The sequence below is a fragment of the Panthera uncia genome, chromosome X, assembly GCF_023721935.1.
Source record: "Panthera uncia isolate 11264 chromosome X, Puncia_PCG_1.0, whole genome shotgun sequence".
NCBI lineage: Eukaryota > Metazoa > Chordata > Mammalia > Carnivora > Felidae > Panthera > Panthera uncia.
Window position 1 is genome coordinate 64,406,656 of NC_064817.1, and position 72,089 is coordinate 64,478,744.

Here is a 72,089-nt window from a genome sequence, read left to right on the forward strand (position 1 = left end):
TAAGCCCAAGCTAAAAACAAGGAAGAGAACAGGATATTGCTGAGCGCATTCAAATCCATACTGCTAACCTTAAGTATGTAAATAACTGTGCATGGCTATATGTATTTATGGATGTGTGTGTGTGTGTGTGTGTGTGTGTGTGTGCGGGCGTATGGCTGATTTCTGACATGCAAATGAACACTGAAACATTCTGAATACAAGCTTTAGAAGGATACCTGCTTATTCTACTGAGACTGTTATTGCACAGGCCATTTTGGAGGGGAATCCTGTAAACTTTAGTTCAGAGCCAGTTTTTGTGGTACATCAGAAAATGAGACAAGTGGCATTATGATCATAAATTCTTGGTGTTGTATTTTGTTTTGAATTTTGTTCTCTGATTCTCTAATTTGTTTAAAAGTGGATTCAGTCTGCTTCCAAAACTCATCTCTTCTGAGAATGCACTACAAAGTCTGATAAGAACTCCTAATGATTACAACATTTACATTATTGCTGTCCACATGGAGTCTCCTCATTTGAGGATTATAAAGATGAAAACATGTGGATATTTATGATGTAATGAGTTGTTTTTCACAAATGCTAGAATATTAAATTATTTTCTTAACTACCTCAAAAGTTGCAATTGAACGTCTTACATAAAGAGAAGTTCACAAATATTTTATCTAAAATCTCTATTTAAATAGTTGCATTCCATTCATAATTTGTAACCAAAAATATTGTCTATAAAGAGGAATTCAATATGAAAAAACTAAATAAAATGCCAGAAAAATGATATATTTTCAAAGTGGCTAATCTTATTAGGTTCACATAAAACACCCCCCCCCCCCCCCCCCACACACACAAAGGGGAAACACTAATACAACTGATAGAATACCTAAGCTAGTTAGTTTAAATCATGCATGGCACCCCATGCATGAAATAAAACAATTTTAGGATTTTAGAATAATGATAAATTGTTTTATGGATGTTCTTCTATGTCCCCACTTTGTTGTGTTTAATATATAATTTCTATTTGATGGTCCATGTATAATTTTATTAACTACATTCTAAGAAATTTGCAGATGAGAAAGTTGATGCACCCTTCCTACCCTCAGGACTTAACACAGCTTGCACATCATAGGTGAGCCAAAAGCTTTCATTGATTGAATGAATATAGACGATACATGTGAAACTATTGGTTCAGCAGCGACTTATGATAATTTAAGGATTCACTTAGATTGGTGATTATATTATTGGTATACATAATCCAAAAATGAATGAATTTCAAATATCTACAAAATCAATCATCAAAGAGGAAAATTAATCATTCAAAAGGAAGAAGAAGCCTAAAATTCCTTTCTGTCCAAAATGTGTATGACATTTTGATTCCAAAATTTTAATTAATAGTGATGTTTTTCATTCCTAAATATAATATTTTTGTTCCTAATAAATTTTATTTAATTGTATTTTGCCTATTTGTCCAATAAGGTTTCTATTTTTTCTAGATTTTGCCTACTAATTTCAAGGATTTATTTCTGAATATTTTCATCGGTATACAAATTATTCCTATAGGTACTTGATTTTTATTTCCAAAAAAATAAATAGATGCTGTATAGTGCTTATGTTCAGTTTATTTAAGTAAATATTTCCCATGTCATTCTTTTCTTAGTCCTGCATTCTTCCTGTTCTTTGAGTTGCCCTTTCTAGGTCACAGTTATTTTTTTGTTGTTGTTGTTTAGAGAGAAATTTTTAAAATAAGCATTGAAAACAATTTACTTTGAGATATCAAAACTCAGATTTCCCTTAGTACTTAATGGGCAATTCTTCCCCTGCTATTTTTCTTAGTCCTAGTAAATTCCAGGAAGCACTTTTCCTCAAGCCTTTTGCAAGTTTTATCTTATTTACAGGTTTTCACATTTTAATTATACTGGCCTTTGCTACGTTTCATGGTTAGGTTAGTCTAACTTCCCTGTTTGATTTATTTTCCCATTTGTTTTAGTTTCCTGTCTGTTTCTGAAGTAGCCCAGTTGCCAAATCACTTTCAAGTCATTTTCATATTTTATAAAATGTCACTCCAGCATATGTGAAAATAAATTCATTCCTTCTCATCTTTATATCTTGATTGCCAATGTGGTGAGTTTTATAGTTAGAATGTGTATAAAACTGTTTCTAAATTCTCTATAGGAACATTTCAATTATTTGTATACAACTTTAAATGTTTCCATCTTTTGCCAAGAAAGATAAACTTCCTGAATTCAATGCAATTTCTAAAAACTTGTAAGGTTGGTTTAACAGTATCTTAAAAATCAAACAAATAAAAAAATAGCACTGTAAAGTGGTTGCCTTGTATAAAAAGGTGACTGAACAAAGTAAAATAAAAAACACCTACTTTGTTCTTTGGTAATTCATTGAAGGCCCACAGCTTCTTGGTTTACTTGGAAATTAAAGTAGAGCCAGGGTAAACTCCTTTTGTTTAGACTCATAAGCAAAAACAGCTTATTTAAAAATGTGGTTAGATGGGACGCCTGGGTGGCTCCGTCAGTTAAGCATCCAAGTTTGGCTCAGGTCATGATCTCGCGGTTTGTGAGTTCAAGCCGCGCATGGAGCTCTGTGCTGACAGGTCAGAGCCTGGAGCCTTCTTCAATTCTGGGTCTCCTTCTCTCTCTGCTGCTCCCCCATTTCCTCTCTATCTCTCTGTCTCTCAAAAATAAATAAACACTTAAAAAATTTAAATGTGGTTAGCAAGATGAAATAGTTATAAATGGACATTAATGAGCACATGGTTTGCCATCTTCTTGCCAAATACTAATGAATTATTCATTAACTTAATATCTTTCACAATATTTGTTGCTTTAATCCAAAAGAAGCTCCAAAACACCCACTTCCCATAGTCATCTTCCATCCCTCAAAAGCAGTTTCATGGTTGATTTAATGTTCAAATTAAACTTTAAAAATCAGTTACTATGAGGGAAAGAGAAGAGAGAGAGACAGAGAGAGAGAGAAAGAGAGAGAGAGGCAGAGAGAGACAGAGAGAGAGAGAGAGACAGAGAGAGAGAGAGAGAGGCAAATCAAGAAACAGACTTTTAACTATAGAGAACAAACTGATGGTTACCAGAATGGAGATGAGTGGGAGAATGGGTAAATAGTCGATGGGGATAAGAAGTGCACTTGTGATGTGATGAGCACCGGGTGTTGAATGGATGTGTTGAATCACTATATTGCACACCTGAAACTAATATCACGTTGTATGTTAACTAACTGGAATTTAAACAAAAAAAACTGTTTTTAAAAAACAAGTTGCTATGCAGAGGATATTAAACAACAGAGATGATTCTCCCAAATGAAATGAAATGATAATGACTCATGCTATGTTAAGGGTGGAACAGGTAGTCATATGAGAGAAGCAAAGAGATATTTATGGTATTGCTTGGGTCAGATCTATTCCAGAAGAACTGAGGGAAGAGCAATCTTTAAGCTGTTTTTTTGTTGTTGTTGTTGTTATTGTTATTTGTTTTTCAGAAGAAGTAAGCAGAAAGCTGTATACTATTTTATCATTGAATTGGTAATATCTCAAGAAGCTATCTGGATCATTCAGGAGAAAAATTTTGTCTTCTCTTTAAATTTAAATTCACAGTTACAGTGCCCTTTCTTTGCTAGACTACCTCCCAGTGTGTGGTTTAATATTGAGTTGGGAGGAATGTTTTTGACTGCTGTTAGCCAAGATCCAATAACTTGGCTCAATAGAAGATTTTTATGCTTGGAAAATAATACAAAGGTGTGATAGCTCTTGAAAAATGTTAATGTCTATGTAGTTTATATAGTTTTCATGTTTCCTTAAATTCAGAAGTATAGTAGAGTCCTGTTTTAACCCAACTTTTTCTAGAGATTTAAACATACTATGGATGACATCATTCCCTAAATCAAACAGAATCTTAGCAGCCAAAACCTGATGAGCATGGTGAAGCTATAAGGTGAGTGTTCTTCTTGCCTCCCAGTACCAGAGTTATAGAGAAGTTTCACTGTTTTTCTTATTTTACTTGCTACAAAGTGAAGGATGGCATTTGTTCTCTTACAGAAAAACTCACTGAATCAGTTACATTTTACAAAATGTATAAATACTTAAGGTTTATCTTCTGAGATTATGGGGTGCAAGAGTATTTTCTGTGGTCTTAGAAGAAGAGGGAATTTTATATTTTGAATTTTTTTGAAAGAAGAAAAACAAGATCCTGAATTACTGACTTTGGTTAATAGATGGAAGAGTCCAACTGTTTAAGAACATGTCTGTAAACTGTGAGCATTCAGTATAATATCATAGACCTCCTATAACTCCCTATTCTAAGTCTTATTTAAACCACAAAATAATCCTATGACACAGTTATTATTAGTTCCATTTAAAGGTGAAATAACCAAGTCACAAAGTTAAATTATACACAGCTGGTATGTGGAAGAATGAAGATTTAAAACCAGGCAATTAGGCTTCATAATCATCTTTAACCACTACACTGCTAACCACTGTTCTCTACTACCTTTTGAGAGTCTTGGAAAACAAATTTCTTTTTTAAGTTTTCTCCTTTGATTCTTTGAGTAAGATATATATTTACGAGTCTCTTTCATTCCAATATCAAAATAAAATGAAGCATGAAGCTAACATCTCTAGATTCATACTCCAGGATAAATTAAATTTAACAAATTGTAACTCACATTATATATATATATATATATATATATATATATATATATAAACACACTAAGTATATAATTAAATAAATATATCCCGTGTTTTGTTTGGGCTGGTCAGCTAAACTTCTGAGTGATTTTTACGAATTCCATATAACTGGCTTTTAAAAACTCCATCTCTTCACTGACCAAATGAGAAATGAATTTCTCTTTTTTCTGTACTGGCCTGGCATAATAGAGGTTAAAATGACATTTTCAAGAAAATGTAATTGCTTTACTTGTATACAAAACATGAAATTGTAATTAGTATGAAATTTTTGTCAGTAGTGGCACAAAATATGTTCATCCTGGTCAATCAGTATATAATTATATATTGTTTCTATTAGCATTTAAATAAAGCAGCAGATGAGCTAATCCATATGAAAGTACTTTGTCAACTGCAAAATCTTAGTAGTAGCTTTTTTTTTATTAGCTGGAATTAACCTTTTTCTTTATTTAATTAACATTTTTAACTTTTAAACATTTCTAACCATACAGTCTTCTCAGTTGAACACTAACAGAATGAAATAGTCAAATATTTTTTTGCCACTAAGTGCTTCTTGAGATAATTAAATTGTGCCATGTTACCATAAGTTGCAACTGATGGATCACAAAGTTGGTGCTAAAAAATACATGTCCCTAGTGCATCATTCCACATCTGCTACACAATTTCCTACAATACTCATTCCTTCAAGTAGTCATTCCATTCCTCAACTATGCTGTTCTTAATTGAGCACCATGTTTCTTTTATTTAAAAATGAAAGATATATATTTGAAGTCTATAGAAAGAAGTTAAAAGATGGCTGTGTGCTTTTATGGATGATTTCTAAAATATTTTCTAATTATGATATTTTTATGATTCAGAATCAAAATTTAATATTAATTATATCTTGACCACTATTAAAAATATTGAAAGACTTCCATATGTAAGCCCTCATTCTAGGTACTGGGAAACCTTAAACACTATATACATTATAATCCTTGATTCTTTTACTTCATATTTTTCATAATCTAAGTAGACAGATAAGTAACATAGAAGGTATTTGAAGACATTGAGCATGACTTATATATTGCACAAAAATCTTAGTTACATTTGCTGCTCAATAAATGCTGATACCTTCATACATTGTTGGTGGAAATGTAAAATGAGACACCTATTTTGATAAACAGTTTGGCAGTCCCTCAAGAAGTTAAACATAAAATTACCATATAATCCATCAATTATACACTTAAGTATATGCCCATGATAATTAAAAAGATGTAATCAAATTAAAACCTATGTATGGTGAGCATGTGACTCTTGATCTCAGGATTGTAAGTGTGAGACCTACAGTGGGTGTAGAGATAACTTAAAAATAAAATCTTTAAAAACCCTATATACAGATGTTAAAAGTAACACTAATCACAATAACTCAAAAGTGGAAACAACCCGTTGAAAAAAAAAATTAAAAAAAAAAATAAAAAAAAAAAGTGGAAACAACCCAAATGCCTATCAACTGGTAAATGGTAAATGAAATGTGGTATATTTATACAACGGAATATTACACAACCATAACAAGAAAAAAAGTACTGATATATGCTACCACATAAATCAGCCCTGAAAATATCATAAATAAGAAAATCCAGACACATATTTTATGATTTTGTTGATATGAAATATGCAGAATAAAGAAAATCCATGGAGACAGAAAATAGATCAGTGTTTTCCAAGAACTAGGAAAAGGGAGGAAAAAAAGTGCCTGAGTAGTGGGTATAAGGTTTAATTTTGGGGTGATAAAATTTCCAAAATTAGATAATGTGAGTGGCTATACAACATTGTGAATGTATTTATTCAAGAGAGAGTCTCTCAGCCTATTCAGGAGACACTGGGAGGGTGTAAGTGAGTTCCTGGCTTTTGCAGCCATACAGGACAATGCCAAAAAGGTTCACTTCTTTCTTGTCCCACTTAGAATCCTGAGACAAGTAACCTGATTTGGGAGAAGGAAGGGACTAGAAGAATAGGAGACAGAATTCAAAACTAAATATATCAGAGTGATGTGGATCCTACAGAAACATTTTGAGGATTCCATTAGGAAACCCACCAATGAACTACTGGGGATTCCCCATCTGGTTATTCCCAATTCTGCTCCATGGACACCCCCAATGATTCACATCTTTTACTCATCCACACCTCCACCCTATGGCAAGCTCAGTGTGCATGACTCTGAGGGCAGCAAGTATGTCCCTTTGCAGATGGATAGTGAGCACATACAGAATGCCATCCCAACTCTGTGAGACTGGGGGGAAAAAATCACACAAACATGAGCAATAAAAACTTAGAGAAAACAAATGGGAGACTGTCAACACAAAGTCCAGCTTTGCAGAATTATGAGAAGGCATATGATTTTTTGAGTTATCCTTCAAGAGGAAACAAGAAGTGTGAAGCCTGTGTATCTATAGGTGTATCTATAGAAAAGTATTATGAAAGCCTCAGAATCCCTGTAAGAAAAGACACAATTTTTCCCCTGAAGCCATTTAAAGACATATTTTTTCCCTGAAGCCATTTAATGAAGAATGAAGGATGTGTCTCCTCTTCAAATGCAAAGACAACAGTACGAGACTTCAAGAAACATGAAAAATAAAGAAAAAACCATGATGCCACAAAAGAAATGCAGTAATTTTCCAGTAACCAACCCAAAGAAATGGATATCTGTAATTTGCTGAAGAGATTTTTAAGGAAGTTCATTGAGCTGTAGGAATGCACAAATTCAATAAAATTAAAAAAAAACACAAAATAAAATGAGAAAGTTAGCAGAAAAAAAGATTACTTAAAAAGTAGAAATTCTAGAACTGAAGAATACAATGAATAAAAATTTTTAAAATGCAATACATAGCACTAATAATCAGCTGGATCGAGTTGAAAAAATACGAATTTTAGGTGACAGAACTCCTGAAATTATTCAGCAAGAAAAAAAACAAAGAAAAATTAAAAACAGGAAAGATAGTCCAAGAAAATTATGGCATACTATCAGACAAAACAACTTATGTATTATTGTAGTTCCAGATGGAGAATAGAGGGAGAAAGGAGTAGAAAGTTTAGTTTTTAAAAATATTAGCTGATTAATTAGAGAAAGAATAAAAGCTACATAATCATCTTACACATGCAGAAAAAGCATTTGAAAACATACAACATCCATTCATGACAAAACTCTCAACAAAGTAAGATTAGAACGAACGTGTCTTGGGATGCCTGGGTGGCTCAGTCTGTTAAGCAACTGACTTTGGCTCAGGTCATGATTTCAAGGTTCATGGACTCGAGCCCCACATTGGGCTTTCTGCTGTCAGCACAGAGCCTGCTTCAGATCCTCTGTCCCTATCTCCTGCCCCTCCCCTGATCTTGCTGTTTCTCCCCAAAATAAATAAACATTAAAAAGAAAGAAAGAATGCATATGAAAATAATGAAGGTCGTATATGAAAAACCCACAGTGAATATCATACTCCATGATTAAAAATTAAGAGCTTTCTTCCAAGGAATAAGACAAGGATGTATGTTCTCACTCCTTTATTCAATATAGTACTGGAAGTAGTAGCCACAGTAACCAGACAAGAAAAATAAATAAAAGGCATCTGAATTGGGAGCTCCAAATAGACTAGATTCCATCAAGGATCTTAAGCCCAAATGTTTTCATGAGTAAACTGGTAAAATAAGAGAGCAGAGCATACAGTATATTAAAAAAATGGGGGGGAATAAACAGTTATCATATAGTAGAAAGTGGTGGGGATTTTTCCAAACTCTGAAGAAGAAACCACACTACAATTTTTTTTTCAAATTTTATTGTTAAAATCTCTGCTGGATTTTTTTTTTAATTTTTTTTAACATTTATTTATTTTTGAGACAGAGAGAGTCAGAGCATGAACAGGGGAGGGTCAGAGAGAGAGGGAGACACAGAATCCGAAACAGGCTCCAGGCTCTGAGCTGTCAGCACAGAGCCCAATGCGGGGCTTGAACTCACGGAGTGCGAGATCATGACCTGAGCTGAAGTCGGACACTTAACTGACTGAGCCACCCAGGCGCCCCTCTGCTGGATTTTACAATGAATAAATGTTGGGTTTGGTCAAAGATACTTTCACTTAGTTGTTATTGTCAAATGATTTTTTCTTCTTTAGCCTCTGGATGTGCTCTATTGTTGATTGGTTTCTAATGTTGAACCAGCCTTGAATAATTTGAAATAAATTCTACTTGGACATGGTTCATACATTTTCATACATCATTGCACACAATTTTCTAATACTCGTTAATAATTTTTGCATCCACATTTGTGAGAGATATTTATCTATATTTTATTTTCCTTTTTTAGCACTGTATTTTTTGTTTGTTTTAATATCAAGGTATTAGTAGTCTGTGCTTTTTAAGGAATTGACCCATTTTTTCTATGTTGTCAAATCTATGAATATTATTATTTTATATACTCTTTATATAATCTTATTATCAATTTAATGGTTGTAGAATATTCAGTGAAAGTTCCTGTTAAATTCCATATACTTGTGGGTTTTTCTTCTCTCTTGTCAGTCTTCCTAAAGATTTATAATTTTATTATTTCAAACAACAGCTTTTTGTTTAATTAATCTTTCTTTTGTTATTATTCCTTTCCTCTTTTAAATGTTATTAATTTCTGCTCTTATTTGTATTATTTCTTTCCTTATTCCTGCTTTGGTTTATTTTTTTTCTAAAGTTTTCAAAGGAAAAACTGCTAAACTGATACATGACATAGATAATTAATTTGAGATTTTTCCTATATTTTTTTAAGCATTAGGTGCTATGAATTTCCTTACAACATAGCTTTTGACATGGTTTATTTCCATATTCTTTTAGTTGTATGTATTTTAAAATTTCTTTTTGCACACATGACCCACAGATTAAATCAAAACGTGTTGTTTAGTTTCCAATGGTTGGAGAATTTCTTGTTCTTGCTTTGTTACTCTTTGTCATTTAATTTCATCAAGGTCACAGAAAACACAATGCATAACTTCAATGTTTTAAAACACACTTTGAGGGGCGTCTGGGTGGCTCAGTCGGTTGAGCGGCCGACTTCGGCTCAGGTCATGATCTCGCAGTGTGTGGGTTCAAGCCCCGCGTCGGGCTCTGTGCAGACAGCTCAGAGCCTGGAGCCTGCTTTGGATTCTGTGTCTCCCTCTCTCTCTTCCCCTGCCCGCTCATGCTCTGTCTCTCTCTCTGTCAAAAATAAATAAACATTAAAAAGAAAAAGTTAAAAAAAATAAATAAAACACACTTTGAGATTTTATCATGGTTGGAGATATAGTTGACCTTGGTAGATATTCATGGTTATACACACAAAAATGTATACCATGCAGTTGTTGTATGGAATGTTCAATAAAAGTAAATGTAACCTTATTGTGTTATTTAATTTGTTCATCTAGTTCATACCAATGATAATTTTATCACCAGTAGTTACTTATTTTAAAATTTTCAGTATAACTAACATATTTTGTTACACTAGTTTCAGGTGCACAATATAGAGACTCAATACATTACTCAGTGCTCATCACCATAAGTGTACTTTCAATCCCCTTCACCAATTCATACATAACCCCCACCTCTCCTCTGGCTATAAACAGTATGTTCTCCATATTTAAGACTCTGGGTTTTAGTTATCCCTCTCATATGTCATCTTTTTTATTTCTTGAATCCCATATATGAGTGAAATAATACGTGAAATCTTATGTGTAATAAGATGAGTGAAATCTTTCTTTGACTAACTCATTTCATTTGCATAATACACTCTAGTTACAGTCACATCATTGCAAATGGCAAGATTTAATCATTTTTGATAACTTAGTAGTATCTTGTAATATATATTTATATTTATATTTATTTGTGTATAGCAAATCTTCTTTATACATTCATCAGATGATGGACATTTAGGCTCTCTATGTAGTTTGGGTATTGTTGATAATGCTTCTATAAACATCGGGGTGCATGTATTCCTTTGAATCTGTATTTTTGTACCCTTTGGATAAATGCCTAGTGTACAATTGCTGGATCATAGGTTATTTCTACTTTTAACTTTTTGAGAAACCTCCATACTGTTTTACACAGTGGCTGCACCAGTTTGCATTCCCACCAACAGTGAAAGAGGGTTCCACTTCCTCCACATCCTTGCCAACATCTGTTGTTTCTTGTATTGTTAATTTTAACCATTCTGACAGGCGTGAGGTGGTATCTCATTGTGGTTTTGATTTGTATTTCCCTGATGCTGAGTGATGTTGAACATCTTTTTACGTGGCTGCTGGGCATCTGGATGTCTCTTTTGGAAAAGTGTCTTCTGTCTATTTCTTAACTAGATTATTTGTTTTTTAGGTGTTGAGTTTGAAAAGTTCTTTATGAATTTTGGATACTAACCCTTTATCCAATATGTCCTTTGCAAATGTCTTCTTCCATTACATAGGATGCCTTTTAGTTTCGTTGATGGTTTCACCATGCAGAAGTTTTCTTCACCATGCAAAAGCTTTTTATCTTGATGAAGTTCCAATAGTTCATTTTTGCTTTTGTTTCTCTTGCTTCCATAGACGTGTCTAGTAAGTTACTGAGACCAATGTAGACAAGGTTTCTGCCTGTATTCTCTTCTAGGATTTTCATAGTTTCCACTTTCAAATTTAAGTTTGTCATCCATTTTGAATTTGTTTTTGTGTATGGTGTAAGAAAGTCGTGCAGTTTCATTCTTCTGCATGTTGCTTTCCAGTTTTCCCAACACCATTTATTAAATAGCCTTTTTTTTCCATTTGGATATTCTTCCCTGCTTTGTCAAAGATAAGTAGACCACATAGTTGTGGGTCACCTTATGGGTTTTCTATTTTGTTGTACTGATCTCTGTGTCTGTTTGTGTGCCAGTACCATAGTAGTCTTGACGACTACAGCTTTATAAATATAGCTTGAAATCTTTAATAGTGATGCCTCCAGTTTTGTTTTTATTTTTCAGGATTGCTTTAGGTATTCTGTGTCTTTTGTTGCTCCATACAAATTTTGGGATCCATGTGTTCTAGCTCTGTTTAAAATTCTGGTGGTATTATGATGGGGATAGCATTAAATGTGTAGGTTAGTTTGAGTAGTATAGACATTTTAACAATGTTATTTTCTTCCAATCAATGAGCAGGGAATGATTTTCTATTTCTTTGTGTCCTCTTTAATTTCTTTCATAAGTGTTCTATAGTTTTCAAAGTACAAATATTTTACCTCTTTGGTTAAGTTTATCTATAGGTATCTAATTATTTTGGGTGCAATTGCAAATGGGATCAATTTCTTGATTTCTTTTTGTGCTGCTTCATTATTGGTATATTGAAATGCAACTAATTTATCTACATTGATTTTTATCCTGCAAATTTGCTGATCTCACGTGTTATTTCTAGCTATTTTTTGGTGGAGTCTTTCAGGATTTCTACAGAGAGCATCATGTCATCTGCATATAGTGAAAGTTTGACTTCTTCCTTGCCAATTTGGATGCTTTTTATTCCTTTTAATTTTCTCTTTTTTTTTTACATTTATTTATTTTTGAGAGACAGAGAAAGACAGAGCACAAGTGGGAGAGGGACAGAGAGAGATGGAGACACAGAATCTGAAGCAGGCTTCAGGCTCTGAGCTGTCAGCACAGAGCCCTATGTGGGGCTGGAACTCATAAACCATGAGATCATGACCTGAACCGAAGTCGGTTGCTTAACCAACTGACGCACCCAGGTGCCCCTCCTTTCCATTTTCTGATTGCTGAGGCTAAAACTCCAGCACTATGTTAAGTAACATTGAGAGTAGACATCTTTGTCTTGTTCCTGACCACAGGGGAAAGGTTCTAATTTTTTCCCCAATGAGGATGATAATAGAGCCAGTCTTTGATATATGGCATTTATGATGTTATGTTCCATATATCTCAAATTTGTTGAGATTTTTATATTAATCAAGAATGGATGCTGTATTTTGTCAAATGCTTTTTCTGCATCTACTGAGAGGATCATATAGTTCTTATCCTTTCTTTCATTAATTTATTAATGCAGTATATCACATTGATGGATTTGAACCAACCCTGCAGCCCAGGAACAAATCCCACTTGATTGTGGTGAATAATTCTTTACATTTGGATTCAATTTGCTAGTATCTTGTTGGGAATTTTTGCGTCCATGTTTAACAGGGATGTTGGCCTGTAATTCTGCCTTTCAATGAAATTTTGGTTTTGAAGTCAAGATAATGCTGGACTCATAGAATGAATTTGGAAGTTTTGGAACAGTTTGAGAAAAATATATATTAACTCTTCTTTAAATATCTGGTAGAATTCTCCTGGGAAAATATCTGGCCCTGTACTTTTGCTTGTTGTGAGATATTTGTTACTGTTGCAATTTCTTTGTGGTTATTGGTTTGTTCAAATTTTCTATTTCTTCCTGTTTCAGCTTTCATAATTTACATGTTTCTCAGAATTTATTCATTACTTCCAGATTGCCCAGTTTTTTGGCATATAATTTTTCACAATATTCTCTTATAATTGTATTTCTGTGGTGTTGGTTGTGATCTCTTCCCTTTCATTTGTGATTTTATTTTTTAAGCCCTTTATCTTTTCTTCATGATAAGTCTGGCTATGGGATTATCAATTTCATTAATTCTTTGAAAGAACCAGCTCTTAGTTTTGCTGTTATGTTAATACTGGTTTTTGTTTGTTTGTTTCTAGATCATTAATTTCTGGAGTAGTCTTTTTTTTTTTCCTTCTCTTCTGCTGGTTTTAGGCTTTATTTGCTGCTAATTTTCTATCTCCTTTAGGTGTAAGGTTAGGTTGTGTATTCGAGACCTTTATTGCTGCTTGAGGTAGGCCTGTATTGCAATATACTTCCCTCTTAGGACTACCTCTGCTGCATTCCAAAAGTTTTGGAGTGTCGTGTTTTCATTTTCATTTCCCTCTATGTATTTTTTGCTGCTTATTTTAATTTTCTGGTTAACCCATTAACTGGTTAGTGGGATGCACTTTACCTTCCTTTTATGTGTAGTCTTTCCAAATTTTTTCTTGTGATTGACTTCAAATTTCATTGTATTGTGGTCAGAAAATATGCAAGGTATGATCTCAATATTTTTGTAATTGCTAAGGCCTGAGTTGTATCCCAGTGTATGATATATTCTGGACAATGTTCTGTGCACACTCAAAAGGAATGTGCATAGTCCCTCTTTTGGATGGAATATTCTGAATATATCTCTTAAGTCCATCCGTTCCAATGTGTCATTCAAAGCCATTGTTTCCTTGATGCATCTCTCCTTACATAATCTTTCCATTGCTATAAGTGGGGTGTTAAGTTCCTCTACTATTATTGTATTGTTTTCAATGTTTTTTTTTATATTTGTTATTAATTGATTCATATATTTGGGTTCTTCCAAAATTTGGGCCATAAATATTTATAATTGCTAGATCTTCTTGATGGATAGGCCCATTAATTATGATATAATGTCCTCCTTCATTTCTTGTTGCATTATTTGTTTTAAAGTGTAGTTTGTGTGATATAAGTATGACTACTCCAGCTTTATTTTGGCATTCATTATCATGATAGATGGTTCTTCATCCCCACTCATTCAATCTGTTGATGTCTTTGGGTCTAGAATGAATTAACTGTAGGCAGCATATAGATGGGTCTTGTTTGTTGTTGTTTTTTCCTTCCATTCTGATATCCTATATCTTATGATTGGAACATTTAATCCATTTACATTCAGGGTGATTATTGAAAATATGAGTTTAGTTCCATTGTGTTATCTGTAAAGTTGGTGTTTCTGGTGATGTTGTCTGTTCCTTTCTAGTCTTTGTTGCTTTTGGTCTTTTTGTCCCCACTCAGAGAGACCCCTTAATATTTCTTGCAGGGCTCGTTCAGTGGTCACCTACTCCATCAGTTTATGTTTGTCTTGGAAACTGTTTATCTCACCTTCTATTCTGAACGACTGATTTGCTGGATAAAGTATTCTTGGCTGCATATGTATCCCATTCAACACATTGAATATATCCTGCCATTCCCTTTGCCCTGCCAAGTTTCTGTGGACATACCTGCTGTGAATTCAATCTGTCTCCCCTTGTAGGTTAAGGAATGTTTTCCCCTTGATGCTTTCAAGATCCTTTCCTTGTCTATGTATTTTGTGAATTGGACCATGATATGCCTTAGCAATGCCTGACTTTTGTTGAATTTAGTGGGAGTTCTCTGTGCTTCTTGGATTTTGATGTCTGTGTCCTCCCTCATGTTAGGGACATTTTCAGCTATAAGTTGTTCAAATAAACCTTTCCCGCCTTTTCTCTCTCTTAAGCTTCTGGGACTTCTATGATACAGATGTTATTCCATTTTAATAAGTCAGTGAGTTTCCTAAGTCTTCCTTATTATCTATTACCTTGGTTTCCCTCTTCTTTTCAGCTTTGTTATTTTCCATAATTTTATTTTAAATATCACTAATTCATTCCTATGCTTCATCTACCCTCACTATTTTGGCATTCATTCAGGTTTGCAGCTTGGTTATAGCATTTTTAATTTAAGCCTTACTAAATTTTATCTCTGCAGTGAAGGATTTTCTAGTGTCTTATAGAATCCTTATAATTGTTAATTTAAATTCTAGTTCAGACATCTTCCTTATATCTCTATTAATTAAATCCCTGTCCATCATTTCTTCCTGTTATTTCTTTTGGGATAATTTCTCTGTCTTGTCATTTTGGAGGAAAAATAATAAAATTAAATTTAAAAATTAAAAATTGAATAAAGGAAGCTATATCTTAGATATGTTTTGGTCTGTTTTGTTAACAAGCTTTGTTAAGAGAAGCTTGACAGAAAAAAAGAAAAGATAAAAAAAATAAAAGTTAAAAAAATTACTCTTTCTGTATCCAAAACAAAAACATTTTAAAAAATGCCAAAAAAAACCCAAAGGAAGCTAGATCCTTTTTCCCCCTAGAGCTGAAGCTTTTCAGCACTCTATGATCAAGAGATTTACTGTGTTGGATGAGTTTGTGCTGCTCTTCTGGGAGAGGAGCCTTCTGATCTGACTCTCAGGTGGTTTTGCCCTAGTGGAGATGTTCCTGGAGGACACATGATGGGGGCAAGGCTTGTTCTAATGGGTCCATTCTCCACTAGTTGGCACTCTTTAGCTCACTTAGGTCAATCAGTGTTGGTGGGTTAGGGGTGAAAATGGCTTCTCCCTGTTCTCTAGTCTGCGGAGTAGGAACTTTGTGCCTTCACAGATGTACAAATGACTACCCCTCCTGTGTCCTTGGCTTTAATTAGATTCCCACTTTCACCCTGCCCTTGACCAAGGTGTCCACCTGCCTAGGAGGTGTAGCACTCTTGTTTTATCTCAGGAGAAACAGTATTTCAAAACCCCAACCTTCAGAGACCTCTTTGGCTTGGACCCATGCTGATCCCTGGGGAAGGGTCTCCTTGTGTTCTGGCAGGTACCAGCTGATCCCAGGGAACAGTGACGTGTTGGTGCCATGGCAGCACCTTGAAATTTATAGTAAATTACAACACACAACTGGTGCCATGGTTTGCTGCCCTCAGCTGGTATCTTTGATCCTATACTGGTGAGTAGGGCAACTCAATGGCATCAGCAGATTTCTTTTTGCCTGCGAAGAGGCCAGATCACCACTATCAAATGCACTCCAAGCAGAGGAACTGCTTCCCCCTGAGCAACTGAGGGGATCCTCAGACCATGCTGCCTTCTCCTGGGGTTCTGCCCTGCTTCCTCACCAGAGCACCACCAGGCACTGACCTATTAAACTTTAGCCTCTGCCTTCTACTGTTTATAAATACTGGCAGTATTGAAACCCTCTCCTTTTCCCCATCAATGGTTTGGGGGAAAGATTTCTTGTGTAGACCCATGTGTGTGTTTTCACCTTTTTTTTCACTCTTTCTCACAATCTTTCTGCTAGCTCATCTGTCTGCAATCAGGGCCTCCCCTTCCACTGCAGTGACTGTGGCTCTTTTCTCCCACAAATCAACTCTGCAGTTTCTACCTTCCACACATTTTTTTTGTATGTTTGTAGACTGGGGCTTTGTTCTCTAAGACTTCCAATCGAGTTCTTGGGTGTTCAAAATGATTTGTTATTTTCTAGCTTTTCAGAGGAGGAGGTAAGCTTAGAGAAAAAAAACCTCTCTGACTAGCTTTTTCATATATGGCCTTCATCATGTTCAATGTTCTCTCCAACCCTACTTTGTTGAGAGTTTTTTCATGTATTGATGTGTTATGTTGTCAAATGTTTTTTTCTGCATCTACTAAAATGATCATGTGATTTTTATCCTTTCTTTTATTGATATTATTTATCACATGGAATAATTTGCAAATATGAAATGATCCTTGCATCCCTGGAATAAAATCTCACTTGATCTTCATTAATGATTTTTTAATGTATGGTTGGAATTGGTTCGCTAATATTTTGGTAAGGATTTTTGCATCTATGGTCATGAGAGATATTGGCCTGTAATTTTACTTTTTGTAGTGTCTGTATTTGGTTTTGGTATCAGGGTATTTCTCCCTCTTCATAGAATGAAATTGGAACGTTCCTTTCCTTTATATTTTTTGGAATATTTTGAGAAGAATAGGTATTAAGTCTTGTTTAAATGTTGGGTAGATTTCACCGGTGAAACTATCTGATCCCAGACTTTAGTTTGTTGGATGATTTTTGATTACTGATTAAATTTCATTGCTAGTAACCTGTCTAATTAAATTTTATTCTTTTCTTATTCAGTTTGGGGAGGTTATATGTTTCTCACAATTTATACATTTCTACTAGGTTGTCCAATTGGTTGGCATATAATATTTCATAATATTGTCTTATAATTCTTTACATTTCTGTGGTGATGCCTGTTTTTCCTGCTATGCCCTCTCTGATTTTATTTTTTGTGTCCTCTTTCCCTCTTTTTTCTTTATTTGACTAAAAGTTTATGAATTTTCTTGCTATCTTCACAAATGATTGTGGTTTCATTGATCTGTTCCATTGTTTTTTTTAGTCTATATTTCATTTATTTCTGCTCTAATATTTATTGCTTCCTTCATTCTACTAGTTTTGAGCTTTGTTTTTCTTAGTCTTACTCTTTTACATGTAAGTTTATGTGGTTTATTTCAGGTTTCTTGCTTCTTGAGGTAGGCCTGCATATCTATAATTTTCCCCTCATAGCAGTTTTGATGTTTACCAAAGATTTTGTACTCTTGTGTTTTCATTTTCATTTTTCTCCATGAATTTTTTGACTCCCTAATTGATATTTTGTTTCACTTATTGTTTCTTAACATGCTATTCAACCTCCATGCATTTTTGCTCTTTCCAGACTTGTTTTATCATGGTTGATTTCTAGTTTTATAGTTTTGTGGTCAGAAAAGCTACATGGTATAATTTCGATCTTTTTGAGTTTGTTTAGACTTGTTTTGTGGCAGGGCCTGAAGTTGGACAAGACGCCTATATCCAGTGTGTCTGTTGAGTTTGCAGCAGCCTCAAACTACTGGGGTCTTTCTTTGTACTGTCCCCTGTAAGGTTTATGGTGGTGGGCAGAGCTGGTAGTGAGATCAGATGCCCCCCCACCCCAGTCCAAGTTGTGTGTGTGGTTATATTTCCTTCTCCCCAGGTAAGGAGTCATTTTGGAGTGGTGCTGGTCACTGTTGGGGCTGTTTGCACAGTGACATGCTTCTGGAGTAGCTTTGGTTAGACTCTTGTTGAGTGGAACAGGTTGGATGGAGCAGTCCATAGAACACGTAGGTGGGGTGCACCGTGTTAGCAAGGTTTGTGTTCACCTTCTTGTGGGAGGATACCTGGAGTTGCATGGAGAACTCCTGCCAAGTGGGGTAAGTTGGATGGAGAAGACCTCCAGGACAACATGGGGGCAAGGCACACTGTAAGCAAGCTACATGAAAGTGTTTGCAGTGGTTCCTACAGGTATCCCTGCATTTAGGCTGAAGGGTGGAGGAGAGAAATAGTACCAGCCAGCTCCTTTGTTCTTGGAGAAGTCTCTCAAGGATCCCTGCCCCTCATGAACATATTTTGAAACTAGCAAATAAGTCTACTTCCTGTATACCCCAGGGGACTCTCAAACTGGTGATTCTCTGCTTTATCTTGGTAGAGTTCTTGGTTATGCTGTCACTTTAATGACAGTGACTGTTTCCTATTGCTTGTTAGCTCTTTGAGTGTTGAACCTATTGATTTTTAATGTTCCTTTTATTAAGCCCCACTGATTGTAAAGCACTTTTAGTTTTCAATACTAAATGTTAAAAGGATTTGTCTTCCTTTGCCAGTACCCCCTGCTTGGGATGCCTAGTGTGGGGTTTACTCTTTCCTCTCCATGCCTCCCCTATTCCATGGTAAGTTTCTCAGGTCACTTTTGTTCCTGGCCCCATGCATGCCTTTCTTACAATTCTCAATGTGGCCTCTTCTGTTTAATTAAATAAATGCGATAAGCCTGTTCTGCAAGTCTTTGGGTCATTCTCTGAGTTATTTACACTGATTTCAGTTGTTATCTAGGGGTATCTGTAGGATCCTCCTACTCCCAACACCTTCCCTGGTACTCTTATCTCTGGTAGTTCTATCAGTGGCAGTCAGAAGTGTGTTAAAGTTCCCAAACATAATTTGATCTATTGTTCTTTTAGTTTTACCAGTTTTAATTTTAAGTATCTTGGAATATTTTCATTTGGATCATTATGTGTTCTTGGTGCATAGGTAATTTGTCATTATGTAATATCTGCCTCTAGTAATTTTCTTTGCTCTGAAATCTACTTTATCTGATGTTTATATAAACATCGTTTTTTTAATGTTTGCATTTATTTTCCATTCTTTTACTTGGAATTTTTCTAAATCATATTTGAAGTGAATTTCTCCACCCATGTGCAATAGAGACCCTCAGGATTTTAGAAATGTATGGAAGTGCTCTCAGATTGACAAAAAAGCATCTATAAAAACTGTGTCATCATAATTAATGGTGAAGGTCTGAATGATTGTTCTAAGATTGTAAACAGATTGCATATGTCTTGTCTTGACAATATTATCCAGTATGTTAGGGGAAGTTATAACAAAAATAATAAGGCAAATATAAATAAATATATATCACACAAATTGGTAAGAAAGCAAGAAAAGTACCCTATTTCCAAATGGCAAAATTGCTTACATATAAAATATCTAGGAAATCTACAAATAAAACCTCTATGATTTATAAGTAATTTTAGTAACATCACAGCATACAAGATCAACACAAAAAAGTGTGATGGATATTAAGGAGGTTACTTGTTGTGATGAGCACTGAGTGTAAATTCTACTCCTGAAACCAATATTACGCTGTATGTTAACTAACTAGAATTTAAATAAAAACTTGAAACAAATAAAAAATAATTATATTTCTATATGCCAATGACAGCTTTGCTTAAATTGAAACTAAAATTATGATATCATACACAATTACTGCACAATAAAGAAATGTTCTGTTATATAATTAACAAAACATTTGCAGTATCTGTATTCTGACAATTAAAAATTCTGTTGAGGGGGCCTGGGTGGCTCAGTTGGTTGAGTGTCCAACTTCAGCTCAGGTCATGATCTCACAGCTTATGAGTTCAAGCCCCATGTCGAGTTTTGTGCTATCTCAGAGCCTGGAGCCTCCTTCAGACTCTGTGTCTCCACTCTCTCTGCCCCTCCCCTACTCATGATCTGTATGTCTCTCTCTAAAAATTAAATAAACATTTAAAGAAATTTTAAATTCTGTTTAAATTTATTTATTTATGTAAAAAATATTTACTTATTCATTTTGAAAGAGAGAGAGAGAGCAAGAGCGAGGGGAGGGGCATAGAGAGAGGAGAGAGAGAATTCCGAGCAGGATCTATGTCACTAGCATGGAGGCTGATGAGGGGCTCAATCCCATGAAGCATGAAATCATGACCTGAGTCAAAATCAAGTGTTGGATGCTTAACCAACTGAGCCACCCAGATGCCTCTGTTGAAACAAATTTAAAATATGGACTTTCATTAATGAAAAGGCAAACAATACATGTGGATTAGAAAACTGAAAATAGTAAAGATGTTAACTCACTCCAAATTAATCTGTAGGTTTAATGAAATTCTTGTCAATTTCCCAGCAATTTTTTTGACATAAAAAACCTTATACAATTTATGTGGAAAAACACAAAGATTACAACATCTAAAACAATTTAAAAATAATGTTGGGAGAAACTATTATATCATAATAAATAGTAAACATTAGAGCCAATATTAACACTTACATACCTACAGTGATCAAAAGAGTGTGGAGTTGGTAGAGAATAGACACATAGATCAAGGGACTATAATAGAAATCCCAAATGTAGATCCACATAAATATATCTAGCTAATTTTTCCAGTTTTATTGATATATATTTGACATATGTAATGGTATAAGTTTAAGGTATATAGCCTTATTGTTTGACTTCCATATATTGCAAAATAATTATTGATGACAGTTTAGTTGACATGAATCATTGACACAGATACAATTAAAAGAGAAAGAGAAAAGAGAAAATAATTTTTTTTCTTGTGATGACAACTCTTGAAACTTATTGTCATAACAACTTTCATATATATCATACAGCAATGTCAATTATAGTCATACTGTATTTACATGCCTAGTACTTCTTTATCTTGTAACTGGATGATTGAACCTTTTCTCTAGATTCCTTCTATGCCATTCCTAACCGGCAACCACACATCTGTTCCCTTTTTCTATGAGTATGTTTTTTTTCTTCAGACTCCACGTAGAAATGAGATCATAGAGTATTTGTCTTTTTCTTCAGTCATCATGGTGCCCTCAAGTCATGTTTTCACAAATGGAAGGATTTTGTTTTTGTTTTTGTTTTTGTTTTATGGCTGAATAATGTTTGGCTTTAATGGTGTGTGTGTGTGTGTGTGTGTATCACAGCTTTTTAATTTATTAAGCTGTAAGTGGAAAGGTTGTTTGCATATCTTGGCTAGTAAATAATGCTGCTAATAACATGCAAGTACAGAAAAATTTTTGAATTTGTGTTTTCATTTCCTTTGGATATAGTCCCAGAAGAGGAATTGCTGGGTCACCTGCTAATTTTATACTCTATATTCTGAGGATCATTCATAACATTTTTCATAGTAGCTGTTCCAGTTTATGAACCTGCCAACAGTGCAGAAGGGTTCTACTTTTTTGTCACATCCTCACCAGCATTGGTTATCTCTTGTCTTTTTAATAATGGCTATTTAACAGGTGTGATGTGATATCTTATCGTGATTGGATTTGGATTTCCCTAATGACTACTGATTTGAGCATATTTTCATGTACCTGTTGGCCTTTCATATACATTCTCTACAGAAATGTCTATATAGGACATCTGTTGTTTTTTAATTAAATTACTTGTCTTTTTGTTTTTATTTGTTATTGAGATGTGTGAGGTTTTTTTTATGTAATTTGGACATTAACACATTATCAGATATATGGTTTTCAAATGTTTTTCCCATTACATACATTATCTTTTCACCTTGTTGATTATTATTATTATTTTTTTTTGCTGTGAAGAAGCTTTTCAAGTTGATATATTCTCAGTTGTTTATTTTTTATTTTATGGCTTGTGTTTTAAGCTATATTTAAAAATCGTTGTCAAGACCCATGTCATGGAGCTTTATTCCTTTGATTTTTCCCCCCAGGAGTTTCATGATTTTGTGTCTTACATTTAAGTTTTAAGCCATTTTGACTTAAATTTGTGAGTGACATAAGACAGGGGTCATTTCATTTGGGGTAGTTTCATTTTTTTCTCATTTAAAATCAAATATCCAATTTTCCCACCACCATTTATGGAAGGGACTGAATTTTTTCATTGAGTACTCTTAGCTGTATTGTAAATATTAGTTGACAACATATTCTTGGGTTTATTTCTGAGCTCTCAATTCTGTTCCATTGGTCTATGTGTCTGTTTTTTATTCTAGTAGCATACTGTTTTGATGGCCATAATTTATAGTAGAGATTAAAACCAGGAAGTATGATGCCCCCCACTTCATCTTCTTTCTCAGACTTCCTTTGTATATTCAGTGTTTTCTATAGTTCCATATAAATTTAAAAAAAAATTTGTATTTCTGTAAAAGATGCTATTGGAATCTTGATAGGGATTGCATCAAATCTATAATTATATTTTATTACTATAGGCATTTTAAGAATATTAGCTCCTTCAATCCATGAACAGAGGATAACTTTCCATGTGTTTGTATCATCATTAATTTCTTTCATCAATGCCTTTTGATTTTCAGAGTAGAGATCTTTCACCTCCTAGGTTAAGTTCATTCTTAATTGTTTTATTATTTTTGATGCTACTATAAATGGAATTGTTTTCTTTATTTCTTTTTTTATATAATTTGTTGTTAGTGTATAGAAATGCTACTGATATTTGTATGCTAATTTTGTATACTGCAAATTTACTGAATTTGTTGACAGGATCTCAGTTTCTTTGTTTATTTTTTAGAATTATGTATATATATATATGTATATATATATGTATATATGTATATATACATATATATATACATACATACATATGTATATATATATACATATATATATATACATACATACATATACATATACATACACACACACACACAATCATGTCATCAGGAAAGAAAGACAATTTTTCTTTTTCTTTTCCAATTCTGATTTCTTTCATTACCTTTTCTCAGCTGAGTGTTGTAGCAAGGATTTTCAATACTATGTTGAATAAGAAAGGTGAGAGTGGAAACGCTGGTCTTATTCTTAATCTAAAAGGGAAACCTTTTAAAGTTTCACAAGTAAATATGATATAATCTAAGGTCTCACTATATGTGACAGTTATTGTATTGACATATTTTATACCTAACTTATCAAGAATTTTATTTTATTTTATTTTTTTTATTTATCAAGAATTTTAACATTAATGTAAGTCAAACTTTGCCAATTGTTTTTTCTGCATGAAGATGATAATATGCTATTTACTCTCATCTTATTAATGTGACATACCACATTGATTTATTTCCATATATTGAACCATCCTTGCATCTCAGATGTAAATCTCACTTGATAATGGTGAATGATCCTTTTAACGTACTGTTAAATTTGTTTTTTTAGTATTTTATTATAATTTTTGCATCTAGGGGTGCCTGTGTAACACAAACGGTTAATCATCCAACTCTTGATTTCAGCTCAGGTCGTGATCTCATTGTTTGTGAGTTTGAGCTCTGCATCATGCTTCATGCTTATGGTGCAGAGCCTGCTTGGGAATCTCTCTTTCTCCTTCTCCTTCTGCCCCCCCAACAAATAAATAAGCTTTAAAAACATTTGCATCTATATTTTTCAGAGATTTTAGTGTGTAGTTTTCTTCACTCGTAGTTTTGTTTTCTGGCTTTGGTATCAGGGTGATGCTGGCTTCATAAAATGAAGTTTGGAGTATTTCCTGCTCTTTAATTTGGGGAAAGAGCTTGAGAAAGATTGGCCTCGATGCTTTAAATGTTTGTTAAAATTCACCAATGAAACCCACTTGTACTGGACTTTTCTTTAGGGGGAAAATTTTGGTTACTAATTCAATGTCATTACTAGTTTTGCTGGATTTTTAACTTTTAAACATTATTCTACTATTTTGCTGATGTTAAGATATTTTATAATAAAACTAGTCAATATTTTTCTGTAAAAATGTCATTGATAGTAATTGGTGTATTTATATTTTCTGTATCTTCCTGATTCAGTCTTGGTAGTTTGTATGTTTCTAAGAAATTTTCTTAGAAACAAATTTTCTTAGAAACAAAAATTCTTAGAAATTTCTTCTAAATTGTTCAGTTTCTTGGTGTACAGTTATTCATAGTAGCCTCTTATGATTCTTTGTATTTCTGTGGTATCAGTTGTAATGTCTCTTTTTCATTTCTAATTTTATTAATTTGGTACTCTTCTTTTTTTCTTGGTTTATCTAAATAAAGCTTTCTGAATTTTGTTTGTTTTTTCAAAGAACCAACTCTTAGTTTAGTATTTTCTATTTCCTGTTCTCTATTTCATTTATGTCTGCTCAAACCTTTGTATATTCTTCTTTCTGTTGGCTTTGAGCTCCATTTATTTTTTTCTTTCTAGTCCCTCAAGGTGTAGAATTAAATTATTTGTGATTTTTCTTGCTTCTTAAAGTAGGTTTTTATTACTATTAACATCCCTCTTTGTAATTCTTTTGGTGTATGCCACATGTTTTGGTATATTGTGTTTTCATTTTCATTTGTCTAAAGATACTTTTTTTATTTTATAGTCAGAGAAGATACTTGATAAAATTTCAATCTTCTTGAAATTGTTTAGACTTGGACTAACATATGGTTTATCCTAGAAAACGTTCCCTGTGCATGTGGGAAGAATGTGCCTTCTGCTCTTGATGAACAAAATGTTCTGTATATGTCTGTTAGGTTCATATGGCATATAGCATTGTTCAAATCTACTGTTTCCTTATTGATTATCTGTCTGAATTACCTATCCATTGTTGAGAGTGGGGTATTAAAGTCCCCAACTATTATTTAATTATTTATGTCTCCTTTTAACTCTGTTATTTTTTGCTTTATGTCTTTAAATGCTCCTATGTTGGGCACATACATATTTATAATTACTATATATGTATGTGCTATATACATATAATTACTATATATAGCTACTTTTGTGTTACCATTTGCTTGAATTTTTTTCATCTCTTCACTGTCAGTCTATGTATGTTTTTAAGGCTAAAGTGATTAGCTTGTAGGCAGCATACCACTGAATTTTGTTTTTCTACCCATTCAAACATTCTGTCTTTTGGTTGGAGAATTTAATTTATTTTCATTTGAAGTAATTATTATCTGTTAATGCTTATTGCCATTTGTGATTTGCTTTCTGTTTTTTTCATATATCCATTGTTCTTTGTTTCTCATCCTGCTGTCTTTTGTGTGTGTGTTTTGATGTCTTATGGTACCAATACACTTTGACTTCTCTATCATGCTATTTTGTGTAATTACTACAAATTGTCTTGTAGTACAATTTGTCTTATCATGAAGCTTATATAAAGCATTTTAATATCACAACATCGTTTTTTAACTTAATAACAACTTAACTTCAATAGAATTCTTAAGTTTTATACTTTTATTTTTGTTCCTCCTCACATTTAAGATTATTGGTGTTATAATTCATGTAATTTTATATTGTATAACTAATAACAGATTATTGTATTTATGGCTATTTTTACCACATTTGTTTTTTAACTTTGAAATTACAAAGTTGTAAATGCATTATGTACCACTATTACCATATTATAGAAACAAAATTTGACTATATTTTTGTCATTACCAGGGAGTCATACACTGCCTTCATTTGTTTTTATGCAGATGCAAAATAAGCACATTTTAAAATGTTTTACATCGACTATCTGCAGTTATTCCATGAGGTCATGTCCATGCTGACACCACTGCTGCTGAGTGTCCTGACAGGATTTATCCAGCAGCTCCCAATGCTGGGTGGCCAGATCCATTCCATGCTGCCATAGGAAGAGCTTGGGACCATGATTTATAGCCATTGGGCTCACCTCCCTGCTTTCTGTGTTTCCTCTTACCACTGGGCTGGGTACTGTCACATCTAGAGAACTACAAGAAGTGGAAGTGAAGGGGTTTGTCCTGTCCCTTACCCTGTGACTTGACCACCCCCAGCCTGTCTTGATCATGTCTGCTGCATTCTTGACCAGCTTTCCCTGGATCATGTCCTTCAATTACAGTGACCTCCTCTGCAATCATGACCTCTCAGTTTATCCGTGGTGACATCCTGGGACCACATATATTGGTCTATAAGGTTCTGCTCAGTAGGGTCCTCCTTGTAAAAATAAGTCTACTTAAACCTTAAAAATTTCTTTAAAAATGTTCTGCATCAGTAACCATAAAAGGATGCCAATTAAAATCACAATGCCATATTACTATACACCTTTCAAATTGGATAAATAAAAAAATGTGGCAATATCAAATATTTTCATGGTTGTTGAGAAATAGTACCATTTATAGAATGCTGGTGAGAAGGTAAAATGATACATTTTATTTTGAATCCACCACTTTGGAAACCAGTTGAGAAGTTTATATTAAAACTAAGCATAAAAATCTCAAATGAGGCAGCAACTCTTTCACATTTATCCCATAGAAATGAACAGATTCACACAAAAATCTGCACATGAATGTAAATGAGCAAAAGAGAGGATCTCTCTGTATTATTGATTACAGAGGCATGTTAATCTGCAATGATCATAAATTAAAAGATTTTAAAAAATTATGCCAGCAATATAAAATATATTTGTTCATTCTCTTTTAGCATAAACTTCTATTGGAGAATCCCTGTTTAATTTAAGATTGTATATTCTTTGATGGCTGGCATTTAGCCTTAGACTTTTTTTTAAATTAACCGTAGTAACTATAGCCATACTAGTCGTTGCTTGTTTAGTAGTTATTGGTGTATATAGTACAATAGAGTATTCATTAACATTAAATAATTAATTTGACATTGAATGCTAACTCTGTGTCATATATTGCAGTTGCTTACGTAGATAACAGGATCCTTGCATCTCTTGACATCACAATCTAGTAGGCAAGACAGTATTGCAAACAGATAAATAAACAATGTCATAGGTTTTAATGGATACACACAGAGGCTACTGAGAGAGCCCTATCAGGAGAGAAAAGTGTAATGAGATTTAGAGAAATCATCATAGATTAGAAAGATAAAGTTGAATATTGTAAATTCTCCAGGTGAAGAAAAAGGTGAAGTGATCGCTGATGGGAGAAATAATATTGGTATATGAAAATATTATGAAAAAAGTTTGCTGCAGGATTTTAGAAGTAATATAGAAAGAAGCAATATAGAAATATGGTATAGCTAGAGTGTAAATGTCAGAAACAACAACAACAACAACAACAACAACAACACTATTATAAACAGAGAAGCTAAGCATGGATCATATAGTGAAAGGTCTTGTATCCTGGGATAAAGCCGCCCAAGAATTGTGAGAAGACATAAACTAGGGTAAAAACAAACAAACAAAACAGATGGTCCTATTTGGCCAGCGACTATTCTGATTTTAGCACAGACAATCCCATATCCTGGGAAGCCCCTAGTCACAGACAAGCTGGGCAGGTCATTGCCCACTAGTATGTTTCCTGAATTGTATTTAGAAAGATAACTCACTATAGCCTTAAGTTAAGCCACAGTGTGGAAGAATGAAAAAGGGGATGGAGGCAGGAAATTCAGTTGGGAGAAAATTACAATTTCAATATAAGATTTCTTCCTCATTATTAGTAATTTTTAATGGTTCTCTGCCACACAGATCAAAGTACTGGGGCCTTACAAACAACTCAATAATACAATTTTAAAATAAGTAATTCTAGTGTTAGAATCATGTGTAACATTGTTGATGAGAAGTCAATACTTTATTTCTTTCATTTCAGCCTTCCTGAAAAGCATATTAATAGAAGGCTGACCATTGCATGTCTAAGAGTTGAGTAAACTGTACCACGTATATCTGGGCAATCTTCATGTGAAGCATATTTAATTAACATAGGAAGGTACTTTATAGATAGAGTGCTCTTACGTGCAAAGTTTTCACATGGAAAAGATTATGCCTTGTTTGATTTTTTACTTTCAGATGGAGTAGTCAGTTTTTAACCCAAATTAGAATTATGTGTAAATTATTATAAAAATAAATTCAATGAAATTTAAAGTCAGAAAAAAATTAAGGCATATTTGGCTATAATTATGAGATGTGCTGAAACTTTAATCTCTAAGTAGTTCAAAAGCTTAGCAGAGATGCAAAGAAGAAAAATAATGTTCAAAAGCTTCATTCAAAGATGTAGATTTTATACAGTCTATGGAGAGTGAAGCACAGCATACCCATTTCACAAGAACTGAAAGAGTCTCTCATATGGCACATATATTTTAGTAATATTGAAAACTATAATGTAAATTATGCCAATAATTTTTAAAAATCCCACGTTTTAGACGGATAGAAAATTAAAATAAACTTTACCTTCATTATAGTCCCACACCCTTGAGGAAATTACAATAACCTTTATAAATTTTACTAGGCTGCTACAAACACACATATGTATATACTTATATCTGCACAAACGGAATCATATTATACATATTTTTCAAAAGAGCCTTTCTTTTATCCTTCTAGTTAAAGTTGAAACCTCATTTGACATTTGTTAGTTCTGCATTAAGTTTCATAGACTGAATATTTAGAAAGCTAGACTGTGAATAGACAGGGTCACCAAATCAGTTGTTTTTCAGTGGAAATTACTGTTTTCCTTTTTCTCAACTTACTGTTTGATCCCTAGGCAGTCAAATGAACCAGCTGTGCAATCAATCTACATTACTTAAAAAGACTGTAAAAAATATTATTTTGACTCTTTTTTGATCTTTTTTTAATACATAGAAAAGACCACAATCAAAGCATTCATTCATTAATCAAATATTTATTAAGTATATACCATGTGTCGGGCACTTAGATGTGAAGAAAAACATGACGATCACTTTTATAATATACTACACAAATAATTATTATCACCATTATTTTTATTGTTACCTCTAAAAGTTTGTCAGCTTACATGTCCATCCTAAACAATGAAATTTACTTTTGTAACTTGGGAATTCACTTTAAATATATAATTCTTGTAATCTTATACTTCCTCAAGAACTAATATATTTTTCATATAATATCAACTACCCTCCAGTTCTTATTATTAAATAAAATACATAGTTTATTTAGATTTCCTTAATTCTCACCTAATGTCCATTTTCAGTTTTAAGTCCCATCCAAGTTATCATTTAGTTGATATATCTCTTTATGTTGCTCTCATGTATCATGATGTGTTATTTTATCAATATTTTAAGGTTTATTCATTTTATTGTTTTTTATTTTTTCTATTTATTATTTATTATTTTATTTGTTAATTTACATCCAAGTTAGTTAGTATATACTGCAACAATGATTTCAAGAGTAGATTCCTTAATGACTCTTACCCATTTAGCCCATCCCCCGTCTCAAAACCCCTCCAGCAACCCTCTATTTGTTCTCCATATTTAAGAGTCTCTTATCTTTTGACCCTCTCTCTGTTTTTATATTGTTTTTTCCCTTCCTTTATGTTCATCTGTTTTGTATCTTAAATTCCTCGCATGGGTGAAGTCATACAATATTTGTCTTTCTCTGACTAATTTCGCTCAGCATAATACCATGTAGCTCCATCCATGTAGTTGCAAATGGCAAGGTTTCATTCTTTTTGATTGCTGAGTAATACTTCATTGTATATATATACCACATTTTCTTTATCCATTCATCCATCAATGGACATGTGGACTCTTTCCATACATTGGCTACTGTTGATAGTGCTGCTATAAATATTGGGGTGCATGTGCCCCTTCGAAACAACATACCTGTATCCCTTAGATAAATACCTAGTAGTGCAATTGCTTGGTGGTAGGGTAGTTCTATTTTCAGTTTTTTGAGTAACCTCCATATTGTTTTCCAGAGCGGCTGCACCAGTTTTCATTCCCACCAACAATGCAAAAGAGATCCTCTTTCTCCGCATCCTCACCAATATCTGTTGTTGCCTGTGTTGTTAATGTTAGCCATTCTAACAAGTGTGAGGTGGTACCTCATTGTGGTTTTCATTTGTATTTCCCTGATAATGAGTGATGTTGAGCATTTTTTCATGGGTCACTTGGCCATCTGGCTATCTTCTTTGGAGAAGTGTCTATTCATGTCTTCTGCCCATTTCTTCACTGGATTGTTTGTTTTTTGGGTGTTGAGTTTGATAAGGTCTTTATAGATTTTGGATACTAGCCCTTTATCTGATATGTCATTTGCAAATATATTCTCCCATTCTCCCGGAATGGGAGAAACTATTTTAGTTTTGCTGATTGTTTCCTTTGCTGCACAGAAGCTTTTTATGCTGATGAGGTCCCAGTAGTTCATTTTTGCTTTTATTTCCCTTGCCTCCAGAGACATGTTGAGTAAGAAGTTGCTGCAGGTCAGGTCAAAGAGGTTTTTGCCTGCTTTCTTCTCGAGGATTTTGATGGCTTCCTGTCTTATGTTTAGGTCTTTCGTCCATTTTGAGTTTATTTTTGTGTATGGTGTAGGAAAATGGTCCAGGTTCATTCTTCTGCATGTCGCTGTCCAGTATTCCCAGCACCATTTGCTGAAGAGACTGTCTTTATTCTATTGGATATTCTTTCCTGCTTTGTCAAAGTTTGGTTGGCCACATATTTATGGGTGTATTTTTGAGTTCTCTATTCTGTTCCATTTATCTGAGGGTCTGTTTTTGTGACAGTACCATACTGTCTTCATGATTATAGCTTTGTAATACAGCTTGAAGTCCGGGATTGTGATACCTCCAGCTTCAGTTTTCTTTTTCAAGATTGCTTTTGCTACTCAAGGTCTTTCCTGGTTCCACGCAAATTTTAGGATTATTTGTTCTAGCTCTGTGATGAATTCTGGTGTTATTTTGATAGGGATTACATTGAATATGTAGATCGCTTTGGGTAGTATTGACAAAGTTGCAGGATATAATATCAATGCACAAGAATTAGTTGCATTCCTATACACCAATAATGAAGCAACAGAAAGAGAAATCAATCCATTTACAATTGCACCAAAAAACATAAAATACCGAGGAATAAATCTAACCGAAGAGGTGAAAATCTATGCATTGAAAACTATAGAAAGCTTATGAAAGAAATTGAAGAAGACACAAAAAATGGAAAAATAACGTTTATTCATTTTAGAGAGACAGCACACAAATGGGGGAATGGCAGAGGGAGAGGGATACACAGAATCCAAAGCAGGCTCCAGGCTTTGAGTTGTCAGCACAGAGCCTGACAGCAGGGCTTGAACCCACAAACCAAGAGATCATGACCTGAGCCGAAGTCGGACACTTAACCGACTGAGCCACCCAGAAGCCCCATCTATCATGATGTTTAAAAATTAATTTAACAGAAAATTCACATAAAATACACTTATCTGTTTAAAAAAGTTTATTAGCATTTTTTTAAATTTGAGCATAGATGACACACAATAATATATTGGTATCAGTTATACAAACTGATTCAACAATTCTGTATGTTACATTATGCTCAACACAAGTGTAGGTACCATCTGTAACTATGTGATGTTATTATAATGCCATTGTCTATATTCCTTCTGCTATACCCTTAATTCCTTGACTTATTTATTCCATAAATGGAAGCCTGTAGCTCCCCCTCTCCTTTACCCATTTTGCCCATGCTTCTATACTCTCACCTGTGGAAATCATCAGTTTGTTCTCTATATTTATAGGTCTGATTCTGCTTTTCAATAGGTTTATTCATTGTTTTGTTGTTTAGATTCCACATATGATGGAAAGTTTAGATTCTACATATGACAGAAATTACATGGTATTTATCTTTTTTTCTGTATGACATATTTGGCTTAGCACAATGCCTGCTAGGTCCATTCATGTTGGCACAAATGGCTAGATTACATTATATTTTGTGGCTCAGTAATATTCAATTTTACATCTATCATCTATCTATCTATCTATCAATCATCTATCTTCTTTTTTTCATTCATTTATTAATGGACACTTGAACTGCTTTCATATCTTAACTATTATAAATAATGCTGCATAGGGGCACATATATCTTTCCAAATTAGTGTTTTCATTTTCTTTGTGTAAATACCCAGTAGTAGAATTACTGGATCATATGGTATTTTTATTTTTCATTTCTTAGGAATGTCCATAATATTTTTCACAGTGGCTATACAAATTTACAATCCCAGCAACAGTGCATGAAAGTTTCTTTTTTACCACGTCCTTGCCAACACTCATTCCTGATCTTTTTTATGGTAGCCATTCTGCCAGGTATGAGATGATATCTCACTGTGGTTTAGATTTGCACTTCCCTGATGATTAGTGACACTGAGCATCTTTTTATGTGTCTTTGTCCATCTGTATGGCCAAAAGTATCTATTCGGGTCCTCTGACAATTTTTAATTGGGTTATTTTTTTTTCGTGTGTGTTTTGAGTGGTATAAGTTCCTTACATATTGTAGATATTAACTCCTTATTGGATATATCATTTGCAAACATCTTCTCCAATTCAGTAGGTTGCCTTTTGTTTTGTTGAAGGCATTCTTTGCTGTGCAGAAGCTTTTTATTTGGATGTAGTCTCAATAGTTTATTATTCTTTATTTGAGTACAGTTGACATATGGTGTTACATTAGTTTCAGGTGTCTGGCGTAGTGATTTGCCAAGTGTTTAAACTATGCTATGTACACTACAAGTTTGCTTTTGTTCCTCGCCTTAGGAGATATATATATAGAAAGCCAACCACAGCCAATGTCAGAGAAATTACTGACCATTTGTCTTCTAAGGGTTTTATGTTTTCAGGTCTCACATTTTGAGTACATTTTTGTGTTTGATATAAGAATGTGGTCCAGTTTCATCCTTTCACATGTAGCTATGCCACATTCTTGTATAAACACAACTTCTATTTAGTTTCAAAATATTTTCATCATTTTGAACTAAAACTCCTTACTAAGTAGTTTCTCTTTATTTCCTTTCCCCATATCTCTACCACAAAGTAGAAAAAACACCTACCCGTATTACTTATCTGTGAACTTATCTATTCTAGGTATTTCATTCAAGTGAAATCATAAAATATGTGACCTGGTATGCCAGACATTTTTCATTTAATACAATGTATTAGAGTTTGATCCACATTGTATCATGCATTCCATTTTGTAGTAAAATGATATTCCCTTATATAAGATAATAAAACGTAATATATATCACCATGTTTATTCATTCACACATGATGTATAGTAGTAATTGCACATTTTGGATATTGAAAATAATGTTTATGTGTGTATGTGTATTTACGTACTTTTTAAAGTACCTGTTTTTAATTTTGGAAGTCATAAACCTTTGAGTGAAATTGCTATGTGATAACTCTGCTTAATTTTAAGGATCACTTTATCAAAGCAAGTGAAGTATTTTACATTTCCACAAGTAGTATAATTACAGTTGTTCAAATTTATTCACATACTTGCCAATGCTTGCTTTATTTCCACTTTATATAACTGTCTGAAGGAGTGTGAAGTGGTATCACATTGTGGTTTTGATTTGCATGTAGCTAAAGACTAGTGACATTGAGTTTCATTTCATGTGCTTTTGGGAAATTTGCATATTTTTTCGTGAAGAAATATCTACTCATGTTTATATTCATTTATTAAAGTTGCCTTATTGTAGATTTATAAAAGTTTTTTAAAATATATTATAGATACTAGATTCTTAATAGACATATGATTTGTAGATAGTTTCTCACATTATGTAGGTTTTCATTTTACTTTCTTGATAATGTTTTTTGACATTTTAAATTTGAACTTAAATTTATCCATTTATTTTTGTTGCTCTTGCTTTCAGTGTCATATGTAAACTCTTACTGCCAAATTCAGGGCCATGAAGATTTTCCCCTATGTTTTCTCATCAGAGTTGTACAGATTTACCTGCTGTGTTTAGGTCATTGATCCATTTATAATTAATTTTTGTATATGATATGAGGTAGAGGTCCTTTATTCTTTTTATGTGTATATGTTTGTTTACAAGTACCACTTATTGAAAAGACTACTTTTTTCCCTCACTGAATGTTTTGGCACCCTTATTAAAAATCAGTTGACTATAAGCCTGAACCAACCACAGAGACTCACTAATGGTTCATATTCAACAGTAAAATTATAGGCACTATCTGACTGTGGATCCCAAAGATTTTGGAAGAATGTATTCACCCATGTACAACAGCAGAAAACCCCTTCCACTCACAGATGCTACCAACAGGCCCTCCTAGAATTCCAGACCAAGCTACCTGCTGAAGGCCTTCCCCTGCAGATGTCAGCCTGTGGAGACAACAAGAGGTGACTGTTACTGTAAAATGTAAATTCACTAGTGAAAAGATTTAAGAAGTATAAAAATTCAGGAAAACAACACCATGAATGGAAATTAATAAAGTTTCAGTAACTGACTTTAAATAAAAGATCAGTGAACTGCCTGACAAAGAATTAAAACTAATAATCTTAAAGAAACTCAGTAAGATAGAAAAGAACACAGACAACTAAACAAAATCAGGTAAACAATAGATGAATAAATGGAGAGGATCAACAAAGAAATGGAAACCATAAAACAAAACCAAATCAATACCCTAGAGTTGAAGAATGACTGAATTAAAAAATTCAAAGGACAGTTCAACAGCAGACTTGATTTATTAACAGAAAGAATTATTGAACTCGAAGACGTCATTTGAAATTACCCAGTTATAAGAGCAAAAACTAAGAAAAAATAATGTAAAAATATTTAGAAAGCTTATGGGACTTGTGGGGTCCCATCAAAAGAAACAATATATGTGTGATGAGAGTACCAGAAGGAGAGAAGAGTGATAAAAGGGAAGAAAACTTATTCAAAGAAATAATGCATAAAAAACTTCCCAAATTTTGGCAGGGAAATGGACATCCCAATTCATGAATATCGAAATTATGTAAATAGGTTGCAACTAAAAAGATCTTTACAAAGCAAATTGTAATTAAATTGTAAAATGAGAAACCCAAAGAGAGAATTTTGAAAACAACATAAGAATGATTTGTCCCATATAACAGAACTTCCATAAGAAAATCAGCACATTTCTCAGCAGAAACCATGCAGATAAGAAGGGTATGGGATAATATACTTAAACTACTAAAAAATATCTTGCCAACCAAGAATATCATAACCATCAAAGCTACCCTTCAAAAATGAAGGAGAGATAAAAACATTCAAAGGTAAACAAAAGTTGAAGGAATGCATCACCTCTTGACCTACCTTAAGAGAAGTGATAAAGGGCGTTGTTCAAGTTGAAACAAATAGGCAGTAAACAGAAACACGGAGATGTATGAAAGAACAAGTCTCACTGGTAAAGGTATATATATAAATAAATACAGAACTTTCTAATTTTGGAATGGCAGTAGATAAATGATTTTTAACCCAAATATAAAAGTTAAAGAGCAAAAGTTTTAAGACTATAATGACAAATATTTCATGATGAAAACAAAATATAAAAAGGGGTAAACATTGAGGGGCACCTGGGTGGTTCAATCTATTGAGCATCCAGCTTTCGTTCAGGTCATGATCTCGGGGTTTGGGAGTTTGAGCCTTGTGTTGAGCTTCATGCTGCCCATGAAGAGTCTGCTTGGGATTCTTGCTTTCTCCTCTGTCTTTTCCACTCCCCCACTTGCACTTTCTCTCTCTCTGTCTCTCTCTAAAAATAAATACACTTTAAAAATGAAGTAACTGTTGATATCAATACCATAAACTGGGTGGGGATATTAAAAGTGTAGAGCTTCCATATTTGATAAAATTTAAATATCTATCATCATAAAATAGACTATAAGAGGTTCAGTGGAAACACAGTAGTAATGATGAGGGGGAAAAACTATGGTAGATACACAAAAGATAAAAAGAACCTAAGTCTATCACTTAAAAACACATCAGGGTGGCTTAGGTAGTTAAGTGTCTTTCACTCAGGTCATGATCTGGTGATTCAGAAGTTCAAGCCCTGCATTGGGTTCTGTAGTGACAACTCAGAGCCTGGAGCCTGCTTCAGATTCCGTCTCCCTCTTTGCCCTTCTGTTCATGCTATGTCTCTCTCTCAAAAATAAACACTCATCATCAGGGAAATACAATTCAAAACCACAATGAGATACCACCTTACACCTGTCAGAATGGCTAACATTATAATACAGCTCCTGCAACAACAGATGTTGGTGAGGATGCAGAGAAAGAGGATTTCTTTTGCATTGTTGGTGGGAATGCAAGCCGGGAATGCAAGCAGCCACTCTGGAAAACAGTATGGAGGTTCCTCAAAAATTGAAAATAGAACTACCCTACGACCCATCAATTGCACTACTAGGCATTTATCCAAGGGATATATGTGTGCTGTTTCGAAGGGACACAGGCACTCCCATGTTTATAGCAGCACTATCAACAATAGCCAAAGTATGGAAAGAGCCCAAATGTCCATCGATGGATGAATGGATAAAGAAGATGTGGTATATATATATATATACATATATATATATATATATATGTATATATATATATATATATAATGAAGTATTACTCGGCAATCAAAAAGAATGAAATCTTGCCATTTGCAACTATGTGGTTTGAACTGGAGTGTATTAAGCTAAGTGAAATTAGTCAGAGAAAGACAAAAATCATATGACTTCACTCATATGAGGACTTTAAGTGACAAAACAGATGAAAATAAGGAAGGAAAACAAAAATAATATAAAAACAGGGAGAGGGACAAAACCTAAGAGACTCATAAATATGAAAAACAAACTGAGGGTTACTGAAGGGGCTGTGGGAGGGAAGATGGGCTAAATGGGTAAGGGGCACTAAGGAATCTACTCCTGAAATCATTGTTGCACTATATGCTAACTAATTTGGATGTAAATTTAAAAAAATTAAATTAAATTAAAAATAAATAAATAAACATTAAAAAATAATTAAAAATACACATTAAACCACAAAGACTGCAAAAGAACAAGAAAAATTAATACAATGACAATTGCTTCTTATTTATCAATGATGACATTAAATGTAAATGAATGAAATTTACCAGTAGAAAAACAAAGTGATTGAATGGATTTTAAGACCCAATGAATAATCCAATTTACAAACAGACAGAAGACATGAATAAACATTTTTTCCAAAGAAGAAATACAGATGGCTAATAGATGTGAAAATGTGTTCAACATCACTGATCATCAGGAAAACAGAAATCAAAACTACAATAAGATATCACCTCACACCTGTAAGATTAGCTAAAATCAACAACACAAGAAACAACATGTGTTGGTGAAGATGTGGAGAAAGGGAAACCATCTCTTAGTGTTGGGAATGCAAACTGATACAGCCACTCTGGAAAACAGTATAGAAGTTCCTAAAAAAGTAATAAAAAATAAACTATCCCATGATCCAACAATTGTATTACTAGGCATTTACCCAAGGATACAAGAATACTGATTTGAAGGGATATATGCACCCTGATGCTTATAGTGGCATTACCTACAATAGCCAAATTGGCACAGCCGAGGTGTCTACTGATTGATAATGGATAAAAAAGAAGTGATATATATATATATATATATATGTATACATGTATAATGAAATATCATTCAACCCTCAAAAAGAATGGAGTCTTGCCACTTACAACGACATGGATGGAGCTGGGGAGTGTTATGCTAAACAAAGTAAGTGAATCAGAGAAAGACAAATACCACATGAGTATATTGAATTTAAGAAATAATCTGGGGGGCCCTGGATGGCTCAGTCTGTTGAGCGTCCGACTTTGGCTCAGGTCATGATCTTGCAGATCATGTGTTCAAGCCCTGCATATGTCAGCCCTGCTGACAGCTCAGAGCCTGGACCCCTCTTGGAATTCTCTCTCTGTCTCTCTCTGTCTCTCTCTCTCTCTCTCTCTCTCTCTCCCTCCCTCTCTCTCTCTGTTCCTTCCCTACTTGCACTCTGCCATTCTCTCTTTCAAAAATAAATAAACATTAAAAAAGTAAGAAATAATGTGGAATTTAAGAATAAAATGAACAAAGGGGAAAAAAGAGAGAGTGAGGCAAACCAAGAAAAACAGACTATTAACCATTGAGGACAAACTGATGGCTACCAGAGGGGGTAGGTGGGGGGGGGGGTGGATAAAATAGTTGATAAGGACTAAAAATTGAACTTATTTGTGATGAGCACTGGGTGTTGTATGAAAGTGTTGAATTGCTATATTGTACACCTGAAATTGATATTACACCATATATTAACAAAATATTATTTAAATAAAAGCTTAAAAAGAAAGAATACCTAAATATATGCTGTGTACAAGAGACTCACATCAATTTAAGGACACACATATCCTGAATTTGAAGGAATGGATAAAGATATTCTATGCAAAAGGCAAACAAAAAGAGCAGGTGTGGCTATAATTCTATCAGGTAAATCATATTTTAAGTCAAAAATTCTCACAAAAGTCAAAGAAGGTTATTACATAATGATAAAGGAACCAATTATAGAGGAAGATATAATAATTAGACATTGATTTGATCCAATAGAAAATCTCCTAAATATATAGAGCAACACTGACATTTAGGGAAGGATAAATAGATAGCAAAATAATAACAGTGGTAGACTTCAATACTCCACATTTAATAATGGATAGGTCATCCACTTAGAAAATCCATTATGAAATTGCAGTCTTTTTAAAAATTTTTAAAGATTTCATTTATTTATTTTGAGAGAGAGAAAATGGGGAATGGTCAGGGAGAAAAAGAGAGAGAGAGAGAGAGAGAGAGAGAGAGAAAACCCAAGCAGTCTCCATGATGTCATTGTAGATCCTGATGCAAGGCTTGATCCCATGAACTTTGAGATTATCACCTGAACTGAAATCAGGAGTGAGATGTTTCACCAACTGAGCCATCTGGTGTCCCAGGAAATGCAGTCTTGAAAAATACTATAGACCAAATGCACCTTACAGACATGTACAGAACATTCCATCAGACAGCAGCAGAAAACACTTTCTTTTCAAAGGAGCATGGGTCATTCTCTAAGTTTGATTACATACTAGCTCACAAAACAAGTCTTGGAAAATTAGAGAAGTCAACAATCACTCCAAGTATTGTTTCCAAACACAATGGAATAAACATCATAACAAGTGCCCTCATAATACCCATCATAGGCCAATATCCTTGATAAACTGAATGCAAAATCCCCAAATAAAATATTAGCAAACAGAATTCAGAGCCATATTAAAAATATTATATGCCATAAACAAATGTGACTAATCTTTGGGAATCAAGAAGTATTCAATATAGGCAAATCAATCAATGTGGTATGCCACATTAATGGAATAAAGAACAAAAGTCTTGATTAATTTAATAGATGTATGAAAACCATTTGGCAAAACTCAACAAAGTTTCATTAAAAAACAAATTTGCAATAAGGTAGGTCTAGAATGAACTTACCAAACACTGAAAAGGCCATATATAAAAAGGCCACAAAAAAACTTGATCAGTGGTGAAATACTAAAAGTCTGGAACTTGCTCATCTTTCACAACTATAACTACTTACTCACTGAGCAACTACGCCTCATATGGCCTTTCCCCATCCCCTGATGATCACAATTATATTGTCTATTTCTATATATTTGACTATTTAGAGGCATTACATAAGATCAATCACACATTGTTTGTCTTTTTGTGTCTGGCATTCACTTAGCATAATATTCTCTTAGTTTATCCATGTTACTGCAAACAGTAGTATTTTCTTTGTTTAGGCTGCATAATATTCCATTTTATGTATAGACTACATTTTCTTTATTCATCTCTTGACAGATCTGCTGATCTGATTCTGAATCCTGCAATACGACATAATATTTCCATATCTAGGCTAATGTGAATAAGTGCTAAAATGTACACTGGATATCTATTCAAGATTCTAATTTCAATTCTTGATTTACATTTCCCTAATCATTAGCAATATTGAGCATCTTTCCATATACCTGTTGTCCTTTTGTATGTTTTCTTTGGAGAAAAGTAGTTCAATTCCTTTGCCTATATTTAATCAGGTTGTTTGCATTTTTTTGCTATTGAGCTACAGGAGTTGTATATATATATATACATATATATATATATATATATTTAAATTGCCTTTTATCAAATATATGGATTATAATTATTTTCTTCCATTTCATAGACTGCCTGTTGTTTCCTTTGCTGTTCAGAGCTTTTAAATTTGATGCACTCCTACTTGCCTATTTTTACTTTTGTTGCCTGTGCTTTTGATGTTATATCCAAGAAATTTGCCAAGACCAATATCAAGAAGCTTCCTTCCCCCTTTGTTTTCTTGGCGATTTTTACAGTTTCAGAAATTACATTTAAATCTTTAATTGAAGTTGAGTCAATGTTTAATGTATGGTGTAAGATAAAAGTCTAATTTTATTTTCTTGGTATAGATATCATGTTTGCATTATACCATTCGTTGAAGAGACTATCTCTTCTACAGTGTGCATTCTCAGCACCCTTCTTGAAGATTAATTGACTATAAGTTTATATCTGGCCTCTACTTTTTGTTCCATTGGTCCACATGTCTATTTTTAGTACAATACTGCTTTGACTACTGTAGCTTTTTACTATATTTTGAAATTAGGAAATGTGATATAGTCAGCTTTTGTTTTCTATTTGCTTAACATTGCCTTGGCTATTCATGATCTTTTGGGATTTCATATAAATTTTAGAATTATTTCTTCTTTTGAATGATTTCTATGTTTGTAAAAGTTGCTTCTGGAATTGTGATGGAGATTTCACTGAATCTGTAGATCACTTCAGGTAGTAAGGATGTTTAACAATATTAATTATCCCAATGTATGCACATGAGATGTTTCTCCATTTATTTGCATCTGCTTTAATTTTTTTTTTCCTCAGTGTTTTATAGTTTTTAGTTTACAAGCCTTTTACCTCCTTGGTTAAATGTATTCCTAAGTAATTTATTCCTTTTGATAACCAAATGGGATCACATTATTAACTTCCTTTATGGATGGTTAATTGTTAATGTATAGAAATAAAACTAATTTTTACATCGTTCTTTTAAATCCTGCAACTACTGAATTTGCTTGTAGTTCTGACAGTTATTTTGTGCACTTTTAAATTTTTTTGATGTTTATTTATTTTTGACAGAGAGACAGAGCATGAGTGGGGGAGGGGCAGAGAGAGAGGGAGACACAGCATCCGAAGCAGGCTCCAGGCTCTGAGCTGTCAGCACAGAGCCCGACGGCGGGGCTCAAACCCACGAACCGTGAGATCATGACCTTAGTCAAAGTCAGACGCCCAACTGACTGAGCCACCCAGGCGCCCCTATTTTGTGCATTTTTAAGGTAATCTGCATATAGGAATATGTCATATATAAGCAAAGATAATTTAACTTTGTTCTTTCTCATCTGGATGTATTTTATTTATGTTTTTTGTCCAACTGCACTGACTAGGATTGCCAGTACTAAGTTGAATATAACTGGTTAGATTGGATATCCTGGTCTTGTTCCTGATCTTATAGGAAAATCTTTCAAATTTTCACCACTGAGCATGATGTAAGTTGTGGACTTGTCAAATGTGGTCTTAATTTTTATTTCTTCTCTTCCTTCTTTACAAGCGTGGTTTTTTTTAACATGAAAGAGTGCTGAATTTTGCCTAATAGTTTTACTGTATCTACTGAGATATACATGTCATTTTTATCCTTCATTATGTTAATGTAATGAATCATATCGATTGATTTACATAGTTTGAACCTACCTTACATTTTTAGGATAAATTGTATTGTTCATGGTGTAAGATTTTTTAAAATATTCTTTTGATTTTTTTTTTTTTTTTTTTTTTTTTTGCTAAGAGGATGAAAGTGCTTGCTGTTCTCTTTGGATAAATATTAAGAAGCACAACTGCTGGAAAATATGTAAAAGTAATATTTTGTTCAGTAAAAATAAAGCAAAATTAAACACCAAACTGTCCTCTGAAGTGGCTGTACCATTTTGCATTTCTAACAGCAATGTATGAGAATTGCTGTTTTTTCTTCTTGGCGGCACTTGGTATTTTGAGAATTCTCAATTATGGCCATTCGAATAGGTATATAGTCATATCACATTGTTGGTTTAGTGTTCATTCTCCTGAAAACATATGATTTAGATTACATATTCATGTGTTTATTTGTTATATGTATATCTTTTTGGTGAGGTTTCTGTTAATGTCTTGGCCCATTTTTACATTGACTTGTTTGTTTCCTTATTATCGAATTTTAAGAGGTTTTTATGTATATTTTGGATAACAGTCCTTTACAGATGTCTCTTTGCAAACATTTTCTCCAAATATATGGTTTGTCTTCTCATTCTCTTGACAATATCTATTGCAGGGCAGAAGTTTCTAATTTTAATGAAGTTACTTTATCAATTATTTGTTTCATGATTGTGACTTGGGAGTTATATCTGAAAGGTCATTTCAAACCCAAGGTCATGTAGGTATACTCATGTTTTTAAATTTAGATCTGTGGGGCACCTGGGTGTCTCAGTTGGTTAAGCATCCAACTTTGGCTCAGGTCATTATCTCATGGTTCATGAGTTAGAGCCCTGTGTCGGGCTCTGTGCTGACAGCACAGAACCTGGACCCTATTTCGGATTTTGTGTCTCCCTCTCTCTCTACTTCTCCCTCACTCACGTTCTCTCTCTCTCAAAAATAAAAAAAAAACAATATTTTTGTAATAAATAAATAAATAGATTTATATCCTTGAGTTAATATTTGGGCAGCGTATAAGTTCTGTGTCTGGATTAAATTTTTGCATGTGATTGTACAGATGTGCCGGCACCATTTGTTGAAGACATCATCTTTGCTTCATTGCATTATTTTTCTCCTCTGTAACATATCAGTAAACTATATTTTTGGTCGTCTATTTCTGGACTCTATTCTGTTCTAGTGATCTATTTGTCTATCCTTTAACGATTACCACACTGTCTTGAATACTGAAGCTCTATAGTAAGATTTGAAGTTTCGCAATTTCCAGTTTTCAACTTTGTCTTCTCTTTCAAAATTGTGTTGGCTATACGAGGTATTTTGGGTCTCTATATAAACTTTAGAATTAGTTTGTCAAAACCCATAAAATACTTTGCTGGACTTTTGATTGGGATGGCATTGAATCTATAGATCATTTTGAAAATAACTAAAATTTTGGCAATATTGAGTCTCTTATACACTAGCTTTCCGATTCTTTGATTTCATGCACTGGAGTTTTGTAATTTCTTCACATAGATCTTATATATAATATGTTAGATTTATACAGATGGATTTCAGTTTCTGAAGCTATTGTAAATGTTATTTTTAAAATTTTAAATTCTAATTATTGTTGATATATAAGAAAGCAATTCACTTTTGTATATCACCTTTGTATCCTACAACTTTGTTATAATCATTTATTAGTTCCAAGATTTTTATTGTTGTTGTTCATTCTTTCATATTTTTGACATAGATAATTATTTAATCTACAAAGGTAGTTTTATGTCTTCCTTCCTAATATATATACTATTTAGTTCCTTTTTCTTGCTTTACTGCTTTAAGAAGGACTTTCAGAAATTGTTGAAATGAAGTGGTGAGAAAGGTTATCCTCATCTTGTACCTGATCTTCAAAGGAGAGCTTTGAGTATCTCACCATTAGCTATGATGTTAACTGTAAGTTTTTAAGACACTGTATCATTTTGGTAAACGTTCGTCTCTATATCTAATTTACTGAGAGGTTTTACTCATGAATTGGTGTTGAATTTTGTCCAATGATTTTTCTGAATCTTCTGATATGATCATGTGTGTTTTTTCCTTTTACTGTCTTTTCCTTTTGGATAGTGTTAATTAATTTTAGAATGTTAAAATAGTTTTGCATACCTGGGGCAAATATTGGTCATGATACATAATTATTTTCATATGGTTTTTATTTTAATTTACTAATATTTTTTGAAGAACTTTTACTTCTTTGTTCCTGAAATACACTGGTCTGTAGATTTGTTTTCTTTTAATGCCTTCCTCTGAATTTAGTAATAGAGTAATTTTGGCCACATAAGTGAGATAGAAAATATTTCTTCCCATTCCATCCTCTAAATGAGACTGTAGAGAATTACTATAATTCGTCCATAAATATTTGGTAGAATTTGCCATCGAACAAAAATGGGCATGGTGCTTTCTGTTTTGAAATTTGAATAATTATTGATTCAATTTGTTTAAAATGTATCATCCTATCTAGCTCATCTGTTTCTTCTTGTGTGAGTTTTGGAAGATTATGTTATTCAAGGAATTAGTCTATTCCATCTAGATTATCAACTTTGTGGGGATATGGTTTTTACTAGTATTTTTTCATTATCCTTTTAACTTACCTGGGATCTGCAGTTGTATAACCTATTTAATTTCACTTTTTTAAAGTTTTAATTAAATTCCTGTGAATTAACATTAATGTAATATTAGTTTCAGGTGTACAATTTAGTGATTATTCATTTACATACAACACTTGATGCCCATCACAACTGTTGCACTCCTTAATCCCCATCACAAAAATAAACCCATCCCCCCACTGACCTCCCCTCTATTAACCATCATTTTGTTTTCTGTAGTTGAGTCTGTTTCTTGGCTTGCCTCTCTCTTCCCCCGCCCCCATGATCACTTGTGTTTTTTCTTAAATTCCACATATGAGTAAAACCATATGGTATTTGTATTTCTCTGACTGACTTATGTCATTAACATAAAAATCTCTAGCTCCATCCATGTCTTTGGATATGGCAAGGCTTTATTTTTTTGTATTGCAGAGTAGTATATATATATATATATATATATATATATATATACCAATTCTTTATCCATTTGTCACTTGATAGACATTTTGGTTCTTTCCATAATTTGGTTAATGTACATAATACTGCTATAAATATTCGAGGTTCATGTATCCCTTCAAATTAGTCTTTTTTTTTAATTCCTTGGGTATATGTTAGTAGTATTATTGGAAGATCAAAAGGCAGTTCTATTTTTAACTTTTAGAGGAACCTCCATACTATTTTCTACAGTGACTGCACAAGTCTACATTCCCATCAACATTGTAAGAGGGTTCTTCTTTCTCCACATCCTCACTAACACATATTGTTTCTTGTGTTGTTGATTGTAGCCATTCTTGTGGGTGTGAAGTGATACCTCATTATAGCTTTGACTTGTATTTTCTTTTTTTAAATTTTTATTTAATGCTTATTTATTTTTGACAGAGAGAGAGACAGAGCATAAGCGGGGGAGGGGCAGAGAGAGAGGGAGACACAGAATCCGAAACAGGCTCCATGCTCTAAGCTGTTAACAGAGCCTGACACGGGGCTCAAACTCACTGACCACGAGATCATGACCTGAGCCAAAGTCGGAGGCTCAACTGACTGAGCCACCCAGGCACCCTGACTTGTATTTTCTTGAGGATCATTGATGTCGAGCATCTTGTCATGTGACTGTTGGATATTTGTATGTCTTTTTTGGGGGGGAATGTCTGTTCATGTCTTCTGCCCATTTTTAATTAGATTATTTGGTTTTGAAGTGAAGAATCTTATGAGTTCTTTATATTTTTTGTATACTAACCCTTTATTGGATATGTCAATTGCAACTATATTCTCCCATTACATAGGTTGCCTTTTACATATGCTGAATATTTCCTCCAGTTTGAAGTTTTGTTTTTTTTAATGAAGTCCCAATAGTTTATTTTTGTCTTTGTTTCCCCTTTCCTAAAAAGACATACCTTGTAAGAACTTTCTATGGCTGGTATCAAAGGGATTACTGCCTGTGTTTTCCTCTAGGATTTCATGGTTTCCTGTCTCACATATAAGTCTTAAATCCATTTTGAATTAATTTTTGTGTATGGTGTAAGAAAGTGGTCCAGATTCATTATTTTGCATACTGCTGTCCCATTTTCCCAACACTATTTGTTGAAAAGCCTGTTTTTTTTTTTGATTAGATATTATTTCCTGCTTTGTTGAAGATTAATTGACCATATAGTTGTGGGACCATTTCAGGATTCTCAGTTCTGTTCTATTGATATGTGTGTCTATTTTTTTGTGCCAGTCCAATACTGTCTTGATCACTACAGCTTTGTAATAAAACTTGAAGTTTGGAATAGTGATGCTTCCAGCTTTGCTTTTCTTTTTAAAAATTGCTTTGGCCCTTTAGTGTCTTTTGTGGTTCCATTCAAATATTACAACTGTTTGCTCTAGTCCTGTGAAAAATGCATTAGTATTTTGATTGGGATTGCACTGAATGGGAGATTGCTTTGGGTAATATATACATTTATAGATATAGATATTACAGATAGTTTTTCAATACATGAGCATGGGATGCTTTACATTTCTTTGTGTCATCTTCAATTTCTTTCATCAGTGATTTATACTCTTCAGAGTACAGGTTTTTACTCTCCTTGGTTAGGTTTATTCCTAAGTACCTTATGGGTTTTGGTGCAATTGTAAATGAGATTTATTCCATGATTTCTCTTTCTGCAGATTCATTGTTGATGTATAGAAATGCAGCATGTTTGTGTATGTTGATTTTGTAACCTATGACTTTACTGAATTGTGTATAAATTCTGGCAATTTTTTGTTGCAGTCTTTCAGGTTTTATATATATAGTACCATGTAACCTGGAAATACTAAAAGTTTGTTTCCTTGCTGATTTGAATGCCTTTTATTTATTTGTGTTGTCTGATTGCTGTGGATAGTACTACCAAAACTGTCTTAAATAACAGTGGTGAGAGCAGACATTCCCATCTTGTTCCTGACCATAGAGGAAAAGCTCTAGATTTTTCTTCATTTGTTGATTTTCTGGTTGGCCTGTTCATTATTTAGTGTCATGTTGTTTTACCTCTATGTGTTTGTGTTATTTTCCTTTTCTTTCTTGTTTTGAGCTCAAGTTTCATACTTCTGTGTTCAGAAAAATATGTATGGTATAATCTCAATCTCTTTGTACTTCTTGAGGCTTGAAATGTGACTTGTACTATGTGATCTATTCTGGAGAATATCCTACGTGCACTTGAAAAGAATGTGTATTCTGCTGTTTTACAATAAAATATTCTGAATATATCTGTTAAGTCTATCTGGTCCAGTTGACATTCAAAGCCATTGTTTCCTTGTTGATTTTCTGTTTAGATAGTCTGTCTATTAATGTAAGTGGGGTGTTAAAGTTCTCTATTATTATTGTATTATTATCAATGAATTATTTTATGTTATATATATATATACATATATATATATATACACTCCCATGTTGGATGCATAAATATTTACAATTGTTAGATCTCCTTGTTGGAGTGTCCCCTTTATGATGGTATAGTCCCATTTTTCATCTCTTGTTATAGTCTATTTTTTAAGTTTAGTTTTCTGATATATATATTGCTACTCTGTCTTTTCATGTCCATTTGATGTAAATGATTCTTCATACCCTCATTTTCAATCTGCAGGTGTCTTTAGGTCTAAAGTAAGTTTCTTGTAGGTAGCATATAGATGGGTCTTGACTTTTATCCATTTGGATGCCCCGTGTGTTTTGACTTGAGTGCTTACTCCATTTACATTCAAAGTAATATTGATACATGGGTATTTAGTGTCATTTTATTTCTTGTTTATCATTGTACATGGAGATTTTCTCTGATACTTTCTTGTCTTTGTCACTTTTGGTCTTTCCATCCGACTCATAGAGTCTTCTTTAATATTTCTTGCCAGGATAGTTTAGTGGTCATGGACTCCTTTAGTTTTTGTTTGTCTGGGAAACTCTATCTCTTCTTCTATTTTGAACCATAGCCTTGCTGTAAAGAGCATTATTGGGATGCAATTTTTCCTATTGATCACTTTGAATATATCATGCTACTCCCTTCTGGCTTGATAAGTTTTTGTTGAGAGATCTTTTTATTTTTTTATTTAAACATTATAATGTGTTTTTTTTTTTTTTTTTGACAGAGAGAGAGAGAGAAAGAGCATGAGCAGGGGAGGGGCAGAGAGAGAGGGAGACACAGAATCTGAAGCAGGCTCCAGGCCCCAACCTGTCAGAACAGAGTCCGACTTGAGCTCAAACTCACAGACCGCGAGATCATGACTTGAGGTGAAGTCGGATGCTCAACCGACTGAGCCATCCAGGTGCCCCTGTTGAGAAATCTTAAGCTAGTCTTATGGGTCTTCCCTTGCAAGTTAAGGACTTCTTTTGTTTTGCCACTTTTAAGATTTGTTTCATTACCACTTTATTCTGCAACTTTAATGGCAATATATCTTGAGGTGTGCCTGAGTGGCTCAGTTGCTTAAGTTTCTGACTCTTGATTTCAGCTCAGGTCATGATTTCCTGGTTTGTGGGATTGAGCCCTGCATCAGGCTCTGTGCTGACAGCATGGAGCCTGCCTGAGATTCTCTCTCTGCCCTTTCCCTGTGCACATGCTCTCATTCTTTCTCTCTTTCAAAATAAAGAAACTTTAAAAACAAATTATTAAATAAAAAGTCTTGATGTTTGCCTGATTTTGTTGATTTTGATGAGAATTCTATGTGCTTCCTGGATCTGGATGTGTATTTCCTTCTGAAGATGAGGGATGTTTTCAGCTATTATTTCTTCAACTAAACTTTCTGCCCCTTTTTTCCTGTGTCTTATTCTGGGACTCCTATACTAAAAATGTTATTACATTTTATGGAGTCACTGATTTCTCTAAGTCTACTCTTGTTTATTTATTTATTTTATAAGGAGAGAGAGAAGAGAGGAGGGGCAGAGAGAAAGGGAGACAGAGAATCTGAAGCAGGCTCCAGGCTCTGAGCTGTCAGCACAGAGCCTGATGTGGGACTCAAACCCACAAACTGAGATCATGACCTGAGCTGAAGTCAGACACTTAAGCAACTGAGCCACCCAGGAACCTCTAGTTCTTTACTTCTTTTGTTCAGCTTCATTATTGTCCATTATTTTATCTTCTCTATCACTAATACATTACTCTGCTTTTTCCAGTCTGGTGTTTATTGCAGCAAGCCAGTTTCCAATCTCATTTGTTGCATTTTTCATCTCTTATTCATTCTTTTTAAAAACTCTTTTATATCTGTTGTGTTTCACTGATGTCTTCTTTTCTCAAGACCATTAAATATCATTATGATTTTTGCTTTAAATTTTTCTTTAGGTATTTTACGTCTATCTGTTTTTTTCTAGATCTCTGTCTGGGGTTTTGTATTGTTCTTTCATTTGTTTTAAATTCCTCAGTTTTGGTATTTTGTTTAAGTTTCTGCCTTCTCTGTGTTAGAAAACTCCATTATGTTTCCTGCTTCTCAGGGTAATGGGTTTAGAAAGAAGAGGTCACATAGTGCTCAGGGTCAGGAGCTTCATGCAGTGTCTGTGGTTTGTGCTGTGTGTGCTCTGCTACTCTATTCTGACTTCTCTTTCAGGCCAGTCATCTGCAGAGGCTCTCCTTGCCTGATGTGGGCAACGTTTGGTCCCTGGGCTGAATGTGGTGACTTTTAACTAGTTGTGCTCTGGTCTGATTGATATGCTTGTGAAATGAGACCTGACACCCATTCTACCAGAACCACGGCCCTTCAGAACTCTCTAGACTGGAAATGTGGTGTGGTCAGGGGTTTGTCCTGATCTTCTGAGGGGAATGTCCTGCCATGCTGGGACTGAGTCAAGCCTGACTGAGAAGGGCAGTCCTTCCAGATCACAGGTGGTGGAGCTCAATGTAAACAAGTTAGGCAGCCAGTGTCCAAGCTAAGCAGCTTCCTTCAGGTGGCTCTGTTTATGCCCAATGGTGGGGGGAATTGTCCCCAGACAGCTTCTTTTTTCCTTGAGAGGCACCTTGTAAATGCTGCCTCTCAGGGAAGCTCCTAGAATATAAAATATCTTCTCTGTGTGCCCCGAGCATTTTTCATATTGCTGTTTCCATGCTGTCTGCTCCCATGATGTTTGCTTTCATTATTTCCAGGGGCAGCGCAGTAACCTCCAGACCCTATTCCCAGTCTTCTGACCTTTAAAACTCCAGGTTTTAGATACATGGTGTGGACAGAAGCATGCTGATCTTCTGGAGACCAGCATGCTGGGGATGAGACAAACTTGACCAAGAAGGGCAGTCTCACCAGAACACAGGGAGATGGGTCTTGGTGTAAGCAAGTTAAGCAACCAGTGCGGTCTTTTCTGAATTTCATGCAGGTTTTAAGATTTTTTGTCTTTGAAAAATGCCACTTAAATTTTGATAGGAATTGATTGATTTTGTAATCACATTGAGGAGCATGAATACTTTAACAATATTTTGTCTTCAATCCATGAACTCAGAATGTCTCTATTTACTTGTGTCTTCTTCAATTTCTTTTATTAATGTTGTATAGTTTTAATTGCATAGGTATGTCAACTTCTTGGTTGTATATATTCATAAGTTTATTATTTATTTTCATTCTACTGTAAATGAAATAGTTTTCTCAATGGCTTTTACAAATATGTCATTGTTAGCATATAGAAACACAACTGAATGTGCATATTAATCATTTTATCCTGTAACTTAACTAAATTCACTTATTATAATAGTCTTTTAGTAAAGTCTTTAGCTTTTTCTATATGTATGATGATGTCTTCTGCAAATACAGTTATACTATATGTTTTCCAGTTTGTGTGCCTTTGATTTTCTTTTATTGAATAGTTATCTGGATATTACTACCAGAAATAGAATTGATTAGAATGAACATTCTTTTCTTGTTTCTGACCTTAGAAAAAAGGTTTTTAATTTTACACCATTGAATGTAACATTTACGGCCTTGTCATAGATAGCTTTTATGTTGGGATATATTTCATTCATTTTTTAATATTTTTTCAACTTTTAGAAACTGTTTATTTTCCATTAACCTTATTTCTTTTTTGTTTCTCTGTACAAAAGCAGCTTCAGACAAGTCAGTGATTGTTCCTACCTATTCAGTAGCCCGAGCAGTGGGAGCTGCAGACCAGTCTTCAGTGGCAGGCCGAGTGCTCCAGTCCTCAGTAGGGAATTGCTGACTAGGCACAGAGGGCACCTGCATGCCTTCAGACCAGTTTGTGACTTCAAGTTGAGTAACAGTGAACTCAGGAATTGGAACAGTCCATTCACCCTGAAATTATTCCTTGGTCACAGCCTTTATGGCAGCAGCTTGCTTTTCCTTTTCAATCTCTTCAGGATCCCTATAGAAGGAGAGATCAGGCATGACCTCCCATAGGTGTTCACAGGAAATGGTGCCACACATGCACAGAACTTCCTGGGCCAGCATCCACCACGTCAAGCCCACCGAGTGAGCTCCCTTGTTTTTGCAAGGGATGGCAATGTCCACATAGCGCAGAGAGTCTGTGCTGCACAGACCGGTGGCAGGCAGGTTAACATTAGAAGCTTCTGTGAGTGTTCAGCCCTGGGATCAGTAACCACCAGAAGTCTTGGCTCCCAGAAAGCTGCCTGGATGTTGTTAGTGAAGGTTCTGGGAGTGAAGCGGCCAGCAATAGGAGTGGCTCCAGTAGCAGCAGCAAACTTCAGCACAGCTTGCTGGCCAGTATTCCGGGATGATATGACACTGACATCAGCTGGATTTTCAATAGCAACAATGGCATGAGTTGCCAGCAGAATCTTCTCCTAAGGTTCTCTTCAGATTTATGATGTAAATACCATCACTTTTCCTTTTTTAGATGTGCTGTTCCCTTTGGAAGTCAAGGATGGTGCCATCTAAGTGGGTTCCTGCTGCAAGAAATTTGAGGACATTGTCCTTCATTTGCAGGACATCAAGGGCTCTGGACATTGTGAAAGTTTCCCTTTAAATTACAACGGGAATGCAAAACAATACCCTATGGACCCCTCCCTGGGTATCATGGAAAAGCGGATATATTTCATTTATACCTAATTTGTGAGAGTATTTATAATTAAAAGATGTTGAATTTTGCCAAATGTGTTTGCTGTATCATTGAGAAAATTGTATGATATTTATCTTTTATTTTGTTAATGTGATGCCTCAGCTTTATTGATTTGCGTATGTTGAAATATCCTTGAATCCAATGAATAAATCCCACCTGATCATGGTGTGTAATTTTTTTTATGTGCAGTGGAATTTGATTTGGTAATGTTTTGTTAAGGATTTTTGCAATGGATTTTATCTGAGACAGTGGTCAATAATTTTATTTTCTTTTAATGTCCTTACATGGTTTTGATAACAGGATAATTTTGTCTCATAAAATACCTTTGTAAGTGTCCTTTTCTCTTCAAACTTTTAGAAAGATTTGAAAAGTTTGGCATTAATTCTTATTTAAATGGTAGAATTCAACAGTGACTCATCTGGTCCTAGATATTTATTTGTTGAGAGGTGTTTCATTATTGTTGTAATATCCTTAGTAGCAATTTGTCCAGATTTTCTATTACTTTATAACTAAATATTGGTAGGTTTTCTGTCTCTAAGAGTTTCTGCATTTTTAGGTTATCCAATTATTTGACATATAATTGTTTATAGTATCATGTGATCCTTTGTGATTCTATGGTGTCATATATGATGCCCTTTCATTCATTTATAATTTGATATATTTGAGTTTTCTATTTTGTTTTCTTACTCTAATTAAAAATTTGCCAATTCCATTTACTTTGTAAAAAAGAAAAACAACAACGAAAAACAACCAAAATGATAGTTTTATTGATCTTTTCTATTGTCTTTCTAGTCTCTATTTTATTTTATTTTTTTATATTCTGACCTTTGTTATTTTCCTGTATTTCATAACTTTCGGCTCAGTTTGATCTTTTTATTCCAGTTCATGGAGATATAAAGTTATATTGTTTAAGAGGTTTTGTTTATTTATTTTTTTAATATTGTTGCTTCTCATTAAATACTTCCCCCTTAGAACTGGAGTTTCTGAATCTCATGTTTTGGTATGTTGTAATTCAATTTTTTTTGTTTCAAAGTATCTTTTGATTTTCTTGTTGATTTCTTCATGGACCCATTGGCTATTCAGGCACATTTTGTTTAGTCCTCAAATGTTTGTGAATTTTCAAATTTTGTTATTTTTATTCATCTCTAGTTTTATATCTTTGTGGTAAGAAAAGATCCTTGATAAGAGTTCAAACTTTTTTAATTTGTTAATACTTGTTTAGTTGCCTAAGAAGAATCTATGATGGGAATGTTTTGTATGCACTTAAGAAGAAAAAGCATTTTGATGCTGTTAGATAAAATGTTCTGTAAATGTGTTTTAGGTCGATTTCTTCTAATGTGTAATTCAAGTCCAATGTTTCCTTGCAGAATTTCTGTCTAGATGATCTATCTTTCATTGAAATTGATATGCTGAAGTCCCCCTACTAGTATGGTATTGCTGTCTACTTCTTCCTTCCAATCAGTAAATATTTGCTTTATATATTCAAGTACTCCAATGCTAGGTGCATACATATTTATAATTGTTATGTCCTCTTGATTAATTCAGCTCTTTATCATTTTATAACATTATTTTTTGTTAAAGTTTTTCACATAAAGTCTTTTTTACCTGTATATGTGTAGCTATCACTGGTTTCTTTTGCATAGACTATATTTTTACATCCTTTTACCCTCATTCTTTGTGTCATTATAGCTGAAGTAAGACTCTTATAGGAAGCTTATAAACACGTATTATTTTTATTTATCCACTTTATATGATTTGATAGAATAATTTAATTAATTTGTATAAAGTGATTATTGATGCATAAGTTTTTATAGTAGCCATTACGCTAATTGTTTTAGGTGTTTTATAAGGCTTTCCACCCCCCTCCTTTTCTTCTATTCCTGTCTTACTTTCTCATTTGTTGATTTTCTGCTTTGATTCTTCTCTCTTTATCTATTGTCTATCCACTGTAGGGTTTCACTTTATAGTTACCACGAGATTTACAACAAAACCTTATAATTATTGTAGTCTACTTTCAGCTGATAACACCTTCAATTACACTCAGAATACCTACATTTTTCTCCTTCCCCAACAAAATTTATTTATTTATTTATTTTTCCAAAATTTTGTTTAAGTTTATTTATTTAGGAAGTGACAGAAAAGGGGAGGGGCATAGAGAGGAGAATTCAAAGCAGGCTCCACATTATTAGTGCAGAGCCCGATGCTCTATGAAACTGTGAGATCATGACCTGAGCCAAAATCAAGAGCTGGAAGATTAAATGTCTGAGCCACCTAGGTACCCTTCAAGGTTTTTTTTTTTTTAGTCTAGTTATTTAGCATAGTGTTACATTAGTTTCATGTATACAATATAGTGATTCAACAATTCCATACATGACCCAGTGCTCATCATGATAAGTACACCCCTTCATCCCCATCAACTATTTTCACTCATCCATCCGCCCACATCTCCTCTGGTAACCATAAGTTTCTTCTCTATAATTAAGACTCTGCTTCTTGGTTTGTCTCTCTCTTTCTCTTTTTCCCCTATGCTCACTTGTTTTGTTTCTTAAACACCACATATGAGTGAAATTATATGGTATTTGTGTTTCTCTGACTGACAAATTTTACTTAGCACTATATTCTCCAGTTCCATCCATGCCTTTGCAAATGGCACGATTATATGCTTTTTTAATACTGAATATATCCCACTGTGGATATATACCACTTTTTCTTTATTCATCTATCAGTGGACACTTGGACTGGTTTTATAATTCTGATGTAAACATAAGGGTGCATGTATTATTTTGAATTAGTGTTTTTGTGTTCTTTGTGTAAATACCCAGTAGTGCAATTGCTGCATCATAGAGTAATTATATTTTTAACTTTTAATAATCCTACACAAAGAGATGAAAGATGTGTACTCTAAAAACTATAAAACATTGGCAAAAAAATTAAGATGACACAAAGAAATGGAAATTTATTCCATGCTTATGGATTGGAAAAATAAATATTTTAAAAATGTCTATAGTACCCAAAGCAATCTACACAGTCAATGCAACCCAATCAAAATACAAATGCATTTTTCAGAAAACTGGAAGAAAGAAACCTATTATTTGTATGAAACTATAAAAAACCCCAAATATCCAGAGCAGTCTTGAAAAAGAAAAGCAAAGCTGGAGGCATCACAATTCCAGATGCCGAGTTATATTACAAAACTGTAGTAATCAAAACAGTATGGTACTGGCACAAAAAATAGACAGATAAATCAACTGAACAGAATAGAAAACCTAGAAATAAATCCATGACTATATGGTGAATTAATCTTTGACAAAGCAAGAAAGAGTGCCAAATGGGAAAAAAACCATCTCTTCAACAAATGGTGTTGGGAAAACTGACAACATCATGTTAAAGAATGAAAAGTGGACCACTATCTTACACCATACACAAAGATAAATTCAAAATGGATTAAATATCTAAATGTGAGATTTGGAACCATAAAAATCGCAGAAGAGAATACAGGCAGTGATTTCCTTAACATTGGCTCTAGCAACATTTTTCTATCTATGTTTTCTGAGACAAGAGAAAAGCAAAAATAAACTTTTGGGACTTTCTATCAAAATAAAAAAGCTTCTGCACAGTGAGGGAAAATATCAACAAACTAAAAGGCAAACTATGGAAGGGAAGAAGATATTTGCAAATGTCATATCTAATAAAGGGTTAGTATTCAAAATATATAAAGAAATTATAAAACTCAACACTGAACAAAAACAAATAATCCAATTAGAAATGGACAGAAAATATGAACAGATATTTCTCCAAGAAAGATATCCAGATGACCAACAGACACATGACAAGATGTTCAACATCACTGATCAGCAAAATGACGATGACATATCACCTCATCATCATCAACAAAGTGACAATGAGGTATACCTGACACCTGTCAAAATGGTTAAAATCAACAACACAAGAAACAACAAATGTGGAAGGATATGGAGAAAAAGCAGTTTTCTTGTGCTGTTTGTGGGAATTCAAACTGGTGTAACCAATGTACACAACAATATGGAGGTTCCTCAAAAAGTTAAAAATATGTATTTTTTTAATTTTGATGTCACCATTCACATATTTTATTATGTATCCATTAACAAATATTGTTGCTATAATTATTTATAGTAATTTGACTTAAAGTTTATAATAGTATTATGATTTATTTATTCACTAGCATTGTTATATTAAAGTACTCTGAATTTAACTATATATTATCTTTACCAGTAAATTTCCTACTTTCCTATATTTTTATGTTAATATTCAATAACCTTTTGTTTATGCTTGAAGAACTCCTAGCTTTTATTGAAAAACCTGTTCAGTGTTTATGAATTCCTTCAGCATTTTTTTTTCTTTTTTGGTCTGGGAAAATCTCTATATCTCCTTCAATTCTAAAGGAGAACTTTGGCTGGTTTGCAGTGTTTGTTTTTGTTTTCTTTTAGCATGTTGACTATGTTATGCCACTTACTTCTGGCCAGCAATGTTTCTACTGAGAAATCCACTAATAGCCTTATGGGTGCTCTCTTGTACATGATGAATCATGTTTTCTTGCTGTTTTTAAAATTCTCTTTGTCGTTAACAATTTTATCTTAATGTTCCTCAAATAGGCTTATTTGTGTTCTTATTTGAGGCCTTTGGATTTCATGAATCAGGGTGTCAATTTCTACCCTTCGATATGAGAAGTTTCAGCCATTATTTAATTATTTATTTGCTGTTTTATTATTTATTTTTAATATAAATAAATTGGCTAACATACAGTGTGTAATAAATTTCCCTGCACTTTCATTCACTCTTTCCCTTCATGGGATTCCCTTGATGCATACAATGATTTACTTGATTATAGTTCAGAGGACCTTTAGTCTTCCTTCACTCTTTTACATTCTTGTGTTCTTTTTGATCCTCTGACTAGATAATTTCAAATGATCTATTTTTAAATCAGCTGATTATTTTGACTGCCTGTTAAATCTGCTGTTGAAACTATCTTTGAATATTTCAGTTCAATTATTGAATTATTTAATTCAAGTAGTTTTCTAGGTTATTTTTTATGATTTCTGCTTTTTTAATTTAAAGTAAAATTAGTTAACAAAAAGTGTAGTATTGGTTTCATAATTAGAATTTAGTGATTTTTCACTTGCATATACCACCCAGTACTCATCTCAACATGTGCACTCCTGTCTATCAAAACATGAGTGCAACATGTGCACTCAGTGTCTATCAAAAATTTAGCTCATTCCCTTACCCCCCTCCCCTCCAGCAACCTTCAGTTTGTCTTCTGTGTTTAAGAATCTCCTGTATTTCTATTTTGATAACCTTATTTTGTTGATGTAACATTTTTCCAATTTCATTTAGTTATCTATATTTTCTTCTATCTCACTTAACCTCTTTAAGTCAATTATTTTGAGTTCTTAGCCAGGCAATTTACCAATCTTTTTTTATTAGAGTCAGTTACAGATTTATTTTGTACCTTTGGTAGCATCATATTCCCTTGATTTATTTTCTCTCTAGTAGATTACTCTTCATATGCCTACTTGAACAAGCAGCCACCTTTCCTATCGTTTATATATTTCTTTTGGAAGTGAAAAACCATTGACAATCATCCTGGTTAGAGATTCTGAGAGTCTATCAAAAGTTTTATAGAGATGTGTATGTTCCACCACTTTCATATCCTCCTGGTAAAGAAGTTTCAGTGTTTTGAATATTCTCTCAGTTTCACCAAACCATGCTGACATACGTCTTCCTTCTTTCCTTCCTTTCTTTCTTTCTTTCTTTCTTTCTTTCTTTCTTTCTTTCTTCCTTGGAGTACAGTAGTCCTTAAGGAGGTTTGGTGCAAGCATCACTTATTTAATTCTGAAGGAGAGGTCTTGGTATTTCCCCCCTTCTTTCAGTCCTGCAGAGATTTCCAGGATATTGAAAACTTCATTTACATTTTCTCCAAAGGACTACACTGGAATGCCAGGATGTTGGATGCAAATGGATCTATACCTTCCTCCTGAAAGATAAGTTTTAATATTCTACACCTTCTTTCATTCCCACAGAGATGAGCAGACTACTTAAGGCCACTTGCTCCTTTTCCTAGAGGAGTGTACTGGAATTCCAGGAGACTGGATGCATCTCTACCTCTCTCCCTTTTGTGCACTGGAATGTCAAGAGACTAGGTGTAGCCCCAATTCTCCCCCTTCCTCTTGAAAGAGAAATCTCAGGAGTGTGCATATTCTCTCCAACTTACTGGAACATGAAGTCTCCTGAAACACTGCTCTTTTTCTTTTTGTTAGCTGTCTCCAGATGTTATATCTATGCTAGTTGTTTCAGGGCTCTGAGTGAGATAAGAGAGAAGTAGGTCTCACAAAAAGTACCCTGAAGTTCTGGGGATGTCAGAGGGACACTTCACTCATTTTTCCCTGAAGGATAAACCATAGACCAAGTGGATGTCTCTTAGCACTGAGCTGTGCAGGCATGAGGAAAGAACAAACATGAATAAACCAAAAATATTTCTTAAATATTTCAAAGTGATTTTACTTGGTTTTATTCTCCTCTGAGATGTTGCAAACTCTTAACCTAAATCTGCAACTCTCACTTAGGTATGCTAGCCAAATATTATTTTATCTGGTTTTTTTTTTTGTGTGTGTAAAGAGTGGTGCTGTGACTTCCTATTGAATTATCTCATTAATGTCACTCCCTCTATTGTGTTTAGAGAATTTAAACACTTAAAAACTTTACACTGTTACTTTTAATGAATTCCAATTTGCTAAATTTGGATTTAGTTTCCTTTTCTTTTGCTGATTCTTTAATGTGTGTTTAGATGATTCATTTAAACTATTTCCTTTTAATGCTATGAGTACAATCAGTTCTATTTATCTATTTTTTTACATTTTTAGTGTTTATTTATTATTGAGAGTGAGAGAGAAAGAGAGAGAGAGAGAGAGAGAGAGAGAGAGATGGAGAGAATGAGCGAGGGAGGGGGAAAAAGAGAGAGGGAGACACAGAATCTGAAGCAGACTCCAGTCTCTGATCTGTCAGCACAGAGCCCAATACAGGTGTCAAACCCATGAACCATGAGATAATGACCTGAGCTAAAGTCGGATGCCAAACAACTGATCCACCCAGGCACCCCCAGTTCTATTTTTCTTGCATTCTATAAATTTTGGAATGGGTAATTTTTCTCATTTATCTCAATGTATCTTATTTCTTCAATTAAAGTATAGTTGACACACAAAGTTACATTATTTTCAGGAGTACACCATAGTGATTTGAAAATGCTATACATTTTGCTATACTCACAAATGTAGTTACTATCTGATATCATACAATGCTGTTACAACATCATTGACTATATTACATGTGTTATACCGTTCATCTCCATGACTTATACATTTTATAACTGGAAGTCTGTACTTCTCATTCACCTTCACCCATTTTGTCCATTCCCATAACTTCCTCTTCACTGGAAACTACCACTTTGTTTTCTGTGCTTATGGGTTATTTCTCCTTTTGTATGTGTGTTTGCTTTATTTTTGTTTTATTTGAGTAGAATTGACACCTAAATTCACATTCATTTCAGGTGTACAACTTAGTGATTTGACAACTTTATACATTAGGTTATGCTTATGAGGCTACAATCTGTCCAATTACATTGCTATTACAATATAGTTCACTGTATTCCTTATGCTCTGACTTTTAATCTTGAAGCTTATTCATTCCATACCCGGAAAACAGTACCTTCCTCTCTCCTTCACCGTTGTACCCACCCAGCCCACCAACCATAAGTTTGTTCTCTGTATTTAGAGTTCTGATTCTTTTTTTTTGTCTATTTCCTCATTTTTTAAACAATTTTATTTAAATCCAAGTTAGTTTACATATAGTGTAATAATGGTTTCAGGAGTAGAATTTAGTGATTCATCACTTCCATATAGTTCTCATCCCAACAAGCGCCCTCCTTAGTGCCTGTCACCCATTAAGCCCATCCCCCCCCCATTTCCCCTCTCGAGCAACCCTCAGTTTTTTCACTGTATTTAAAATATCTTATTGTTTGCTTCCCTGTCTGTTTTTAATCATATTTTCCCTTCCCTTCCCCTAAGATTTTTGGTTTTGTTTCTTAAATTCTACATATAAGTGAAATTATATATTTCTCTTTCTCTGACTTATTTCGCATAACATAATACACTCTAGTTCCATGCATGTTGTTGCAAACTGCAAGATTTCATTCTTTATGATCTTTGAGTAAAAATCCATTTTATATATATACTACATCTTCTTTATTCATTTGTCAGTTGATGGACATTTGGGTTCTTTCCATGATTTGGCTATTGTTGATAGAGCTACTATAAACATTGGGGTGCATGTGGCCCTTTGAATCAGCATTTTTGTGTCTTTTGGATCAATTGCTGGGTCATAAGGTATTTCTATTTTTAACTTTTTGAGGAACCTTCATACTGTTTTCAAGACTGGCTGCAATAGTTTCCATTTCCACTGGCAGTACAAAAGTGTTAATCCATTTTCAGTTAATTTTTGTGTATGGTGTAAGAAAGTTATACAGGTTCATTCTTCTCCATGCCACTGTCCAGTTTCCCAACACCATTTGCTGAAAAGACCATCTTTTTTTTTCCATGGAATATTTTTTTTCCTGCTTTGTCAATAATTAGTTGGCCATACAATTCTGGGTCAATTTCTAGGTTCTCTATTCTGTTCCATTGATCTACATGTCTGTTTTTGTGGCAGTACCATACTATCGTGATGATAACAGCTTTGTAATACAACTTGAAGTCCGGAATTGTGATGCCTCCAGTTTTGGTTTTCTTCTTCAAGATTACTTTGGATATTTGGGATCTTTTCTGATTCCATACAAATTTTTGGTGTGTTTGTTCTAGTTCTGTGAAGAATTCTCATGTTATTTTAATAGGTATAGCATGGAATATGTAGATTGCTTTGGCTAGTATTGACATTTTAACAAGAACATTTGTTATTCCTATCCATGAGCATGAAATGTTTTTCTACTTCTTTGTATCTTCTTCAATTTCTTTCATAAGCTTTCTATAGTTTTCAACATACAGATATTTAACCTCTTTGGTCAGGTTTAGTCTTAGGTATTTTATGGTGTTTGGTGTTATTGTAAATGGGATTGATTCCTTGATTTCTATTTCTGCTGCTTCATTATTGGTGTATAGAAATGCAACTGATTTCTGTACATTGATTTTATATCCTACAACTTTTCTGAATTCATGTATCAGTTCTAGCAGTTTTTTGTGTAGCTTTGGGTTTTCCTAAAGTATCATGTCATCTGGGAAGAGTGAACATTTGACTTCTTTCTTGCCAATTTAAATGCCTTTTGTTTTGTTTTCTTGTCTGATTGCTGAGACTGGGACTTCCAGTATGATGTTGAACAGTGGTAAGTGTGGACATCCTTGTCATGTTCCTGACCTTAGGGGGAAAGTTTTTCCCCATTGAGGATGATACTAGGTGTAGTTCTTTCATATACAACCTTTATGATCTTGAGGTATGTCCATTCTATACCTAATTTCTTAAGGGTTTTTATCAATAATGGATGCTGTATTTTGTCAAATGCTTTTTCTGCATCCGTTGAGAAGATCGTGTAGTTGTTATTGTTTCTTTTATTAATGTGATATATCCCGATTCTTGATTTGTGGATATCGAACCACCCCTGCAGCCCGGGAATAAATCCCACTTGATCATGGTGAATAATTATTTTAAAGTAATGTTGGTTTAGGTTTGCTAATATATTATTGAGAATTTTTTTAATTCATGTTCATCAGGGAAATTGTTCTGTATATCTCCTTTTTAGTGGGATCTTTGTCTGGTTTTGAAATCAAGGTAATGCTGGCTTCATAGAGTGAGTTCTGGTTTTCCTTCCATTTCTATTTTTTGGAACAGCTTCAAAAAATAAGTGTTAACTTTTCTTTAATTCTTTGGTAGAATTTCCCTGGAAAGCCATTCAGCTCTGGACTCTTGTTTTTTGGGAAATTTTGTATTACTGATTTAATTTCTGTACTGGCTATCGTTCTGTTCAATTTTTCTCTTTCTTTCTATTTCAGTTTTGATAGTTTATATGTTTCTAGGAATTTGTCTATTTTTTCCAGATTGCCCAATTTGTTGACATTTAATTGCTCATAACATTTTCCTATTATTGTTTGTATTTCTGTGGTGTTTGTTGTGATTTCTCCTCATTCATTTGTGAGTTTACTTATTTGGGTATTTTCCTTTCATTCTTTGTTAAATCTGGTGAAGGGTTAATTAATTTTGTTAATGTTTTCAAAGTACCAGCTCCTGGTTTCATTGTTTTACTACTTTTTGACTTCAATATTTTTTATTTCTACTTTAATCTTTATTATTTCCTTTTGCTGGTTTTGGGCTTTATTTTCTCTTCTTTGTCTAGCTCTTTTAGGTGTAAGGTTCAGTTGTGTATTTGAGACATTTCTACCTTCTTTAGGAAAGCCTGGAATACTATATACTTCCTTCTTATGACCACCTTTGCTACATCCCAGAGGTTTTGGACTGTCGTGTTTTCATTTACATTGACTTCCATGTACTTTTTCATTTCCTTTGTAATTCTTGGTTAAGACATTTATTCATCAGTCAGCTGTTCCTTTATCTCCAAGTATTCATGGTCTTTCCAAATGTTTTCCTGTAGTTTATTTCAAGTTTTATAGTTGTGGTCTTAAAATATGTATGGTATGATATTAATGATTTTGTACTTGTTGAGGGCTGATTTGTGACCCAGTATGTGATCTATTCTTGGAAAAATATTCCATGTGCACTCAAGAAGAATGTGCATTCTGCTGCTTTAGGATGGAATGTTCTGAATATATCTGTTAAGTCCATCTGGCCCAGAAAGGCATTCGAAGCCATTATTTTCTTGTTGATTTTCTGCTTAGATAGTCTGCTCATTGCTATAAATGTAGTGTTAAAGTCCCTTACGATTATGATATTACTATCAGTTTGTTTCTTTATGTTAGTGTTTAATTGATTTATATATTTATGTGCTTTCAATATGGGTGTATGAATATTTATAATTGTTATAATTTCTTGGTGGATAGACACCTTAATTATCATATAATGCCCTTCTTCATCTCTTGTTACAGTCTTTGCTTTAAAATATACTTTATCTGATATAAATATGGATACTCTGGCTTTCTTTTGACATCCACTAATATTATAGATGGTTCTCCATCCCCTTACTTACAATCTGCATGTGTCTTTAGGTCTTAAATGAGTCTCTTATGGGCAGCATATAGATGGCTCTTGTTTTTTATCCATTCTTATACCTTCTGTCTTTTAATTAGAGCACTAATCCATTTACATTTATTTATTTATGTATGTATTTATTTACTTTTATTTCATTTATTTTTTAAATTTACATCCAAGTTAGTTAGCATACAGTGCAACAATGATTTCAGGGGTAGATTCCTTAAAGCCCCTTACCCATGTAGCCCATCCCACCACCCACAGCCCCTCCAGTAACCCTCTTTTTGTTTTCCATATTTCAGAGTCACTTATGTTTTTGTCCACCTCTATTTTTATATTATTTTTGCTTCCCTTCACTTATGTTCATCTGCTTTGTATCTTAAAATTCCTCATATGAGTCAAGTCATATGATATTTTCTTTCTCTGACTAATTTCGCTTAGCGTAATACCCTCTAGTGCCATCCTCATAGTTGCAAATGACAAGATTTCATTCTTTTTGATTGCCAAGTAATACTCCATTATACACAAATACCACTTCTTTATCCATTCATCCATTGATGGACATATGGGCTCTTCCCATGTGTTGGCTATTGTTGATAGTGCTGCAATAAACATTGGGGTTCAGGGGTGCCTGGGTGGCTCAGTTGTTTGGTCATCTGACTATAGCTCAGGTCATGTTCTTGTGGTTTATGAGTTTGAGCCCCACATCAGGCTCTGTGTTGCTGGAGCCTGCTTCTGCTATCTCCCTCAATCTCTGCTCCTCTCCAGATCATGCTCTCTCTGTTTCTCAAAAATAATAATTAAAAATATAAAAAAAAAAAACATTGGGCGCATGTGCCCTGTTGGAACAGCATACCTGTATCTCTTGGATAAATACCTGGTAGTGCAATTCCTGGGCCAAAGGGTAGTTCTATTTCCAATTTTTTGATGAACCTCCATACTGTTTTCCAGAGTGGCTGCACCAGCTGGCATTCCCACCAACAGTGCAAGAGGGTTCCCATTTCTCCACATCTTCACCAACATCAGTTGTTGCCTGAGTTGTTAATGTTAGCCATTCTGACAGGTGTGAGGTGGTATCTCATTGTGGTTTTGATTTGTATTTCGCTGATGATGAGTGATGTTGAACATTTTTTCATGTGTCGGTTGGCCATCTGGATGTCTTCTTTGGAGAAGTGTCTATTAATGTCTTTTGCCCATTTCTTCACTGGATTGTTTGTTTTTTGGGTGTTGAGTTTGATAAGGTCTTTATATATTTTGGATACTAACCCTTTATCTGATATGTCATTTGCAAATATCTTCTCCCATTCTGTCACTTGACTTTTAGTTTTGCTGATTGTTTCCTTTCCTGTGCACAAGCTTTTTATATTGATGAGGTCCCAGTAGTTCATTTTTGCTTTTGTTTCCTTTGCCTCCAGAGACATGTCGAGTAAGAAGTTGCTGCGGCCAAGGTCAAAGAGGTTTTTCCTGCTTTCTCTTCAAGGATTTTTATGGCTTCCTGTCTTACATTTAGGTCTTTCCTCCATTTTGAGTTTATTTTAGTGTATGGTGTAAGAAAGTGGTCCAGGTTCATTCTTCTGCATGTCGCTGTCCAGTTTTCCCAGCACCACTTGCTGAAGAGACTGTCTTTATGCCATTGGATATTCTTTCTTGCTTTGTCAAAGATTAGTTGGCCATACGTTTGTGGTTCCATTTCTGGGAGCTCTAATCTGTTCCATTGATCTGAGTGTCTGTTCTTGTGCCAATACCATACCGTCTTGATGATTATAGCTTTGTAATACAGCGTGAAGTCTGGGATTGTGATGCCTCCTGCTTTGGTTTTCTTTTTTAAGATTTCTTTGGCTATATGGAGGCATTTCCAGTTCCATAAAAATTTAAGAAATGTTTGTTCTAGCTCTGTGAAAAATGCTGGTGTTATTTTGATTGGTATTGCATTGAATATGTATATTGCCTTGGGTAGTATTGATATTTTAAAAAATATTTGTTCTTCCTATCCATGGGCATGGAATCTTTTTCCATTTTTTTGTGTCTTCTTCAATTTCTTTCATAAGCTTTCTGTATTTTTCAGTATACAGATTTTTGACCTCTTTGGTTAGATTTCTTCTTTCGTTTTTGCTTATGGTTTTTGGCGTGATTATCAATGGGATTGATTCCTTGATTTCTATTTCTGTTGCTTCATTATTGGTGTATTGGAATGCAATTGATTTCTGTGCATTGATTTTATATCCTGCCACATTGCTGAATTCATGGATCAATTCTAGCAGTTTTTTGGTGGAATCTTTTGTGTTTTCCATATATAGTATCATGTTATCTGTGAAGAGAGAAAGTTGGACCTTCTACTGGCTGATTTGGTTGCCTTATATGTCTTTGTGTTGTTCTATTGCTGACACTAATACTTCCAATACTATGTTGAATAACAGTGGTGAGGTGGACCTCCTTGCATTGTTCCTGACCTTAGGGGGAAAACTCTCAGTTTTTACACATTGCAGATGATATTAGTGTTGGGCTTTTCATATATCACTTTTATGATCTCGAGGTATGATTGTTTTCTCCCTACTTTCTTCAGGATTTTTATCAAGAAAGGATGCGGTATTTTGTCAAATCTTTTCTCTCCATCGATTGAGAGGATCATGTGGCTCTTGTCGTTTCTCTTATTGATGTGATGAAATACATTGATTATTTTGCATTTATTGAAATAGCCCTACATGCCAGGTATAAATCCCACATGGTCATGGTGAATAATTTTTTTAATGTATTCTTGGATCCAATTGACTGAAATCTTGTTGAGGATTTTTGCATCCATGTTCATCAGGGAAATTTTTCTCTAGTTCTCCTTTTTAGTGGGGTTTTTGTCTGGTTTTGGAACCAAGGTAATGCTGGCTTCAAAGAGAGAGTTTGGAAGTTTTCCTTCCGTTTCTATTTTTTGGGACAGCTTTATGAGAATAGGTGTTAACTCTTCCTTAAGCGTTTGGTAGAATTCCCCCGGAAAGCCATCTGACCCTGGAGTCTTGTTTTTTGGCAGATTTTTTTATTACTAATTCAATTTCCTTACTGGTAATGGTTCTGCTCAAATTTTCTATCTCTTCCTGTTTCAGTTGTGGTAGTTTATATGTTTCTACAAGTTTGTCCATTTCTTCCAGATTGCCCATTTTATTGGCGTATAATTGCACATAATATTCTCTTATTATTGCTTTTATTTCTGCTGTGTTGGCTGTGATCTCTCCTCTTTAATTCTTGATTTTATTTATATGGGTCCTTTCTTTTTTCTATGTGATCAAACTTGCCAGTGGTTTATCAATTTTGTTAATTCTTTCAAACAGCTTCTGGTTTCATTGATCTATTCTGCTTTTTTGTCTGTTTCAATAGCATTGATTTCTACTCTAATGTTTATTATTTCCTGTCTTCTGATGGTTTGGGGTATTATTTGTTGTTCTTTTCCAAGCTATTTAAGGTGTAAGGTTATGCTGTGTATCTGTGACCTCTCTTTCTTCTTTAGGAAGGCCTGGATTGCTATATACTTCTCTCTTATGACTGCCTTTGCTGCGTCCCAGAGGTTTTGGGCTATGGTATCATTTTCATTGGCTTCCAGGTACTTTTTAATTCACTCTTTAACTTCTTGGTTAGCCCATTCATTCTTCAGTAGGATGTTCTTTAGTCTCCAAGTATTTGTTATCTTTCCAAATTTTTTCTTGTGGCTGATTTCTAGTTTCAGAGTGTTTAGTTCTGAAAATATGCATGGTTTTACCTTGATATTTTTATGCTTGTTGAGGGCTGATTTGTGTCCCAGTATGTGATCTACTCTGGAGAACATTCCATGTGCACTGGAGAAGAATGTATATTCTGCTGTTTTAGGATGAAGTGTTCTGAATATATCTGTTAAGTCCAACTGGTCCAGTTTGTCATTAAAAGCCATTGTTTCCTTGTTCATTTTCTGTTTAGATGATCTATCCATTGCAGTAAGTGGGGTGTTGATATCCCCTACTATTATATTATTATTATCAATGAGTTTCTTTATGTTTGTGATTAATTGATTTATATGTTTGGGTGTGTATGCACATGCACGGGAAGGATGACAATGATGTCACCCAGTTACCCAGTCTCTAGTATTGGAACTCTGTGCTCTCCCCAACCAGCAATTATGCACTCGTCCTTTGTCTCCAGCTTCCATCCACTCCCAGCTTTTATACTTTCCATGACCAAGCCGTCAGATTCCCAGGTGGCACATCCCTCCTGAGTTTTGTATCAAGTGCAGCTGTTTCCCGACCCCTCACTTCTGAGGGGCTGCAGCTTTGACCTGCTCATATCCTCTGGGGGAGGTTCTCAACAAGCAATGGCCAGTGCCAGCTGCACCCAGGAATATTTTCAGGACTGTGCTGCTGTTGATGCCCAGAGACTGTGGCTGGGTGCCAGCCCACCCCAGAAAAAGTTCATGCAATCGTGTAGCAGCAGCATTTCAGGGATTATGGAAAATCACAACACACATCTGGCACCAGGCTTTACCCTTAAGGACTTTGTTCCAGCATCAGCGAATGTGGTTGTGCTCTGGTGTCTGTTGGGACTGGGTGGCCACACAGCTTCTACCAAATGTCCTTCCAGCAGTGGAAGCGGTTCTTTCTGTGTGGCCTAAGGAATTCCTGAACCCCACTCTGCTCCTGAGATTCACCCTGAGATTTCCCTCCAGAACACCACCAGGAATTGAGCTGCAGAGTTTCAGACCCTGCAATCCCCCTGTTTATGGAGTCTTAATGTAATTTAAACTCTCTCCTTTCTCTTTTCTCCCTTTTTAGTTCAGTCCCTGTGGCTGTTTCAACTTTTCCACTTTCTCTCTAGCTGCCTCTGGGGTGCTTTTCTCATACTCTCCCCCATCCCCATCCTCTCTTTGCAAGCAAAAACAGCTCCCTGCCCTCCTCGACTTCTCTCTCCCCCAGTTCACCTCTTCACGCCAGGTGTCTGCTGAGTTCCATGGTTGCAGTTGTGCAGAAGTTGTGTTAATCCTCAAACCAGTTTTCTAGGTGTGCAGGATGCTTCAGTATTGATTTGGTTCAATCCATTTATGTTTAGAGTGATTATTGAAAGATAAGAATTTAGTGCCATTGTGTTGCTTTAGAGTTGATGTTTCTGTTGATGTTCTCTGGTCCTTTCTAGTCTTTCTTGCTTTTGGTCTTTTGTTTTGTTTTTTCCTCAAAGATTCCCCCTTAAAATTTCTTACAGGCTGGTTTAGTGGTCACAATTTCCTTTAGTATTTGTCCCAGAAGCTTTTTATCTCTCCTATTTTGAATGACATCCTTCCTGGATGAGGAATTCTTGTCTGCATATTTTTCTGATTCAGCACATTGAATATATCCTACCTCTCCTTTCTGTCCTGCCCAAGTTTCTATGGACAGATATGCTGCAAACCTGATCTGTGCTCCCTTGTAGGTTAAGAACTTTTTTTTCCCTTTGCTGCTTCTATGATTCTTTCCTTGTCTGTGTATTTTGTGAATTTGACTATGATAAGCCTTGATGATGGTAAGTTTTGTTGAATCTAAATGGGAGTTCTCTATTCTTCTTTAAAATTGATGTTTGTGCCTTTCCCCAGTTTAGGAAAGTTTTCAACTATAATTTGTTCACCTAAACCTTCTGCACTTTTTCTTTCTTTATGTTCTGGTACTCCTATGATATGAATGTTATTCTTCTTTAATAAGTCACTGACTTCTCTAAGTCTTGTATCGTGATCTTTTGCCTTTATTTACCCATTTTTTCTGCTTCATTATTGTGCATAATTTTATCTTTATATCATTGATTCAATGGTCTGCTTCATCCATCTTTTTTGTCACAGCATCCAGTTTGAGATTGTCTCTTAATTACAGCATTTTTAATTTCAGCCTGACTAGATTTTAGTCCTTTTATCTTTGCAGAAAACGATTTTGTGGTGTTTTCTATGCTTTTTTGAACCCCAGCTAGTATCCTTATAATCGTGGTTTTAAACTGTAGTGCAAACATGTTGATGAAGATATCTTTTCTCATGTTGATTAAATCCCTGGCTGACATTTCTCCTCATCTTTATTTTGGGGTGAATTCCTCTGTCTTATCATTTTGGAGAAAGAAAAAATAATAAAATAAAAGTTAAAAAATTAAAAACAAAACAAAAAATCAAATAAATGAAGCTAGATCTTATGTGTGTTTTGGTCTGTTTGTTAAAAAAGCTTGGTACAATAGATACAAAAGAGAAAATAAAGGGGAAAAAGTTAGAAAAAAATTAAAATAAGATAATTAAATTATAAAATATAATAAAGATAGTAAAATATTTTTAATTTAAAAAATTCTGTATGCAAGAATGAGAAAGAAAGAAAGAAAGAAGGAATTAAAGAAAGAAAAAAGAAAATTTAACAAAAATGAAAGCAAATAAAATGAACAAACACATGAACCAGCAAACAGAATGAATCCTGAATGAAGTTACATGCAGTTTCCCCTAGAACTGAAATTATGAAGCATTCTCTAGTCTGTACACTAAGCAGGTGGAGGGATTTGTGCTGGTCTTGTGGGACATGTGCCTGGAGGGTGCTAGTGGGTGGGGCTTGATGTAACAGCTTTGTTCTCCACTTGGTGGCACTGCTTAATTTACTGAAATGGATTAGTGTGCATGTGTTCATGCTTGGGCACTCTAGGGGTGAAAATGGCTTCACTCAGCTCCCTAGTCTTTGGCACAGGAACCTTATGCTCTCACCAACCCTCAATCCAGTACCCCTCCTTTTTCTCAGGCCTCTGTCCATCCCCCACCTTTGTCCTGTCCGTGTCCAAGCTGTCTGCCTGCATGTGGCACTTCCTTCCAGAGTTTTATCTCAGATGCGCCGTGTTTCAAAACCCCACACTTCAGAGACCCCCACAGCTTTGACCCGAGCTGACTCTCTGGGGGAAGGTCTTGTCGAACAATGGCTGGGTGCCAGCTTGTCCCAGAAAATGTTCACCCAATTGCACAGCAGCAGAGGTTCAGAGTTTATGGCAAATCAAAACACACTGCTGGCACTAGGTTTCCCCATACTCTGGTGTCTTTGTCTCAATACCAGCAAATTTGGCTGTTGTCTGGGTTTTGCCCAGTCCTTTCCCTTGGGGAGGCCATATGGTCTCTATCAAATGCACTCAAAGCACAGGAAATGCTTCTCCCCATGTGGCAAATGAACCCCTCAGACCATGCTGCCTGCTTCTGGGGATTAAGCTTAAATCCTCACCAAAGCATCACTAAGGCACTGAGCTCTGAACCTTCATACTCTGTGCTCTACTCTTTGTAGAATCCTGGTGGTATTGAAACCATCTAGTGTCTCCTCATGAATGATTAGGGGGGAACAGATTTCTTGTCCAGTCCCCTGTGTTTTCACTCTTCCTCTGTCTCTTTCTCTCCAGCCACTTTTGGGACGAGTGTTTTTCTTGCCAGAACCCAATGTGCTGCACTCTCCCCATTTCTCCTTCTCTCTCTGTCCTCTTTCTGTGAAAACAGCTCCCTACCCTCTACGTGTCTGCAGCTTTTCTGTCTCCCAATTCACCTCTTCATACCACATACCTGCCAAGTTCTGTGGCTCATACTATGCACATTGTTGTGTTAATCCTCAGATCAATTTACTAGAGGTTCAAAATGGTTTGATGCTGATCTAGCTGCATTTCAGGAATGAGACAAGCTTGGGGTCCCCAAACTACTCTGCCATCTTAACTCCTCGCTATTTCTTCAGTTTTTTTTTTTTTGAGATATCACTAATAAGTAGAATTATGTGGTATTTGTCTTTCTCAGTCTTATTTCACTTAGCATAATATCTTCTAGACCCATTCATTTTGTCTCAAATGGCACAATCTCATCCTTTTCAATGGCTGTGCAGTATTTTATTATATTTATTTTTTATTATATAAATGTTTGAATTTCAAAATTTCCTTGACCATTAGGCTATTGATGGGCAAAGGTTACTTCCATTTCTTAGTTATTGTAAACAATGCTGCAATAAAAATAGAGGTGAGGGGCACCTGGGTGGCTCAGTCAGTTAAGTGTCTGACTTAAGCTCGGGTCATGATCTCCTGGTTCCTAAATTCAGGCTCCGTGTCAGGCTCTGTGCTGGCCCTCCCTTGATCATTCTCTCTCTCTCTCTCTCTCTCTCTCTCTCAAAAATAAACATCTAAAAAGTCAATATATATATATACATATATATATATATATAGAGAGAGAGGTGAAAATATCTTTTCAAATTAGTATTTTCATTTTCTTTGGCTAATTACCGAATAGTGAAATTTTGGGTCATAGTGTATTTCTATTTTCAATTTTTTGATATATGTCCTTACTCTTTTCACAATGGCTTTACCAATTTACATTCCCACTAACAGTGCATGAGGATCCCTTTTTATCAAAATTCTTGCTCACACTTGTTATTTCTTGTGATTTTTATTTTAGCCATTCCTTCTGGTGTAAGGGAATATATCATTTTGGTTTTGATTTTTAATTCCCTAATAATTAGAGATGTTGAGTATCTTTTCATGTGTATATTGTTTATTGGTATGTCTTCTTTGGAAAATTGTCTGTTTAGGTTTTCTGCTATTTTAAAAGCAGATAATTTCTTTTTGGTGTTGAGTTGCATAAATTATTTATATATTTTGGATATTAATCTCTTATTGGAGTTATAAATGTCATACACCATGTCA

General features: G+C 34.3%; 1 pseudogene; it reads right to left on the reverse strand.

Annotated features, from left to right (window-relative positions):
- Positions 1–26,097: 26,097 nt before the first annotated feature.
- On the reverse strand, positions 26,098–52,102 carry LOC125931337 (40S ribosomal protein SA-like; annotated as a pseudogene).
- Positions 52,103–72,089: the final 19,987 nt, after the last annotated feature.